At 40.2% G+C, this 62,088-nt stretch overlaps 2 protein-coding genes across 6 annotated transcripts; both read left to right on the forward strand.

Moving 5' to 3' along the window:
• The first annotated feature begins 20,463 nt into the window (after positions 1-20,463).
• CDKN2B (cyclin dependent kinase inhibitor 2B) lies at positions 20,464-25,375 on the forward strand. The gene is given in 2 exon segments (NM_001075894.1): positions 20,464-20,963; positions 23,209-25,375. Coding segments are annotated over 2 exon segments (396 nt in total). The 5' UTR covers positions 20,464-20,828; the 3' UTR covers positions 23,470-25,375.
• A 9,117-nt stretch (positions 25,376-34,492) lies between these two features.
• Positions 34,493-59,993, forward strand: CDKN2A (cyclin dependent kinase inhibitor 2A). 5 transcript variants are annotated; one of them, XM_059889364.1, is made up of 3 exons: positions 34,493-34,811; positions 56,648-56,954; positions 59,603-59,992. In XM_059889364.1, the coding sequence occupies exons 2-3, from the start codon at positions 56,651-56,653 to the stop codon at positions 59,626-59,628; spliced, it is 330 nt and encodes a 109-aa protein (XP_059745347.1). In that variant the 5' UTR covers positions 34,493-34,811; positions 56,648-56,650; the 3' UTR covers positions 59,629-59,992. The 5 variants fall into 5 exon arrangements, with proteins under 5 accessions (XP_059745347.1, XP_059745345.1, XP_010806060.2 ...); XM_059889362.1 differs by lacking the exon at positions 34,493-34,811 and adding an exon at positions 35,258-35,344; XM_010807758.3 differs by lacking the exon at positions 34,493-34,811 and adding an exon at positions 35,353-35,440.
• Positions 59,994-62,088: the final 2,095 nt, after the last annotated feature.

Consider the following 62,088-nt stretch of genomic DNA (forward strand, 5'->3'; position numbering starts at 1 on the left):
CTGATGCTAAAATGTGCATATACAATTTCAACTAATATTTATCCTCGAGGAAGGATATACTAATATTATCGTTTATTCGAATGAGGAAATGGAATGTTAAAGAGGTTAAATAACTTGGCCAAAGTAACTCAGCAAAATAATAAAACAAGTAGAATTTATTTTTTAAATTTATTTATTTAAATTGGAGGCTAATTACTTTACAATATTGTAGTGGTTTTGCCATACATTGAGAAGTAGAATTTAAACTCAGGTCTATCTAACTTTAAACCCTGTTTTAAGTCTACTTCTGCCAGTAATGTTTTAAAGGACTGGACCTCCACTTGGTATGCCCACATCTCATCTTTTTTGACTTCTTACACTTTTACATTTTAGCATTCTAATTTTTTTCCTCTGGAATGTGGGAAAATATATCAACACCAGGGCATTCAAAACAAGGTCAGAGAATGAGTCTTTTTTTTTTTTTTTTTTGCCAAATCCCCAGACAGGACATACAAATGAAGGAGAATAAAAGAAGCAATTGCTTCCTGGCCCAAACTCTTTCGCCCCACTTACTCCACAGGGCAGAGGAGCAAACAGAAAGGTACAGTTCAGGCAATTCTTAGGGCTCCTTCCAGGCAGGGATGTTACCACTCACCACTTCCTCTGCATGTCCTTCCAACCAAGAACAATTCTACAAACAAAGGAGAAGCACATTACTCATGGGCTTCAAATACCTGGTGGGTTGTGTAACAGCAAAGAAATCTCTCTCTGAGCAGACAGCATCTGAGTTTTGCTTTTTCAGTATGACATGTAAGTTTTGACTGACATGTGATTTTCTAAGTGATAAGGGTAACTAAAATGTTTTTAATTCTCTTTCCAAGAAGAACTTTGAGCTTTATGTCTTTAGATCAAGAAAAATAGACTTGCAAAATCTACTTTGAGAAAATATTACTAAAGTTATAGCCCATGAACAGGTGGGAATTAGAATTCAAGAGACTGTACAAAATGGAATGGTCCTATGAGGAAAATATTACTTTTCTATATTATTCACTCCCCATTTTGTAACAGGAAGCACGTTTTTGCTCATTTGAATCATGGAGTATTAATACCACAAGATTCAGACCCTAGTAACTACAAACAAAATAAAATTAACTTGTAAATATACAAAATCAGAAGTAAATACATGAAAATGGAAAATTATTTTTAAAAACCTGAAAGCAAGCCTTTGTGATATTCTCTAAGAATGTTCAGATTGAACTTAGAAGAAATGTCTTCCCATTAGTCTTCTCTTCCCACATAGCCCTGGAAGATGACCCCAAACAGCAGTACGGGTGTGCATCACGGGCACATATCACCCTGACTACCACAGAGTCTTATGGGTTGGGTCAGAGACAAGATTGGAGGTGCCATCAGAGCATGGCCACCTACATTCTCTCTTCTCCGGATCCTTTAAAGAGTCCTGCCAGTATTCCTGGAGAATATTCAACAATCTGAATTGGTTAGACCATCTCCTCTATGACTGGATTCATATCAAATGTTCCATCAGGAACCCCACGTAGATGAACCTCAAACTGTACTCACAAAGTATACATCAAAATCAGTAACACTGTTTTATAAGCATGTCTAATACTTCACTGTTAAATTTCAAGTGCTAAGTTAAGATTAGGTGCCAGATTTTAAAATCCTAACATTGCCTTTATATTGATTATGTTTCTGATAACTCTTTGAATTTGTTCTGAAATTTTCAGTTCAACACTGCCTTGGTTATAACCACATCAAACACAATTTGAGACTAGAGTGTCAAATTAAAATCCTAAAACCGCCATCATAACGATACTAAATTTTGGCTTATGATGTTTTTATAAAACTTTCAACTATGCCTTGGTATATAACCACATCTAGCTCTCCAACTGTGAATTAGGGTGACTCATTTAATACGGGAATAGCAAAATTAGTAACCCAAACCTGACATGCCTTATTCCGGTGTCTATGTCTGTTTCTTGAAACTTATACTTTAAATCTACCAAGTTTTATTTAAGATGAAAATAACTCTGCATTCAGTTTATGATTTTTGAGGAAATGGTCTCATTATTGATTCATTCATGTAACAAAAATTTTTTTAGAAGTCTTTATATGATGGGGTATTGATTTCTCATAAGCTAAATCTTGTGTTGGAGAAGGAAATAACAACCCACTCCAGTATTCTCGCCTAGAGAATCCCACGGACAGAGGAGCCTGGTGGACTACAGTCCATGGGGTTGCAAGAGAGTTGGACACAACTGAGCAACTCAACAACAAACCTTGTATATTTGAGGGTATAGTATAAAATATGAAATATGTTCAATTTTAAAATAACTTCTTTTACATGTTTTTTCTATAATATGATTAACTTTACAACAAAAATTGCTACTCCTCCTAGAATATAGCAGCCATGAGGATGGAGATCTTTTACTATTTTGTCACCAATACATTTAGAGCATAAAAGAGTGCATGTCACATAACAGACACTCATTAACTATTTGTTGAGTGAGTGACTATTCAGTTCAGTTCAGTTGCTCAGTCATGTCCCACTCTTTGCGACCCCATGAACTGCAGCACGCCAGGCCTCCCTGTCCATCACCAACTCCCGGAGTTCACTCAGACTCACATCCATTGAGTTGGTGATGCCATCCAGCCAACTCATCCTCTGTCGTCCCCTTCTCCTCCTGCCCCCAATCCCTCCCAGCATCACAGTCTTTTCCAATGAGTCAACTCTTTACATGAGGTGGCCAAAGTACTGGAGTTTCAGCTTTAGCATCATTCCTTCCAAAGAACACCCAGGACTGATCTCCTTTAGAATGGACTGGTTGGATCTCCTTGCAGTCCAAGGGACTCTCAAGAGTCTTCTCCAACACCACAGTTCAAAAGCATCAATTCTTCAGCACTCAGCTTTCTTCACAGTCCAACTCTCACATGCATACATGACCACTGGAAAAACCACAGCCTTGACTAGACGGAACTTTGTTGGCAAAGTAATGTCTCTGCTTTTCAATATGCTATCTAGGTTGGTCATAACTTTCCTTCCAAGGAATAAGCATCTTTTAATTTCATGGCTGCAGTCACCATCTGCAGTGATTTTGGAGCCCAAACAATGAAGTCTGACACTGTTTCCACTGTTTCCCCATCTATTTCCCATGAAGTGATGGGACCAGATGCCATGATCATTGTTTTCTGAATGTTGAACTTTAAGCCAACTTTTTCACTCTCCTCTTTCACTTTCATCAAGAGGCTTTTTAGTTCCTCTTCACTTTCTGCCATAAGGGTTGTGGCATCTGCATATCTGAGGTTATTGATATTTCTCCTGCCAATCTTGATTCCAGCTTGTGCTTCTTCCAGCCCAGGGTTTCTCATGATGTACTCTGCAAAAAAAGTTAAATAAGCAGAGTGACAATATACAGCCTTGACGTATTCCTTTCCCTATTTGGAACCAGTCTGTTGTTCCACGTCTAGTTCTAACTGTTGCTTCCTGACCTGCATATAGGTTTCTCAAGAGGCAGGTCATGTGGTCTGGTATTCCCATCTCTTTCAGAATTTTCCACAGTTTATTGTGATCCACACAGTCAAAGGCTTTGGCATAGTCAATAAAGCAGAAATAGATGTTTCTCTGGAACTCTCTTGCTTTTTCAATAATCCAGTGGATGTTGGCAATTTGATCTCTGGTTCCTCTGCCTTTTCTAAAACCAGCTTGAACATCAGGAAGTTCACGGTTCACGTATTGCTGAAGCCTGGCTTGGAGAATTTTGAGTATTATTTTACTAGCGTGTGAGATGAGTGCAATTGTGCAGTAGTTTGAGCATTCTTTGGCATTGCCTTTCTTTGGGATTGGAATGAAAACTGACCTTTTCCAGTCCTGTGGCCACTGCTGAGTTTTCCAAATTTGCTGGCATATTGAGTGCAGCACTTTCACAGCATCATCTTTCAGGATTTGAAATAGCTCAACTGGAATTCCATCACCTCCACTAGCTTTGTTTGCAGTGATGCTTTCTAAGGCCCACTTGACTTCACATTCCAGGATGTCTGGCTCTAGGTCAGTGATCATACCATCGTGGTTAACTTGGTCGTGAAGATCTTTTTTGTACAGTTCTTCTGTGTATTCTTGCCACCTCTTCTTAATATCTTCTGCTTCTGTTAGGTCCATACCATTTCTGTCCTTTATCGAGCCCACCTTTGCATGAAATGTTCCCTTGGTATCTCTAATTTTCTTGAAGAGATCTCTAGTCTTTCCCATTCTGTTGTTTTCCTCTATTTCTTTGCATTGATCACTGAGGAAGGCTTTCTTGTCTCTTGCTATTCTTTGGAACTCTGCATTCAGATGCTTATATCTTTCCTTTTCTCCTTTGCTTTTCGCTTCTCTTCTTTTCACAGCTATTTGTGACGCCTCCCCAGACCTGAGTGACTATTAGATGAACTGAATAATCAAAACAGACGCACACAGAAATGAGCAACCATGAAGAAAAGTATTCCTCATTCAGAAAGGCCTTACTTTTAGATACTTTTCTAACGATATTGTCTTGCTCTTAGTAATTGTCTTTTTTCACTTAGTAAGATGCACGTATAAACAGAAACTTCAGAAGAAACTCTTATCAGGGATATCATGTGGCAAATGCCTTCTCCTGCCATTGTTTCTGAGTGTTTTTTATGTAGTTCTCTGATTTGCTTCAATAGATTATTCCAAGGTTGAATTCATAGATTATTCCAATCTGAATTACAGGCATACCTTGTTTCACTGCACTTCATTTAATTGTGCTTCACAGATCTTGTGTTTTTTACAGACTAAAGATTTTTGGCAACCCTGCAGGAAGCAAATCTTCACTATTTTTCCAACAGCATTTATTCCTTTCATGTCTGTGTGTCATATTTTGATAATTTTCATGATATTTCAAACTTTTGGGTTATTATTATATTTGTTATGATGATCTGTGATCAGTGATCTCTGATATTACTGTTGTAATTGTTTGAGGCCACCACAAACAGTAACAACATAAAGATGGCAGACTTAATGGATAAATATGTGTATTATGACTTTGCCTCTGATCTGCCCTCCCCTGTCTCTCTCCCTCTCCTCAGTTCAGTTCAGTTCAGTCACTCAGTCGTGTCCGACTCTTTGCGACTCCATGAATTGAACCACGCCAGGCCTCCCTGTCCATCACCAACTCCTGGAGTTCACTCAGACTCACATCCATCAAGTCAGTGATGCCATCCAGCCATCTCATCCTGTCGTCTCCTTCTCCTCCTGCCCCCAATCCCTCCCAGTATCAGAGTCTTTTCCAATGAGTCAACTCTTTGCATGAGGCGGCCAAAGTACTGGAGTTTCAGCTTTAGCATCATTCCTTCCAAAGAACACCCAGGACCGATCTCCTTTAGAATGAAACATCAATTCTTCAGCACTCAACTTTCTTCACAGTCCAACTCTCACATGCATACATGACCACAGGGAAAACCATAGCCTTGACTAGATGGGCTTTTGTTGGCAAAGTAATGTCTCTGCTTTTCAATATGCTATCTAGGTTGGTCATAACTTTCCTTCCAAGGAATAAGCGTCTTTTAATTTCATGGCTGCAATCACCATCTGCAGTGATTTTTAAGCCCAAAAAAATGAAGTCTGACACTGTTTCCACTGTTTCCCCATCTATTTCCCATGAAGTGATGGGACCAGATGCCATGATCATTGTTTTCTGAATGTTGAACTTTAAGCCAACTTTTTCACTCTCCTCTTTCACTTTCATCAAGAGGCTTTTTAGTTCCTCTTCACTTTCTGCCATAAGGGTGGTGGCATCTGCATATCTGAGGTTATTGATATTTCTCCTGCCAATCTTGATTCCAGCTTGTGCTTCTTCCAGCCCAGCGTTTCTCATGATGTACTCTGCAAAAAAGTTAAATAAGCAGGGTGACAATATACAGCCTTGACGTACTCCTTTTCCTATTTGGAACCAGTCTGTTGTCCCTCCTCTCAGGCCTTCCTATTCACTGAGATAAATTAAAACTAGGCCAATTAATCACCTTACAATAGCCTCTGAGCTTTCAAGTAAAAGGAAGAGTTGCAGGTCTCTCACTTTAAATCAAAGCCAGAAATGATTAAGCTTAAAGAGGAAAGTACGTTGAAAGCCTGTATAGGTCAAAAGTTAGTCCTTCCCCACCGAAAGAAAGAAAATGAAATCCTTCAGTCATGTCCGATTCTTTGCAACCCTATGGACCGCAGCCCGCCAGGCTCCTCTGTCCATGGGATTCTCCAGGCAAGAATACTGGAAGCAGTAGCCATTCCCTTCTCCAGGGTATCTTCCCAACCCAGGGATCAAACCTGGGTCTCCCACATTGCAGGCAGATTCTTTACCATCTGAGCCACCAGGGAAGCCTTGTGTACCAAATAGTTAATTTTTTAATGAAAAGGGAAAGTTCTTGAAGGAAATTAAAATTGCAACTCCACTGAACACATGAGTGACAAGAAAGTAAGAGGCTCATTGCTGATATGGAGAAAGTTTAAGCGGTCTGAATGTAAGATCAAACCAGCTACAGCATTCTCTTTAGACACCTAACCCAAAGAAAGCCCTAACTCTGCAATTGTGTGAAGGCTAAGAGAGGTGAGGGGAAAAGCTTAAACGTAGCAGAAGTTGGTTCATGGGGTTTACATCTCCATAACATAAAAGTGCAAGGTGAAGCATCAAGTACTGATGTAGGAGGTACAGCAAGATATCCAGAGATCTGGCTAAGATAATTAACAAAGGTGACTCTATTAAACACAGATTTTCATTTATACATAAAACCTTGTATTAGAAGAAGTTACCATCTTGGACTTTTACAGCTAGAGAGGAGAAGTCAAAATTCAAAACCTGGGGTTAATGTAGCGATGACTTTTAAGTTGAGGCCAGTGCTCATCTACCATTCCAGAAATCTTAGGATCCTTAAAAATTATGCTACATATACTCTGTCTCAGCTCTGTAAATGAAACAACAGACTCTGTATGACAGTACATCTGTCTACACATGGTTTACTAAATATTTTAAGCCTGTTACTGAGACCTACTGCTCAGGGGGGGAAAAAAGATTCTTTTCAAAATATAACTGCTCACTGACAATGCATCTGGTCACCCAAGAGCTCTGATAGAGATAAACAATGAGATTAAGATTGTTTTCATGCCTGCTAACACAACATTTCCTCTGCAGCTCATGCATCAAGGAGTAATTTTGACTTTCAAGTCTTATTATTTAAGAAATACATTTCATAAGGCTATAGCTACCATAGATAGTCATTCTTCTGGGCGAAGTCAACTGAAAATCTTCTGGAAAGGACTCAGTATTCTAGATGCCATTAAGAACATACATGGTTTATGAGAAGAGGGCAAAATATAAACATTAACATGAGTTTGGAAGAAATTGATTTCAATCCTCATAGATGACTTTGAGGGATTCAAGACTTCAGTGGAGGAAGTAACTGCAAATGTGGGGGAAAGAGCAAGAGAATTAGGATTAGATGTGCAGCCTGAAGATGTTAACTGAATTGCTGCAATCTCATGATAAAACTTTAATAAATGAGGAGTCACTTTTTATGGATGAGCAAAGAAACAGTTTCTTGAAATCGAATCTACTCCTGATGAAGATGCTGTGAAGACTGTTGAAATGACAACAAAGAATTTAGAGTATTGCATAAACTTAGTTGATAAAGCAGCATCAGGATTTGAGAGGACTGACTCACTCCAATTTTGAAAAAAATTCTACAGTGGGTAAAATGTTATCAAACTGCATTGCATCTACAGAAAGATCGTCCATGAAAGGAAGAGTTAATGAATGTAGCAAACTTCGTTTTATCTTATTTTATGGAATAGCCACACTCTCACCAGTCTTCAGAAACCACCAACCCTGATTAGTCAGAAGCCACCAACATGGAACTAAGACCTTTCATGAGCAAAAAGATTATGATTTGTTGAAGAATCAGACAATGTTTAGCATTTTTTAGTAATAAAATATTTTTAATTAAGGTATGCACTTTGTGTGTGTGTGTTTTTTTTAAAGACATAATGCAATTTAGCACTTAATAGACTACAGTATAGGACTTCCCTGGTGACTCAGATGGTAAAGAACCTGCCTCCAATGCAGAAGACCCAGGTTCAATCCCTAGGTCAGGGACGATCCCTTGGAGAAGGGAATGGCTGCCCACTCCAGTATTCTTGCCTGGATAATTTCAGGGACAAAGGAGTCTAGCAGGCTATAGTACATGGGGCCACAAAGGTCAGATACAACTGAGCAAGTAACACTTTCACTTCACTTTCAGACTAAGTATGATTTCCCAGGTGGCACAATAGTAGAGAATCCTCCTGCCAATGCAGAAGATGCAGGAGACATGGGTTCAATCCTTGGGTCAGGGAAGATCCCCAGGAACAGGAAATGGCAGCCCACACCAGTATTCTTACTTGGAAAATTCTGTGGACAGAGAAGCCTGATGGATTAGAGTCTATGGGGTCGCAAAGAGTAGGACACAACTGAGAGACTGAGCATGCATCCACTTACAGACTATAGTATAAATATAACTTTTATATGTACTAGGAAACAAAAAAATTTCTGCAAATGCTTTATTGTGATATTTATCTTATTGCCATGGTCTGGAACTGAACTGACATTTCAAAAGTATGCCTGTGCATTCATATTTTGGGAACTAGTCCTTACATATAACCAATCAAAAAAATGTTAAGCCTAAATTTTTAAAAATAAACAAAAAATATTATCAATGTAAAGAAGTATAAAAAATGTCTTCAGAATGATCAAGCAAATTTAAAATTGGAAGAGGTGGTTTCAATGTATTTTATCAACTTTTTTGCTGGAAATGTTTCAGAATTATTTGCTATAACTTTTACTATTTTTTTCTGAAAAATAAACCTTCCATGCTAAGATTGTGACATAAAATTTCATTTCTATATTTGTCAGTATAAATTAGTTTGCATTTAAAATTTGCACTCCTCTCTGAGCTCCAGACCCATCTTTTTAATATTGGACATCTCCACTCTGGATACACCACCATGTCTCAAGTTCAAGCTCTCTGAATGCAAACTTGTGATGTTTACCTCAAACTGCATCCTCCTCCAGCGTTCCTTATTTTGATGACCATGATCACCAACTTCTTCAGTTGTACAAATCTGCATAATATTTTCCTCTCTCTTATCTGCTATCTCAAATTTATTGCTAAACTCTGTTGAAGTTAATCCTTAAATATTAAATATACCTTACAGCATTCTATTTCTTTCCATGTTGGGTACAAACACTTTACTTCAAGCTACCATAATCTATCCGCTGAACTGCCAGCCCACAGGTATCCATTCTTGCTTCTTCTCCAAACCATTCTCCAATGTGCATTTAAAGTAATATTTTTCTTCTTTTATTTAACTGAAAATCTGATCACATCACTTCTCTGCTTAAACACATCATGGCTTCTCCTTTTCTTAATATAAAGAAAAAATTCTTAACATGGCCTATACTGCCCTTACAAGATTTTGCTGTACTTAATTTTCCAACCACAGTTAGCCATACTCTCCTCCTCCATCCCTATGCTTAACTATTGTTATTGTTCAGTTGCTAAATCATGTCCTTCTCTGCAACCCCAAGGACTATAGCACACAGTCCTTCACAATCTCCCGGAGTTTGCTCAAATTTATGTCTATTGAGTTAATGATGCTATGCTTATGTGTTTAACCATAACTCATTCAGTATGTCCATACTTACCCCCACCTCAGAGCTTGCCACATGCAGTTCTTTCAGCCTGGAATGTTCCTCCTTGCAATTACTGCCCCATTCCTTTGATTAATTAATACTAACATTATCTTACAGATCTCAACCCAAATATCCCTTAATTTTCTTGACCACCAGACCTGATCAATTCCCTTATTATGCATTCAGATAGCATCCAGGACTTTTATATAATGGCAGTTACCAAGTTTTGTTGTTAATACTCTCTGATTTGCTCATCACTTATACCTAGCCCATAGTATCTGATATTTAGTAGGGACTCAATATAAAATTTCCTAATGGATAAGTAGACATTTTACAGATAGCTAATAATTCAAGATTTCACTTTGGTGTTATCACTAAAAATATGGATGGGTTAAATGTAAAATAAGAATATATTTTAGGGGACTTCCCCAGCAGTCCACTGGTTAAGACTCCATGCTCCCAATGCAGGGACCATGGGTTTGATCCCTTGTCAGGGACCTAAGATCCCACATGCCACAGGCACAAACAAACAAACTATATATATATATATATATATATATATATACATATATATACACACACACACATATATTTGTAGGAAGATGTGAGCATGTTGGTATTATTTACATCACACACATGACATATTGTATATATGTCATATATTTATGAGAGGATGGTTTTGTGAGAGGCAAGAAATTTAAAAGCCACAAGAAAAGAGAATTAATCTGGATACAAAGCTGTAGGAAGAAACTATAGTCAAATGAAGATTATAAGAAATTATAGTCAGATTATTGAATTAAGTGACAAGAAAATAATTGATTACTTTCACAAATGGTTACCTAGATTCCGAATGAAAGCCAGATTGCAGAAGATTGAGGAGTGAATTAAAAGAGAAATAACATTCCTCTTCCAAAGAGCTTACATTCTGAATAAGTAGCTTTTCACAGAGAAGGCAATGGCGACCCACTCCAGTACTCTTGCCTGGGAAATCCCATGGAACGGAGGAGCCTGGTAGGCTGCAATCCATGGGGTCGCACAGAGTCGGACACGACTGAGCGACTTCATTTTCACTTTTCACTTTTCACTTTCATGCACTGGAGAAGGAAATGGCAACCCACTCCAGTGTTCTTGCCTGGAGGATCCCAGGGATGGGAGCCTGGTGGGCTGCCATCTATGGGATCGCACAGAGTCGGACACGACTGATGTGACTTGGCAGCAGTAGCAGCAGCAACAATGTAAAGAGTAATGATTTGATTGTGTCTGTGCTAGATCTACAACAGCAACATTTCTACAACAGTAAGAGCTGTGAAATTCACTCGACAGTAACATTAAAACTAGACAGTCAATATAAAAGAGAGAGAACTTCATGTCACAAATAATTACTGACTCCTATACTGCTGTATTATTCATCATGTCTAACTTGAACAGTAAGTCCTCTGTAAATTCATGTTGGCAAAAATGTATGTAAATATTCTGATCTAAGAAACTATGTTTAATGTATAAACACAAAGGCCTAAAAATATAATCACTGGCTGGGTAGCAATAAAATCCCCAGAACTCAGACTGTGTTTTTAAAATTCCATTTCCCACTAAAAAATAATCAGTGCTCCTTTGAGAAATGGTTGATACCATGTATAGTGAGGGAAATATACAAGATAAAAGTGGAATATATTATCATGCCAGAAATAAAGGATTCTGTCAAAGACTACTGAAGTCATGTTAAAAAGACTCAAGAGCCAACTTTCAGGAGCTCCCATTGGCCAAAGATAGGGCTTGAGCATCAGTAGGAATAATAATTATAATAAACTGAAACATACCAATTACATTTAAATGCCTACATCTACAATCATTTAAAAATCAGTAATCACCTTTGGAAGAGGTTAGGGACTCAACTCATCATTTTGAAAACTTGAAAATAAAGTATTCATTCTGTCTCTTATTTGTACCTGAGGGCAACCAAGTAGATAATAAAGAAAAATATCTCTCTATAGAAGGAGCCCAGCTAGTAGATGAAGAAGTATTGAAAGGACTAAAATATCACCATTTTGCAACCCCTAAGGAAATTACAGATCTAAGAAATAATTATTAATGACTGTCGAAGTTGTAGAAAAAGAGACAATCAGATTATTTGCCTCTTGGTGGAAGTTTATAATTCTACTTACGACATATTTTTGCCAAAATATCAGGCCTGAATGACACCCAAACTCTGGATCTAATAACAAATGATAAATACAAGTGACAGAGAAAAATTGTTAAATGTCATCATGAAGAAGCATTCTGCAAAGTCCAGACTTTAGAAAACTACAAAATTAGCAACCCAATTACCGCAATAAATTGAAAGAGGAAAAAAAGAACAAAGAAAGAAGGGAGCTGATAAATTAGAAGAGACAAAAGAAACTAGTAAAAACTTCAACCAATGTCAATGTGTTGATTTTATTTTCATCCTTATTCAAATAAATAAATTACTGACAACAGTTTTTTACAAAGCAATGAAAAGTGATATGTGTAAAACTTGGAAGAGACTCCATAGGAACTGAATTGTTCATATGTTAAATCTCTAACCCCTAGTATCTCAGAATGACTGTATTTGAAGATAGCGCATTAAGGTGATTAAGTTAAAACAAGGCTCCTGGGGTGGGCTATAATCCAATATGACTAGTATCTTTATAAGGACAGGATTTTTGGACACACACAAGAGATACCAGGAACTTGCATGCACACAGGGTGACTAGGTAAAGCAGTAGTAGGAGAGAGATTGTCTGCAAGGCAAGAAGAGTGAACCAAAACTAAAAAAATAAAACCCTGTTGTTAAAGCCACCTTGTCTGTGGTGGTGCTAGCAATAAAGAACTTGCCTTCCAATGCAGGAGACATAAGATGTGCAGGTTTGATCCCTGGGTCAGGAATATCCCCTGGAGGAGGGCATGGCAGCCCATTTCAGTATTCTTGCCTGGAGAATCCCATGGACAGAGGAACCGGGTGGGCTACAAGTCCATAGGCTCCCAACGAGTCAGACATGACTGAAGCAACTTAGAATGCACACACAGCCCAGAAAACTAATACTGATGCTAAAATGATACATATGGCCATCATTCAATTAAACTTATAACCACATATGGGGATATAGAAGGAGCTGTACCGTGGGTCCTGGGGCAATAAATCTCAACTGGTGAAATGGAGAGAATTAAGTCTCCTGGTGAGATGTGGGTCATATACACAGTAGCTTGAAAAAGCTGTGAATATGATTCTGAATTTCTTTCTCTCCCAACTTAGAACCACTGTCTTAGATTAAAAAAGAAAGAGACAGTTATGAGGGCATAATTATGTCACTACTTCTCTTGGTCACTCACTGATTTTATGTGTACTTCTAAAGTGAGTTCAAAAAAAATAAATAGAGTTCATATATAGTGTTGCTTCAATCGTGTCCAACTCTGTGGGACCCTGTGGACTGCAGCCTGCCTGGCTCCTCTGTCCGTGGGATTCTCCAGGCAAGAACACTGGAGTGGGCTGCCATGCCCTCTTCCAGAGAATCTTACGATCCAGGAATCGAACCTGCATCTTTTATGTCTAACTTGCATTGGAGGCGGGTAGTTTACCAGTAGCTCCACCTGAGAAACCCTGTAGTTTCACAAACTAGAATACAAACATCTTCACTAGGGATCTGAATTGTTTACAGTATTGGAACTGATTCTACTCCTTCCCTTCTAGTAACTTCCAAAATTCTATGCCAATTTACTGTTTACTTTCTATCCCTTCTCACTTGCAAATAATCCACTCTATTAAAAGGCAGAGCTATTTCAGTTCCCAATTTCAGTTGTCCACTCTGTTCCCATCCATTTCATCTCTTAAATGTGTTCAAAGCATTAACAACAGGTTATATTTCATCCTAGAGACAGCTGGGTTTCAGGAAGAGGTAAAATGTTTCATTATCTTCCTCTATTGCCCAAGACAAATGTGCTACTGTATTATGTGCGAAATATCATCTTTGAAGTCTATTAAGGATGTGTTATGAGGTGAGCCATCTGGAAAACACAGTGTAGATGGAAAAATAATTATAAACCAGTTTGTTGTGCTTTCTTTCCAGTTAAGCCTATCATGACAGCTGCAAAAAACCCTGTGTAGTGAAAATGGTAGAGGCTCTGAAGCCACACAGGTTAGACCATACCTCCAATGATTAGCTAGTATGCAAGTGACTTAACTTCTCTTTTGTCTTTCCTGTAAAAGTGAGACACAAGTGCATGTTGCATAGGAATTTTATGAGGATTGAATAAAATAATACTCATAAAGCATTTGCAACATAGTACACAATAAGTATTATTTCTCCTCTCATCTTTCAAGTATCAGATCAGATCAGATCAGTCGCTCAGTCATGTCCGACTCATTGCGACCCCATGAAGCGCAGCACGCCAGGCCTCCCTATCCATCACCAACTCCCGGAGTTCACCCAGACTCACGTCCATCGAGTCAGTGATGCCATCCAGCTATCTCATCCTCTGTCGTCCCCTTCTCCTCTTGCCCCCAATCCCTCCCAGCATCAGAGTCTTTTCCAATGAGTCAACTCTTCACATGAGGTGGCCAGAGTACTGGAGTTTCAGCTTTAGCATCATTCCTTCCAAAGAAATTCCAGGGCTGATCTCCTTCAGAATGGACTGGTTGGATCTCCTTGCAGTCCAAGGGACTCTTAAGAGTCTTCTCCAGCACCACAGTTCAAAAGCATCAATTCTTCGGTGCTCAGCCTTCTTCACAGTCCAACTCTCACATCCATACATGACCACAGGAAAAACCGTAGCCTTGACTAGACGGATCTTTGTTAGCAAAGTAATGTCTCTGCTTTTGAATATGCTATCTAGGTTGGTCATAACTTTCCTTCCAAGGAGTAAGCGTCTTTTAATTTCATGGCTTCAGTTACCATCTACAGTGATTTTGGAGCCCAGAAAAATAAAGTCTGACACTGTTTCCACTGTTTCCCCATCTATTTCCCATGAAGTGATGGGACTGGATGCCATGATCTTTGTTTTCTGAATGTTGAGTTTTAAGCCAACTTTTTCACTCTCCACTTTCACTTTCATCAAGAGGCTTTTTAGTTCCTCTTCACTTTCTGTCTACATAGAATTCTCTGTGTAGATTATCCAATAATACTTGGAAACCAGGCTGAGCAGGTTGGTTTTGTAAAAGATGTCCATTGAGCTTCCATTGGTTTCCTTTAAATTTCAGGGGAGCAAGGGACTTTGGAAAACCAAGTTTGCAGCTTCCTCAGGAATTCTCAGTCTGGAGTGGGTTAGGACCACCCAGATTTTTCTTAATGGAGAAGTGCTGTCCATGGTGCTAGTAACCGCACATACCCCTGGCAATATTTTCCCTGTGTAAAGTTCTTTTCCAGTCAATCTGTTTAGTGCACATATCTGCTTATCGGAAGATTATCAGTCATTCTGCTCTTTGGACTTTTCCTGTCTTAACATTCTTTATCTACACCTCCTTAAACAACAATTCTCTTCCATCTTATCAACTTCAAATAGTTTTTATTTTTTAGACACTTTGACCGTGACTTACCATTTAAGAAGATGGCTCAAAAATTGGCCCAGGCTATATTTTACTAATCTTTTGTTAAATTTTAGAGAAATCCAAGGCTTGAAGCAAGAATGCAGGAAACAATCAACTTCCAATGCATTTTTAAAGACTCTCTTCAGCTGCAACATCTCTAAGAAAATTCCCAGTACTTCTTAAGTTCCCCTATTCCTAACTCCCAGGGTACCTTATATAGATGCATCTCTCAGTAAAGTTATCACATTAAATGGAAACTCTTTGTTAGTTTTGAGTATCACTAGAAAGAGTTTCTTAAAATCTAGGAGCCTTTTTTCATTTTTTTAAGCTCTGGCCATCTTGTACCCACTTCACTTTTCCTCTCTTCTCCACATGTCATATCTACCTATGCTGATGAAGCATGCAATTTCAGAAGACTAGACTAAGAAAGTTTATCCAGTTTAAGGAAAAATTTTTTAATATAAATTTATTTACACGTGTACAGTTTAAGGAAAATTTACGAACTTAGCTATCATGGTCAACTGGGTTTGTAATTTGCACCATATTTTTATGCAATCATATTAGCATTCATTTTAGAAGAGAGTTAAAATTATATATTTATATAATAGCAGTGATAGTCATAGTAGTATATTCAAGCACTATTTTCATCTATCCCTACAGAGGAAATCTGCAAGTACTCTGTTGTTCTACATCTGAGTTCTTGAGTACCTGAATAATCATATCCATCACTAGTAGCATTTCCTTCAATTCCTCAGTCCCAATGCTTCTTGCCCAGTTCCATGTCATAAAACAAGCTCTCATAAGAATAAATTCTATCCTGAACTCATTTTCATTGGGAACCCTAAAACTTTGCATTGGTTTCCTCTATTGTTGTATTCATGAACTAGGATTCTATTTCATCCTGGATGGCCCTCCTCTGAAATCTAGACATTGCAACCTCTCTGACCATTGCCAGAAGTAGCTTATCACATTTTGTAACCCACAGGAGAAATTTATATTTTCCACCCTTACAATTCTAATACCTATGGCCTGGAAATCTAGGTTCATCGAGAGAGAACAATTTCACCATGAGATGTTGGAAGAGTCCCGATTAAGCTCCAGATGGTGCCCAATCACTTCAGACCCTTCATGCTAAGAGACCAGTTAGGGTGTAAAGGAGTCATCTTTCCTACAGGGGATAATTGATCATGTTTATCAGGAGACGATGGGACTTCTGAATCTAAGAAAAGGAAAAAAGCATTTGATATTCAGATAATCCATTGGAATATCGCTTGATATTTATCTGCCCAATTGTGACAGTAAATATACAAATATACCAACCATGATCTGAAAAGAGCGTGAGGACTAGTCACAGCTCTCAGGAAAGGGGGGTCTACTTGACTTGCTAAGTTAGACACCTAGATCACCAGATGTGCTAAGAGGGAGGGAATCTAGAATGGGTACTTGAAGAATGAGACAAGGATTATTAGTAGTGGCTGGGCAAACAGCTGCAGCAAGAAGGGCTGGATTTTGTCCCCCTAACTTCACAAGTATTCTAACTTGCTGTAGGGGTAAACAAGACTTCAAACAAGAGGCTATACCAAAGGAGAAATTGTAGAGCTGACAAAGATGAGACTGCTGTTACAATAAAAGTGGGAATACATTTTTTACATTTATTTAAACAATTTATTCAAGCTAAAAAAAAAGTTCACCCATTTTTCACACAGCCCCCACTCCCTGTCTCTTGCAACCAACAATCTGTTTTCTGTATTAATGAGCTTGATTATTTTTATTTTGTTTTTTGAGGGAGGGATTGTGTTTCATTTTAGACTCTACATATAAAAGAGATCATTTGGTATTTGTCTTTGTCTGACTTATTTCACTTACCATAATGCCCTCAAGTTCCAGTTATATTATCACAAATGGCAAGATTTAAATCTCCTTGTAGCTAAAATATATATTTGACAAGTTGCTTATCCATATATCCATCAGTGGACACACAGGTTGTTTCCATATCTTGGCTATTGTAAATAATTCTGCAGAGAACATGGGGGTTTATGTATCTTTTTGAGTTAGTATTTTCATTTTCTTCAGATAAATATACAGAAGTAGAATTACTGGATCATATGGTGGTTCTATTTTTAGTTTCTTGAGGAAGCTCCATGTTGTTTTCCACAGTGGCTGCATCAGTTTATATACCATGAACTGTGTCCTGGGGTTGCCTTTTCTCCACATCCTCGCCAACACTTGTTATTTCTTGTCTTTCTGATAATAGTCATTTTAACAAGTTTGAGATGATATCTCACTGTGGTTTTGATTTGCATTTTCCTGATCATTAGTGATGTTATACATCATTTCATGTTCCTGTTGGCCATCTGTATGTCTTCTTTGGGAAAAATGTCTATTCAGACTTTCTGCCCATTTTCTAATTGGATTGCTTGGGGTTTTGCTATTGAGTTGTATGAGATCTCTATATATTTTGGATGTTAGTCCCTTATCATATAAATGGTTTGGAAATATTGTCTCCCAATCATAGGGTGCCTTTCATTTTGTTGATGATTTCCTTTTCTGTGAAGAAGCTTTTTAGTACCATGTAGTCCCACTTAGTTATCTTTGCTTTCGTTGTCAGAGTCAAAAAATCATTGCCAAGTCCTGTGTCCAGGAGCTTACCATTTATGAGTTTTACCACTCCTTACCACTCCTTTACCGCTCCTTACCACTTCTAGGAGTTTTATGGTTTAAGGTCTTACATTCAAGTCTTTAATTATCTTGAGTCAATTTTGGGGTATGGTGCAAGTTGGCTATCAAGGTTCGTTGTTATGCATGTGGCTTTCCAGTTTTCCCAACAGCATTTTTTGAAGAAACTTTCCTTTCCACATTGTATATTCTTGGCTCCCTTGTCATAAATTAATTGACCAGATAACTATGGATTTATTTCTGGGCTTCCAATTCTATCCCACTGATCTTTATTTCCTTATTTATGCCAATGCCATTCTGTTTTAATAACTGTAACTTTGTAATGTAGTTTGAAATCAGGAAAGTATGATGCCTCTTGCTTTGTTGTTCTTTCTCAAGATGGCTTTGGCTATTTGGAATTTTTGTGGTTCCATATAAATTATAAAATTATTTGTTCTATTTCTTTGAAAAATGCCATTGGGATTTTGATAGGGCTTGCATTGATTCTCAAACTCTCTATTTGTTGGTTTAAAATTTAGGACCAATATCTTGTTCAACTGTGAAATGTAGTATAGCATATGCTGAACTAAGTATTCTTGAACTAAATTTAATTGCTGAATTCATTAGAGGGAAGATCCAACACTCTTCCCTCTAATGCCTTGTTGCATCTGGCTGTGCACTAAATTTCAGAGTAATCAGGCTGTTCTGATGAAGATATTTTTGTCTGAGCCCATTTGCCACCATATCCGCCAATATCAGTCTAGTGATTCAGCTCCACAAGGTAACTTGCAGAGACCCAATGCCATTCATTTCAAAGTCTCTGGCTTCCTATTGTCCATCTTTTCTCTTCCTTCTCCCATTCAACCTGCACACCTGTAATCTCAAATACACTGTGCATGGGAACTGGCCTCTAAGACAAAAAGAGTTATTCATGTTTTTCATCCAGTAGCTGGCCAGACTAGGAATAGAATCATCACCAACAAATAAAAGGACAAGGTTTGTTTGTTTTTTTTTTCCCTTAGATAAGGGTAGAGGTTCAAATAAGAGTGAAAGAGGAATTAAAATCATGAAAACTAAGAAATGAGGGTGTGGTGAGAGAGATAAAAAAAATGTTATTTAATGTTGCCCCCTCCCCTTCACCATCCAGGTGAATTTCAACCCTGTTGAGACTCAGTCAGCAAATCTATAGCCCTAGCCACCACACTTCCATGCCACCCCACCCTGTCCATAAAGAGCTCTTCTTTATTCTACAGTGGATTGAAACCAAGAGAGTCCAAAATAAGATACACTATAGAAGAAACATGTGGAGTCTCTTACTTCAATTGTCCTCCCTTTGTGTTTCTCAGCAGTCTAAACCAAAAAGGATGTTCAAGATAAGAGCTGTTAAATGTTAGGGGTATTATAATGTAGCTCCTCACCAAAGTTTTCTGTGAGGAAATACAAATACAAATAACTTGTGGTTCTCTTATTTCAATAGTGCATCAGCTGTAATTTTTTTAACCTTTAAAGCAATGCATCTGTTAATACAAACTCACGAAGATTAGGAATAAAAGCAAAGCACTTGGCCTTTAAATCTTCAGAAGCGGGTTTAATGACAGGTTCAGCCTGTTTAATGACAGGCCCAGCACCACACCCCTGTTTTATTATGTTTCATTATTACTGCATAATTTCCTTTATTGCCCATGATAAATGGAAATCAAATACTTGCTGAGGTGGGTTTAAATAGGTAAGAGTGCAAACAAAAATAGACAGTTCAAATATCGTGAAACTGAGATCTCAAGTTCTTAAAATGTATATTTATATTTTTTAAGTGTCCGATGTACCAAGCTCTGCAACTCTCAAACTAGGTGTATGTGAGTGTGGCGGGGGCGGGGGGCGGGGGGCGGGTAGTTGGCTAAGTTTTTTGTTTGTTTTTGTGAGTTGTTTTTATTTTTTAATATTGCATCCATAATTTAAAGATGAATAAAAAGCACATTCAAAATACGATTCGCGGGATTTTTCAGTCAGACCCATTTTGGGCTGAGTCAAATAGACACCCCCTTCCCAATTGCTAAATTTGATGGAAGATGTGAAGCAAGTGTAATTCAAGTACAGCCTGGGGATGAATTTAACCTGTCCGAGAGGGGCAGAGCTGTCTCTTTAAGACATCTTGAGACAAGGTTATTTCAAATGCCCGGCCTTTTGATTACACAGAGAGTGACTAAAGTCTCCAACCGTGAGCGGCTGGGCCGGGACTGAAGAACTAGAAATCCTCTGCTCCGCCTGCTGGAAGGAGATCAGGAGCTGAGTACACTGCTTCAATTGCTCCAAAAAACTTAACCTAGAATTGCTGGATACCCTACAGGCAGTAGCACAGCGGGCTCCGCTCGGCGTTGTCCAGCGCATGCGGCCGGGCACTTTCTGGACTGCTCTCCCCCGCCCCTACCCTCTTGGGCTGTAACGTCAGCCGCGGGCCAGGCCTCTGCTCCGACACAGTGGGACGTGCCCGGACCCGCAGCGGGCGGAGCCTAAGGAGGTTGGAGAGTGCCTCTAGACAGCCCAGCTGGGAACGGGTTCAGTCCCGGCTGGTTCTCCGCTCCGCCGGAGGGAAGCTCCGCGGTGAGGACTCCGTGACGCGCCCGCACTGTGCAACCAGAGCGGGTTCGCGCAAGGTTGCTGCTGCGCCAGGCGCATTTTCCTGGGAGCCATCCGGGAAAAGCCCGGCCTTAACTACGGGCCGTTCGGCCATTGTACTGACCCCTCTAGCCGCAGAAAGACGGCAAAGAGAGGCTGAAGTTGAGCTGAGCTCTTCCCGAGTGGGGAGAGCCCTCCAGGGCGAGGTGGGAAGGGAGGGTAGGGCGTTGCGAAGTTCACGGCTAGCGGTGGATTATCCTGGACAGTTTGCGCTTGGGGGCTGCGAAGTGAGCGAAGAGGACAAGGGCATGCTCAGTGGTGGTGGCGGTGATGCGGACCTGGCCAACGCCGCGGCGCGGGGCCAAGTGGAGGCCGTGCGGCAGCTCCTCGAAGCCGGTGTGGATCCCAACAGACTCAACCGCTTTGGGAGACGCCCGATCCAGGTAGCTGGGGGCCCCGGGCCTCGCCGGCAGGGGGCGCACAAACACGGGGCCGCCGCCTCCTCGGACGCGGCTGGACCTGAGATCTCCACGAACAGACCTGTGTCTCTCTTTGCTGGAGTATGGAGCAGCAGGTTTTCACTCATCAAAAATTCTAAAGAAAGGGACTGGAAACCCCACTACTTCAGTTTGCTTTTCTTTTTAATAGGGGGGGGGAAGGCCAGTATTCCCTCTCCCATCTCATAAGAGATGCATGGGATAGGTTCAACTGGGCAGGAAAGGGAAAAATGAGAGGCTATTTGGAGAGAACTACTTTGTCTTATCTGTTTGTCTTTCAACAAACAGCGATCAACTTTCAACGATAGAGATAATTAAATTACAAGTTACGCAATTTGGATTGGATTTAAGGAATCCTACATCACAGCACATGAAAAAAAATCATCCTGAATTTTTAAGCTGCGATATGAAATACTGTATTCTTTCCTCATGCAGGCGAACTGAATACAAAGTAATGTCAGGATTCCTCAACCACAGTACTTAATTCCTTTTATTTTACGTTAGCAGTGTTTCTTGAGTGTTACATAAGAAAAAATATGCTTCTATAGATTTTTATCATACTGAATGCTTGGATTACATAAACATTCCTTCAGCTTTGTTAAATGGCAAAGGGTCTTTATAATTAGCCTCTTCATTGTTAAAATTCATTTATTCGATATGTTTAACTATTAATCCCACTTTAATCAGTGCTGATATTTTTTTAATCTCTTTAAAATCTAAGGTAGTATTTTGTGTTTTACTGTTATCATGCAGTCAGCAGTATTAAATACTAAAAATTAGTATTCGCCTACAATCATCTTCCAGAACCAAGTCATTAGTAAGAAATCTTGTTAATCGTGCAATTTTTAAATATGTATTAATTCATTTTGAATTAATAGAAAATGTTGGAAGAAATGAGGGATTATTTAAAGCAGCAAAAATATTTTAAAGTAGTCCTTAAAGACTTCAATTATATTAGTAACTGTAAAAGGGGGCTTTTATTTGTCATTTTAATTCACCATATTCTGAGATATTAAGAGCCACTTTTTCTCCTCTATATATGAAATGCCCTTTACATCACTAATAGAAAATATATCATGGCTTTTAAGGGAGGAGATGGATGTTTTCAATAACCATGGAACAATGAAAAAAATTAGCATACTATATTTTGATTCCATGGTACATTTTAAAGCATAAATTCACAAGAACATATAATTTCATTTTGAATATTTATCAAAAATTGTTAAAGTAAATGCTGGCATAATGTACATGTACACAAATGGATACTGTAGGATTACTGCTTCAAAACATCGTTTTTCTAAGTTATGCATTGCTCTGATTTGACTGCTAAAATCCAAGCTCCTTTTTAAACAGCAAAATGTTTACTATTTAACAATATAAAATCCTAGCACATTATAAAATCCTGTACAATGCAAATATAGTGTCTATTTTATGTTACATCAAATATATTATCCTCTAAACTTTAGCCCTTATCTATAATGTTAAATATTAAAAGTGGTGAATCATTGATTGAAAACAAATAGTTTGTTTTCATCGTCTTATAAAACTATGCACGACTTTACTTTTCCCCCCTCTATCTCCCATTGTGGCTCAAATTATGAGACCATATATACGCCCTTTATGAGCAGAGACATGTAACAGTGAAAAGCAAAAGCCTTCCCACAGGGGATTTACTACAAGAAATAAACAAAGTAAACCTTGTTTTAAACGTAGTTTCTTATTTTCTCTCCTAAAGCGTTACTCTAACGCCTAAAATAAATGTATCAGCTGACTGCCTAGTAAATTTTTTAGATGGGGATTATAGCTGGGGGAGAGGGGAGAGCAAGGGAAATAAATTTAAGACTTTAAGTCTTTAAACTTAACACTACCCATACATCATTTAACAACATAGATTCCCGTTTCTATGGTAATTTTTAAAAAAATTTCCCACAACAGCGATAAGCACTTTGTTATCAGCTCTTCCTTGTCTTCCCACGTTCGGAGAATAAAACTGAACTAATTAGGTCTGAGTAAAAGTATAAACTGGGGCTGCTGTGGGGGAGAGGAGCTGGGGTGGGGGGCGGGATTTGCGTCAGCAAATTAAGCTTAACTAGACTTCCGAAGCTTGTAAGGGCCTGGATGAATAGGTATTTTTTGGAAAAGACTCTACTTGCCCTCACCCGCGTCCTGACCACTCTGCTGTCTCTGGCAGGTGATGATGATGGGCAGCGCCCGCGTGGCCGAGCTGCTGCTGCTCCACGGCGCAGACCCCAACTGCGCGGACCCCGCCACCCTCACCCGACCAGTGCACGACGCTGCCCGGGAGGGCTTCCTGGACACGCTGGTGGCCCTGCACCGAGCCGGGGGACGGCTGGATGTGCGCGATGCCTGGGGCCGCCTGCCCGTGGACCTGGCTGAGGAGCGGGGCCACCGCGACGTCGCCCGGTACCTGCGCGCGGCCGCGGGAGACTGAGGGCGCGCATACACAGCCGCCCACAACGACTTTTTTTCTCTCCAGTTCGCCACCCCAACTTAGTTCAAAGAGGGCTGGAAACGTGGAGCAGCGGAAGTCTTCCTGGGCGCCTAGATTCCCGGCAGCGAAGGAGGAGCTGACTGGGAATAATTTTTTCTCCTCACCCCCCACGCCCCCGGATATCGCCCTCGGCACTCACCATGAAGCAAAATGAATAGAGGTGGGGCACATGGATTTCCAGTAGCCGCCGAGTGTGGAACTCCCAGGTTTGCTTTTTAGGGTTTTCTGGTGAAAAGCGGCATGTGAACAAGTCCATGAACAAACCCAAGTGCTGTGAATCTTCGCACAGAAGGTGCTGGGGCGGAGTGGGAGGCGGCGGCAACTAGCCTTCAGGTGGTAGGCAGGTGAGAACGATCGCCCCACTGACCTTGAAGGACCTCCCCTGTAAGTCCCCACGTCGGGCGCCGGGCCCTGAGGGAAAATCTGGAGATGGAGAACCAGACAGTGATGAGGACAAAGATCGACACGGGCTCAGTAGGCGACCAAACGCTTTCTTTACAGGCTTGCGGAGCGGGGCAGGTCGCGAGCAAAAAGCTACCTACTGGAAGCCTTGGAGCCTCTTGTCCAGCCCCATTAGATAGCGATGGGGGAGAGAGGACCCGGAAGTCACCTCAATTTTGCCAGCTTATTCTAAAGTGCCCAGGTCGAGGTGATGCTGAACAGCTCTCCGAAAGGGGCGCTCATTTGCTGTTGTTACGGCGAGATTCCTGCGGTGTTCCCTCCTCGCACAGACTAAGTCCGGGTTGTAGCGAGAGCGATTGTAGATAGGCTGTTAACTGTAAAGATTTGTTTGATCTCTATACGGTAGGATTCAGAGAGCCCCCTGTAAATTGCTACTTGAAAAGATATCGTGATATTTTGTACTTCTGGGTTGTTCTTCAGTAGCAGTCTTAATTCGGAGACTTTAAATAACAAAGTAACTCGTGGCCCTTGGGAAGGAAGTGAAGAACTACAGCTTTTATGCGAAGCTGTAGCACAGTGCCATCTCCCAGGTTACTTCAGTCCTTAACCTATTTATTTCTTTGTTAAAGTTTGTTTCCTTTACTAGAGTGTCTCCAGGGTCAAACTATGAAATATTACTCATGTTTTTTAGAAGATCCATGCCCTTACCCAGTAAATGATCTCAGGATATTTCCCAAAGGGTTGCTGAAAGAGTAGACTGAGTGAAACTGTTGAAAATACATAATGATGGCTCGTGAAATGTCTTAATATCTGCTGAACAAATTAAAGGTGTACTGTTTGGGGATTTAATTTCCAGTGTTGCTTGATTCATTACAGCATTGGAATAACTGGTATTTCACTGTTTTAATGTTAAAAAGAAAAGTTGAGATTGAACACCAAGGTTTTGACTTAAAACATGTGAATTCCATTCCTAATTTAAGGGAGTTGTGGAATCTGGTGACAACCTTATATTAATGGAAAGTAAATCAAGAAAATATGGTTGGGTACTACAGGGTACTGTGAGATTCATATATATATATATATATATGCCAAAACATCATACATTATTGGAAAATCAAGTACCACCTGGTTGCAGTGAAATATTTATGATGCATGTAAAAGTAAATTCAGTTTTCAAATCCACCTGTTAGGCAGGTATGGCCAATGTGTTTTATCAGCCGCACAAGAAATACATATGTTAAATCTGTTTAAGATTTTACTTTGAAGGATACATGCAAATAAATATAGCTCTATATACATGAGCCCTGCTTCTGGCTCCATTTTACAATTACAGAAAAATATACATGTTAATTTCTGTGTCTAAATCTAAAATATTACCAAGGTTTGTAAAAATCTTATCACCTGACCTTCACTGCAAGATCTGGAAGTAAAATAAATTTATAATTCAATAATATATTCATTTGGCCTCATTTTTATATTTCTTTTTTCAGCTGAGTGAATGGATGAGAAGACGAGGATGATTTACATGAAAGAAAAATCTATTTATAATTTCCTATGTTCTAATGGCTAAAATTAGTAATTTCAAATATAAGGAAATGAAATAAATTCTGAGAGCTCAAGATCCATACAGCTCCTAACAGCTTTGGGAAAGTGTGTTCATAGGAATGCCTTAATGATATTTTATTTCTGTGTTATGACAAAAACAATATGAATATGGTGTCCAGGACCAAATAAGTTCATTTTATAAAGCTAGGTAACTGACCTTCAGCAAATAAATAAAACTAATTTAACTTACACCAATCACATTGAGATTCTATACTGTCCTTCCTTTATGGGAAATGTTAAAAAACAAATTACTTGTGTGTTAATATGTAATAGTTAATAGGGATTTTTTCTTAACCACCTCTGTAATTATCAAATATTTTAAAAACCAAGACATGCTTATTTTTCTTTTCCAATGTTCAAGATGTTGCCACTCTACCAAAAAAAAAAAGAGCAATTAGAATTAGTGATTTTAAAACCTTAGAAACACTCTTGTGGACTACTTCCTGAAACATGGAAAAGCTGGTGTCATCTACAGTATAAGAAGACTGCTTCGGTATTTACGTCAGTAGCTAATCATAACCAAAATCTGATATGAGTACTAGGTTTTCACTATTAACAAACTATTTCATTATCTTGTGAAAACCTAGGTTGATGTAATTTCATTGCATTCAGTTACCAATTTTAAAAAGATGGGGGGGAGGTAAATACATAAGAAAATAAGAACATTTTAATTTTTTTAATTACTTGAAGAAGAAACAAGAGTTGAATCACAATACTTTCAACATCTTTTCCTGTTCTATTTAAAATTCCAGGGAAGAAAGAGGGAATGAAGGAAAGACAAATTAGGACTTGAATGGAAGGTAGGAGACCTGGATTCTGATATTGGTTCTTCAACTAATTCAATATATGATCTACTAAATCAAATGACATGATTAGCCCCAATTTCCTCATCTGTAAAAAATGGGAGTGATACTAGATTATTTTTAGGCTCCCAACCATCACTAACATTTTATCCCTTTATAAGTTTGTCATATACATGACTATATGGGGTCCTATATTTTATTAGTAATAATTTTGCCATGGTCTGTCTGAGCCAATAAAAGCTATATAAGGGAAGAGAGAGAAGAGATATACATTTTTAAATTCTGGAGCCTTGGGAAATGGGGGATCTTTATAAGTACCACCTCTACCAGTTAACTGAAAAGTTAGAGACAAGTTTGTGGGAACTAGCACAAAAAAGATGCTTTGTAAAATAAATATGTAGTTTAATTTCAAGCTCTTTCTTACTCCATCTTACCTGATTTTTTTGTTGTCACATTGTGCATTTATCTCATGTCACTCAGAGCGACCAAAAGAACTCAGTTCTTTAAGTGAGATAAGCAAGTACCCAATAAATTTATTAAAATAAAGCTGAAGTAGGTATTTACCAACTAAATGCTCTGAAAAGAATGATGTTTTTTAAGTACGCTTATAACAAGTGATTCTGACCTAAGAGGAGTTGGTATAGGAGTTAAAACCAAGAAAAAAGGTTGGGGATTTTGGAAGGAATAGAAAGTGTGAAGCATGAGAATGCTAAAATATGTAGAAATGTCATTAGAATAACTGTAAATAGCTGTCACAGATTTTACAAACCCATTTCTAAAGGTCTGCACTTTCTCATTTGTATGAAGTTTTAGGTCCCTAAGTGTTAGTAATAGTAGGAACCAGCTGGTCAGGGAAGAGCTTAGTATCACCTGAACAGGTACAGTTCAGTTCAGTCATTCAGTCCTGTCCCGCTCTTTTCGACCTCATGGACTGCAGCACGCCAGGCTTCCCTGTCCATCACCAACTCCCATAGCTTGCTCAAACTCCTGTCCATTGAGTCAAGGATGCCATTCAAGCATCTCATCCTCCGTCCCTTCCCCTCCTACCTTTAATCTTTCCCAGCGTCAGGGTCTTTTCAAATGAGTCAGTTCTTCACATCAGGTGGCCAAAGTATTGGAGCTTCAGCATCAATCCTTCCAATGAATATTCAGGACTGATTTCCTTTAGGATTGACTGGTTGGATCTCCTTGCAGTCCAAGGGACTCTCAAGAGTCTTCTCCAACACCACAGTTCAAAAGCATCAATTCTTAGGCGCTCAGCTTTCTTTATGGTCCAACTCTCATGTCCATACATGACTACTGAAAAAAACCATAACTTTCACTAGATGGACCTGTGCCAGCAGAGTAATATCTCTGCTTTTTAATACACTGTCTAGGTTGGTCATAGGTTTTCTTCCAAGGAGCAAGCGTCTTTTAATTTCATGGCTGCAGTCACCATCTGCAGTGATTTTGGAGCCCAAGAAAATAAAGTCTGTCACTGTTTCCATTGTTTCCCCATTTATTTGCCATGAAGTGATGGGACCGGATGCCATGATTTTTGTTTTGAATATGTCTGAGTCAGCCATTTCAGGAGGGCAGAGAATGAGATGAAAAGAAAGGACTAGAAGGAGGAGAGGCATGTGGTGTTTTGTGGAAGATTGATCAGTGATTATATAAACTGTATATAATCTACACGCTGGTAGGGTTTGTGAAATATCTCCAGGCCTAAAATAATGGGAATCTGGCTCATATGCTACTGTCTGGATTTTCTATAAAACTTTTCTCAGTATCAGCTTTTACAAATGGTATGTGTGCTTGTGTTAGTTCCTCAGTCATGTCCAACTCTTTGCAACCCCATGGGCTGTAGCCTGCCAGGCTCCTCACTCCATGGGATTCTCCAGACAAGAATACTGGAGTGGGCTGCCACTTCGTTCTTCAGGGTATCATTCCGACACAGGAATCAAACCCAAGTCCCCTGCATTGGTAGATGGATTCTTTACCATCTAAGCCACTAGGGTAGGAGTCCTTTTTACTTTATGGAAATAACTTGTATATATCACCTCTTTGTTAATTATGTAATATAGGAAATTTTGCTTTGAAGCCAGTACTACTGATGAAATAACACATAACTGGCATGGATTACATATTAAGCACAGTAATATACATCATGTATTTCCCAACTGAGCACCCAATTCTGATTTTCTAATTTGAAGTTTTAAATCAATATAAACCAAATATTTTTCTGGGGGTAAAAGAAATGGAGAGAGAAGTATGAAGATGATTCAATGACTGTCTCACAGACATCTACATTTTCTTTGAAGTTTACAAAGAACCCCAAACACCTGTTAATCCCCTTCCCATTCAGAAGCCCCAGACATGAGACCTCCAGTAGATCTATATAGTCAGTGCTGGCACGTAAAATGTTTTACCACAGAGTTAAGGTGAAAACTTTTAAGACCAATTACAGTAATTAAAACATGCCTCATTTCCGTTTCAAATTTGGCCTTCTCCCAAAATGCATAATCTGTTTTCTCTTTGGCATACTCTATATTCTGACAGGATTGGAGCTACTTCCTTTGAACTCTTTTCTTGTGTAACCTCTGAGTCTCCATTTCATTTTAACCAAACTCCACTCTACTTCCCTATCCCATCACAAATTTCTTCATCCCTTTGCTTTAGTTGAAAACTGCATGTGACTGATAATTCCACTTTCTTCTGACAAGATAATAGGTGTGGCTAAGAGTGGGAGTTAGAACCAGTCATGAGTGTCTGCTGTTTAAGTGGTTTTCAATATACCCCTAAACCAGATAGGTAAAAATTATCCATTGTTCTTCAGTTTTCATTCATCTCTTAATATACATAATTGCATTTTGTTTTATCAGATTAAGCTGTAAATAATTTTAATATGTGTCATTACATATTTAATAATATGTTTATAAGAGAGAACATATAAACATAAAATAGTAAGCACTTTTTCTATTAACAAAACCACAGGTAGGTCAACAGATTATCAATAACACACAGAGTTTTCTGTGAATTCTGGGAAATTGGCTTCTCATTCTGTCTGTGGGTTATGAGTTACTAAATTCTATCACCTTTCCTAGGACACAAAAGTAAGTACCTTGTACAGTCTTCTGTATCTGCTTCCAACAGGCCAATTTAGAATTATAAGCTATAACCTTGCCTAAAATATTTTGTCATCCTCTACTGCTCTCTAATCTCTGGACTGCCTTTGATAGTTAGAGATATTATATATGGATCTATTCCAGAGCTTCAGGAGCCTTTTGATCTGTTTAAATTCCATCTTGAACAGAAGACTATGCCATCCCCTTTCTAGGGAAAAATTATATGACATTTCATTTTATATGTGCCCCAAGTATTTATTGTATCTGTATAAATGATGGTGTTTTCCCCACTAGTCATTTGAGACCAACATGTAGGGAAGTGATTCTCAACCCTGACTCTCAATCATTTGTGTTCCAAATTTTGAAGTCACTGACCACTTCAGGACTACAAAATTAGAATCTCTAGTTTTGAAGATGAAAATTTCTGTAATTGTTATTTAAAAATTCTGGTTCATAGTAAACTTTCAAACAGTACAGAAAATAAACAGAATTAAGTAAATACCTCCTGAAATTTTCCTACCCACCATTCTCATTATCCAGGCGTAACTACTTTTTTTTTAATTAATCAACTTCCCAGAAATATAAGTACATATAATTGTAAACACACCTTCCCAATACACACATTTAGGAAACCATTCTATAACTTGTTTTGTTTGGTAGTAGATCTTTGACAACCTGCATTAGGAAATAAAGATGCACTTTGTTTTTTGTATAGTTGCATAGTTTACATTTTATGGATAAACCCAAATTTTTAAAAATCAGTTTCTTATTGACAAACATGTAAATTGTTTCCTGTTTTTTTGCTACTACATATGATGCTACAAAGAACCTTTTTTTCACCCCTTTATGAGCAATCTGTAGCAATTTATAGAAGTGATATTGCTAAGGTAAAGGGTACATCTCTCTTTTTCCTCTCACACAAAGAAACACGCATACAGTATATGTCTGCACATGTGTGTATAAAATCTTTCCATACTTATGTTTGTATATATGTGTGTATATCTCCAATAATATATACATATATATGTATATATACTTCTCATACTTAAATGAGTTATAGGAGCAGAATTGCAAAGTCAAAGGTTAGTACATGTATACATATATATGTAATATGTATTTCTTTCATACACATATAAACCCTACACAAATAGTATACATATTTCCATACCTATATTTATGTATGTGTATATGTGCATACATAAACTCAGTGGGATTGCTGAGTCAAAGGGTATGTATATGTATACAGTTTTAATAGATACTATAAAGTTGCCATCCAAAATGAATGTACCAAATTACAATAGTATGTAAGGATGATTGTTTTCTGACAACTTTCCCAATGTTATCACTCTTTTTATTTCTGCCATACCTATAGGTATGTCAGTGTTTTTGTTACATTTCTTTACTAATCAGTAAAGTTGAATATATTTTCATAGTTTTTTACCATTTGGCTATTTTAATATCTTCTAAACTGCCCATTATATTATTTGCTACCATTCTTACTGGGTTATTTTTCTAACTCACTTATGTATTCATATATTCTAAAAGTTAATCTTTTGTCATATATGTTCAAATAATAGTTTTAAAATCTTGCTTATAGTGTCCTGTGTCTTACATCTTTGGGATTTTTAGTTTGAGCATGGAAAATTTCTCACAGAATTTTTATAATCAAGAGATACCTGAGGGAAAAAGCTAGTTGTCTCTAGGACATCATGGCTGTGGGTAGTAGAGTTGGATGGTACAGACAAATCATTAGTAAAATGCCCACTCCTATCTCTGCCTGTGGAATGAATTTGCTGATCCAAAGTAGAAATCATTTTTTAAAATAAAACATCATTTTCCTCCATTCAAACACTCAGATCTGCGAAGTCCAGTTTTAGGCCAAAAATGACCCATCAATAGCTCACTTCCTGTTGACTCTAGCCTGTAGAACAACAGAAAGGGCACAAGGATTTTAGTCCAAAGACTTTCTTAGTAAGTCCAGCCTTGGCACTTGCAGGTCATAAAGTATCCAAGGTTTTAGTCTGTCTAGGCCTCAGTTTTCTCACCTGTAAGATAGGGTAGTAATCCCAAATTCGAAGAGCCACAGTGAGGATAAAATAAGTAAAAGAAGCCAAAGTGCATACAAATAACACTGCCAAGCTTTTGGTCATACTGTTTTTGAAGAACACATAGCCAAAGTCATGTGAAACTCCAAACATCTTTGGAATGCCACAAATTAATTGTATTGGTAAAGATTCATCTTCATAATTATATTTTGCTTAGTCTGAACATTAAAATTAGATAGAATTCCCCGTATACCACAACTAAAAAAACACAGGTGTTGGGCAGCGAGGGAAAACCAAGACAGAATTTAAGTTTGAGTTTTTAATTTTATATTCATTGAACTCTTCATTCACTACTATATAGAGCGTATTGTATAGCTTATCATTTTATCCCGTGCTGTCATTCTAATGGCATTCCTCTGAAGTGGGTAACTCTCCTTATCCCGAGAACAAGTTTAGGTGGAGAGGAAATGGTTATAGGTGAAGCTATACAGGCCAAATCAATACAGACAGGTCCCTGAATTTAAACTTGGGATCTGAAGTCTAAAACTTCATTTGGGAAACTGAAGCTCAGGAGACCTTTTAGGAATAATAGGATAATGTGAGGTTGAATTTTATGTGTCAGCTTGGCAAGGCTATGGTATCCAGTTGTTTGGTCAAACACCAGTCAAGATATTGCTATAACGCTATTTTTAATATATATAATTAACATGTAAATCCATAGACTTTAAGTAAAGCAGATTATCCTCCATAATGTGTGTGGGCCTCATCCAGTTAGTTGAAGGCCTTAAGTGAAAGAGAGGTTGCCCAAAGAAGAAAGAATTCAGTCTCCAGGCTGCTGCCTTCTAACTCAAAACTGCAGTATCAACTCTTCTCTGGGTCTCCAGCCTGCCTATTTGTCACGCAGACTTCAAGTTTTCCCAGCCCCCACAACTGGGGTAAGCCAATTCCTTAAAATAAATCATAGAAACACACACATTTGGTTCTGTCTCTCTAGAGAACCCTGACTAATAATTTCAAGAAATGATAATACAGAAATGTGTAATACAGGTCTTCTCATCCTCATGCACCATAGTTTACTGCCACAGCTATTAACACTACCTGGGTTCACTCTTCCACTTCTCCAGGGTTCTTAAATGATACTAAGCTGCAATTGGGCAATATTTCTCCTCCAGGATTCTTTCTCTCATTCCCCATCTCCTAAAGTACCCCTCCTCTGTTGGCCATAAAATGAAATTCCCTCATTATAATTGTAAGTTTTTACAAGTCCATCTCTCCTACAAAGATTTTTTTGGGGGGTGGAGGAAGTGAAGGAGGGGATCATGGGCATAGTGCAAAACAGAGCAAGATCCACCTTCCATGGAGGTTGCATACTGAGAGACAAATAATTACTTATGATAACTTCTGTAGGGTAAGCACTCTAGGAGGGAAAAAAAAAAAAAAAATACAGTGCCTAGAGGAAGAGTCTCTGAGGGCGGATACCTGAGAAGAGACCTGAAGAAGAACGAGCTAACCTTGTGAAGAGAAAGCACATTCATTCTGTCACAAGCAGAGAAAGCACATTCATTCTGTCGTAAGCAGAGAAAGCACATTTATTCTGTCGTAAGCAGCCTCAGCATGGAGCCTGGATGGTCAGGAAAGTCTGGAGAGGTGCATTTGTAATTTATTTAGAGTGGCTATTTGAGCCTGGGGCTTCCCTGGTGGCTCAATCCTAAAGAATCCTCCTGCCAGTGCAGGAGACGCAGGAGACACCCATTCGATCCCTGCATCGGGAAGATCCCCTGGAGATGGAAACGGTAACCCTCTACAGTATCCCTGCCTCATAAATCCCATGGACAGAGGAGCTTGGCAGACTCCAGTCCACGGGGTCTCAAAGAGTCAGACGTGACTTAGCAACTAAACAAAAACATTTAAGCCTGGCCCCTGAGTCTCACTTCAACTGGCCAGTCAAGAGGCTGCGTCCTGTGCGGAAGTGAGGGATGGGGAGTGGAAGCAGCCCGAGTGCAGCTGGACCTGGCCTCACCGTTACAGTACGGTGGCTCGCACCATCCGAGTCCCACTTGCCTCCTCCAGATAGTGAAGAGCTCGGCGTTTGCTCCAGAGGACCTGTCGCCTTTCTCACTAGGGATCCACTTCTGCAGCTCGGCCACTAGGCTCGGGCACAAGCAAAAAAAAGAAGCCACTTCAATGTGGTCCACCTTTCAGGCTCCGAAGGCTGGGCCTAGTCCCACACCCTTTCTTCCACGCCGAGCGACCAGGCCGCGCCTCCAGCCCGCGAGGTTCAGGGCCGATCGAGAACGACTTCGGAGCCGAGGAGCTGGGGACATCGGGTCAGCGCCGCCCGCCTGCAAGCGGCGTCCTGGGCTGGACCACTCGCCTTCGGGGAGCCGGCGAGCCCGCGTCAAAGCTCTTTCTAGCCCGGGAGCCGGGACCAGTCCGACTGCGCTCCGGAACCGGCTCTTGAGTGTCCCCAGGCCGCCTCGGTGTCCTCGACTCAACCTCCCCCCAACCTCCTTTATGCGGCTCTTTCCTTTTCTTCCCCCGCTTTCCTGTGCCGGGTGGACCACAGCAGCACAGAGAGGGGGTTGGGGGGTGTCCAGAAAGAAAGGATCAGTGATGTGGAAGAAAAGATGGGGGAGGTAGGGAGGGAGGCGAGGAGAGAGAAGAGGGACCGTGCTGGGGAGTCGGGCAGCGAGAGGGAAGCGTGTCCGAGCGTGGGGCCGGAGGAGGAGGGGGGTAAGGCTGCGGGAGGAAGGAGCGGTGGACGCAGGGACACTCGGAGAACGGGGAGCAGCCGTGGGGGAGGGGAGCACGGCGGGAGGAGGAAAGAGGAAGAAGCGTTCAGATGCTTCGCTGAGCGGGATGTCAAAACCGAAAATAAAATTTGCCTGGTGAATGGACTCTTGGCCTAGCCCAGAACCCTCCGCAGCGCGTGGAGCTGGGAGGGGAAGGGGCGCCCCGACCCAGCGGGAGTTGGGGTTCGGCTCCGCCTACCTGGTCCGGAGCGGGGCCCGCCGCTCCAGCGGCGCCAGCGCCACGCAGTGTCCAGATGTCGCAGCAGTTTCCTTTAATTCCGCTGGTTTCCCAAATCTAGAAGTGGAGCGTAGCGCCATTTCTTTCAAAAACTGACATCCAGCCTCGTGAAAGGCGGATAGAGCCAGGAGATGACTTTGCGGTTTTTTTTTTCTTTTTGTTTTTTAAATAATCCGGTTTGAAGAAAGGGAGGACCTCCCCACCCCAGCGAGGGGCGCGAGGAATAAAGGAAGGGGGTCAGGGAAGCAGGGACGCGAGCCGGACCGTGGCGGTTCCTGATATGGCCGGGTCAGGTGACGGATGTTGCGAGGGGGGCGGGCTGCCTGGAGATGCGTTGTGGCGTCAGGACCCGGAGCTGTCACCGCGTGGCGCTCCCGCGCGCTGGGTGGGAAGGTGGCGGGGTAGGGGAGGGGGGCAGTGTGGACAAGGCGGGAAAGGAGAGGTGCGCGGGCGAGAGAGGAACCTAGGAAGCTAGCCTCCCGCGCGCGCGCCGCCCGGCGCCTCAGCCCGCCTTTCCCGCGCGCGCTGAGCGCAGAACGGTTCTCGGCTCCCAGGAGGTTGGGGGCGAGCGAGCGCGCGCCGGCCCGGGCGGGGGCGCGCCTGCGGGGCGGGGATGGGCGGGCGGCTGCGCGTGGGTCTCAGATTGCGATCCTTGGGGGGCGGGCGCCGAGCTGCCTACCTCTGAAGTCAAAAGGCGGCGCAGCGGTCGCCGAGCTCCGAGGCGGCGAGAACATGGTGCGCCGGTTCTTGATTACAGTGAGGATTCGGCGCGCGAACGGCCCACCACGAGTCAGGATTTTCGTGGTGCACATCGCGCGGGCAGCGGGTGAGTGGGCAGCGCCGAGTGTGCGGGCCGCTGTGGCCCTCGTGCTGATGGCTAGTGAGGAGCCAGCGCAGAGCGCAGCGATGCATCCTAGACCAGGTAGGAAAGGCCTCGAAAATCCCGGGGCGCAGTCGGCCCTTGGGTGATTTTGTTTGATGTAATCTATTGCACAGATAAGTCACCTCCGGACGAGGTTAGAGGAGGCTGTTACGGGGGTTGGTGGCTCCTTCCACTTTCTCCCCATACGAGTTACAGTTTCTCCTAGGTGCAGTTCTCCCAGCATGCTGAGTGAGCCCGGAGCCCCCTTCACACACCTCATTAAGTTCCTGAAACTCTGGGGGAAACTGGGAGATTCTAAACCTACTCTAGAAGTCAGTCACTCCTGAATTTCCTGACTGGGAATCAGTAAACACACACACACATCCACACACAAGGTGTATTTCAAAAGCACTTTATTGTGCCCTGAAGGAAAGTATTACTAACGGTCTTAGATTTCTGGAGGCCGCCTTTTTTCTTCCTGCCGGGTCAACCCTCTCTCCTTGCGGTAGTGGAAGAGGTTTGAGGGTGGGGGTTCGCACCCTCAAATATTACTGTTACTCTCAAAATAGTAATATTGATCGCAGGATCAGTAACTTCTAAGAGGAGCAATCACTTGCTTTTATAAGTCAAAGGAGAGATTGACTTTCGTAGTGAGATGGAGATTTCTTTTTTAGCGGCCTGGTGTTATCTAAAGGAGTCGGGACAATGCCCATATGTTTAGAAGCCAGAACTGCAGTGCGGAGCCCAAGGATGACATCGATCATATTTTAATCATCTCAGGCCCCAACTAAAAGGCCCAAAATGAGGCCTACTTCTTGAAAAACAGAAATCTAGGTAGTTGTGTCCTCACATCAGATAATTCTTTACACAGTCGATGTAATTTCCTATGACCAGAATAGTTGAAAAATATATATATAGTTACAATATAGAGAGTGCTAATTAGAACCAGGATGAAAAACCCAAAAACAATTTAATGAGGCTTCATTTTTGTGGCCTTCCTTGTGGCGTTATTTCCCTGGAAATATGTGTTTTGAAAAAAGCAAAGGCCAGCATAGGGGGGAATTATTTTTTTATTTTAACGTTAGAATTTTTGACATGTAAATGTAAAACTGTTAACACTATCCGTGTTTAATTAGGTGCCTCAATTCTATTGGCGAAAATCTACAAACAATTGATTGGGAAAGTACACATTTTCTTTTTCATATTTTTATTAACGGTCAGTTATTTTTGAGCATTAGTAGAAGTAGCTTGTAAAAAATTTCAAGGGGTGTTGCTGGATTTGATTTCAGTTCATTTTAAAACACTAACAGGATCCCATTTTTCAAACGGTGCTTTATCTGTACCAGCAAGCATTTAGCCATTATAATATGTTTTTTAATATCTTCATTTTTAATATTATTCTCTATATAAAGCTATTTTATTTAAATTATTAAGTTGCATCCAAAAACTTATAGTAACGAAGTAGAGATTTGTAACCTATGTAAATTCTGTAATTACTTGATTTCTATTTTAGGAGTACATAGGATAATATTGCGATTATTTTAAGTTAGAGAAATATTCATTTTATATTTGTTGTATAAAGAGTTAAAATATAAAAATGGTAGGTTCATTTTAAATAGCCATTTATTTCTCGTTATTTAGGTATAAGTCAATTTTCAGGTATGAAAGCTGTTTAAAAAATGCATTGATCATATGATGATCATATGAAAAGCCCAATTTTCAGCAAATATCTGATGTCAGAACACATGGCTTAGAAAAAATAGAATATTTTGAAAATATGTGCAATTCTCCAACTTCTTATATGAAATTTTACACATATATAAAAAACATCTGGAAGTATTCATTATAAATGGCATGTAATTATATATATTATGTCTATGGTTGTGCTGATTTAACAATATATGTGGATGGTAATTATGTTGGGACTCATACAATTCCTTGAGAGCCACAGTGCTAAAAATATAACTTGTATGAATTATTTAACATTAACGCTGACTGGTATGGTGTTGTTAGTTTAACATAGTTTTATAGTTTTGCAAATATATTCATTATGACTTTTTTATATGACTGGAAACTGTATATAATAAAATTTCATGTTACTAGTTTCTTATCCATACATGCCTGATGAATTACACTAATTGACTTGTTACCTCTACCTTGGTGTATTTATAAAATAGTCATACTTTTCTGAAATTAAATATTTATTTGTTTACTGCTATCTGGGAACTCTTAGGGCTTTTCCCCTCCTTTAACGGCATAGTGTTCTCTCACGGTAAGCACTATACAGTTAGTAAACCATTATTCCCAATGTGTACATGATCTCTAGCTATCAGAAATAAGACAATATTCATTTACTTCTTTGGGGGCTCAAATTTTAAAATGCCCATTCTCAACACAGCCTATTGCTGTCTGCGTCCACAATATTTTACAGGTCTGCTAATTACGTATTAGTTTATCACTAGTAACTACCATGATAGAGTTAAGCTAAACCATTTTCCCAACGTGTGAGTGACTCCTAATAATAAAGTGATCTATATCATCTCAAAAAATACTTTCTTCAAAGAAGGCTGAACATTTGGCCCAGTGTTTTTGCTTCTAAAACCTTTAGTTCTTTTTGAAAAGCATAACAACCTCACTTACCCTACTCCATCCTAAAACACTCTAGGCCAGAGAATCCTCTCTGCTCCAAAATCCAGCCTGATAAAAAGTTTTAGTGGTGTTTTATTTCTGTAGTTTAAATTATGTAAACAATGGGTATAGTTTCATTTTCTAAACATAAAATTCTAATATTGAATAGCTTTAAAAAAAACCCTACAGCTCTCTAGATTCTGATTTTCACATACCTGATGATTAATACTGTGTCTGTTTACTGACTGAAGATTAATGCACTTTCCTAAACACCTCACTGGCAAGAACGTTTTTTACATTGTATATCAAGAGCTTCTAAATATCCATACATTTTTATTTAGCTTTTCTATAAGTAGGCATCATCTTAAGGAAAGAAAAATACTGACAAAAATTGATACAAATAAACAGTAGCAAGAAATTGAAAATTGCCTAAAATTCTAGCAATCACATTGTTAAATTATTTTGAATTATACTCTGGAATTAGGTCTGAAATATTTCAGATCTGGATCATTATAGGCAATCATGTTTTTGAAGAATATTTAATAGAATGTAAAATTATTATATTATAAAGTTAAGTGATTTTTTAAAAGCAAGATTTAAAGCAGAAACAGTAAACAATTCTTATTCTTAATTCTCTCTCTCCACACACACACACACACACACACACACACAGTAACACAATATTTATAGTGGCTTCCTCAAGATGGTTGGTGGTCTTTTGTTTTTTCATTATACTTTTGAGTTTTCCAAAGTACTATGACCATCATCAGTTAAAAAAAAAAAAAGATAAAAACCTTATTTTCCTACAGTTCAGTGAACTAAGACCTTACTTAGAAAGGATGAGGAAAGTATTCTATTGCACAAATATTCTATGTAAGAAGGTGCCTTTAAGGTCTGGAGAGAGTCTGTGAGGGTTCTGACTCTAGGGAACGCTGTCCCTATTCACAACGTAGTTCGTTTTTAAATAATTGATAAATGGATGGCTCTACCAGTTTTCAAGTCGCCTGGGTGTTAGGCCTCTCCGGTTCTAGCACTTGCCCCCTTCTCCGGATCCCTTCTCCCAAGTCCTCTCTAGACGACTTCAAGGTGGGGCTTGCCACTTCCCAAAGCTAGGCTGGGGTCCCCACGGTTGTTGCCAGGACCTCAACGTGAGGTCTAGAAGGACGTGAGACTCGAAGTTGCTCTGAACCGGCCCCTTCGCTTCTCAACCCCAGCCACCCACCTTGACTCTTACCCCACCGTATCAATTCTTAGAGATGCTTCGGATGCTATTGCCGCTGGGGTAGGACCCTCCAGCTAGAGCTAGACGCAGACCCTCACCCAACTCCGCCCTTTCGCACCCTTTCTACTTTTAGCCTTCCCTGGGCCTCGCTGATGCTCCTCGCCGCAGCTATTTCCGCACGTAATATTTCATCAAAGTAACAGAGCAGAGAAAGGGTTAAACGCAGAGCAGGACGCGGGCTGACAGAGGTGAGAGAGGCGTGGGGGCAAGTGGAATCTGAGTGGGCTTCATGGCTTTCAGAGGGGTAAAAGTATGACAGGGGACATCTCTGGGTCACCTCTCCGTCTTGAAACTGACTAGGCCTCCCCGCCCCCACCCCCAAGAGTGGGAGCGGGATGGGACAGGTTCACTCCGAGGTGCACTTCTAAGTTTTGGCGACTATTCCTTTACCTTCCAGGCTAGGGGGCAACCAGAGTGTTGACAGGCCTGGATTTCTTTGTTTCTCTGTCTGGGATGCAAGGTGGTATAAAGAACGGTCCGTAATATTCTTCTAGTGATACGGTCTCGCAATAGGTTTCTTCTTATACTGAAGCTTTCCTCATATTTGAAAACTTTTTTCCTTCAGTTAAAACATTAAAAAGATATCATTTATCAGAGTGAAAAAAAAGTAAGTTTGAAAATAAGGTCAACTTCTATGTCAGCAAGCCAACTGATGGAGACAACCTTAGTAATAAATATTTTGTTTAGTAGGAAAAGGGAGTTCTTTTTAAAGACTACTCCACCTTAGAAAATGCCCACCAACTGGGGGCCTCAGCAGAGGCTCCAAATCCTAATTCATGGTCTTTCAATGTTTGTTCAGAAATCCCATGTGTATTGACAATTGTTGAACTTACTATATGTCAATAACATTTGCTTTTTAAAGAAAGAAGGATTGAAGATAATCTCTGCTTGTCAGTGTTGTTTGCATAAAAACTAGAGTGATTGTTGCAGTTGGGCAGGACTACATAATCAGAAGTAATAGAAAGGAAGAATTAGTGTCAACTACAAGATTGAAAATTACAGTGCCTCAGAGGTCCTTTGGAAAAGAATAAGTTGATTTTAAAATTTTTATTACAAATGACTTTTTAATTCTTCTTCAACTAGCTCTCGGTTTCCCCCTTTACCTTTAAAAAGAAAATCTCAGAATTTATTTAAATAGTTGCACAGCCAGTAGGTGTTTTTTTCTCAAGGAAGGAAAGTTTTGTAGATTGTAGAGGTTCAGCACTGTATGAACAAAGATATGTAATCTCTTAAACAAATTGAAACTAACAAAGCTATGCCATCAGAGTGGTGTAAATAAATATGCCTTTTTTTAAGTTAATCATGAGAATAATTAGTGAAGTTAAAGAAGTAAGGCAAAGGTTATCAGCAGCATCATTACCTGGACTGCTCTTTAAAATACGTATTTCTGGAATTCACTCTCAGAATATCTAACTGAGCAGATTTGCTGTGGAGTCCCAATAACCTGCATTTTAAAGCATTTAAGGGGGATTCTGTTAAGAGATAGCTCCTTGGGACAAATATGGCCAAATTGTTTTTTTTTTTTAACTTATTTTTTATTATTTACTTTTAAATTGAAATTCAGACTTTTAGATAAGATTTAAAACTTTAGAATCACACTTTGGGTCCCAGGTAGGACATTGAGAATCTAAAGAATTCATCGGAGGAGCTATTTTACCAAATGAAGGGAACCCTTTATTAGTATTATGTGATTCTTCATGTGACTTGGAGAAGATCGTCTCTTAGATGTCAGGTCTCTACAATCAGAACACATTTGAGGGCAAAGGATGAAATAAGATATACTTGTGCATTAAAGTTTGTAGCACCAGACAGAAATTTTCCACAAAAGACATTAATGGTATCTTTTTGAAGCACTATATATACTTACTGTTGTTTACATAGGATGGATAGTGCTAGATAGATAGAGTAATAAGTAATAAGGGATTTTTTTCATTTTATTTTATTTTCCAAATCAGAAATCAAGCAGTAAACATAACACACTAAAATTATGTAAGAGAAGGGAAAGAAAACATAGAAGTATTTTACAAGTTTAAATTATATTTATTTATGATCAAGGCAAATTACAGTAAAATGTACCCATAACAGAATAAAGCACTTATAGACAAAATGATGGGTCTTTGTGTCTGTAAAAACACATTGGTGAGGAGAAAATATATTTACAAATAATGTAAGCTTAAAAAGAATTTGCAATTATAGGTAAAACTACAATATTATGCTTTCCCAATTATAGTCATAATTTTTCTGCTTTTAAACTACATTTTTCTAATGTTACCCCTATTAGTTTGCTGGTTTATTACGGGGGGGAACTTACGTTTTACTTTCTTTTTTTGAGTGCCACCATTTTCTTGCTCTGAATCTCTCTGGCTGCCAGATCATCTGACTCAGCAATTGTACAACTCTTTCACCCAATTTAAAGAAACAGCAACTATCCCAAAACAGGGTATCCCCCCAGTTGCAAATCTTTACCAGCCTATAGAACTAGCAGTATATTTTAACTCTGAAATAATTGTTACATGTACATGCAACATGGACACTTTGAATTTTACTCCATTCAATTTACATACTGAATAGTTGAAACTGAATTTATTTTGTGTAACACAATTTTTGAAAAGAAACTTGTTGAAACTTTCTTCTAAAAGTATATGGTCAAGTTTGCTTTCTCTTTTTCCTCAAAATAATTATGAGGAGATTATTAACAGTGATAGAGGACATCAACTTATATTATTTCATTTAATGGTCACATTTTCCTTTTGTTTTAGGGGTTTTATTCTCTCATTTCATAGACTAGGTTGCAAATGGTCTGTCAAAAGTCATTGACTAGTAACATGCCAAATTCAACTAGGTGTGCTTCTTGCACCAAATGCCCTAACTTAGCCCTTTATAACTGCCTCTTGAGTGAATACATTTATATATATAAATGTATACATATAGTGTCAGTTCCATCTCTTATAGTTAGTTATTTTGTAAATTGCTTAACTCTCTTGGATCTACATTTTATTCAGCATTAGCTACATATATTCTAGCAAATATATATTGATTAGGTGAATGAAAAAGTTCTGAAAAATAAGGCAGTTTAATAACTGAAGTCCCTTCTAGGCTCTAAAAGCCATTCAATCTCATAATAAAACAAGAAGATTAACATTTTAGAAATTTGTATCTTGCCCAGAATAAAACTAACTCAAAACTTCTTTATAAATTAAATTACTCACTTCCACTTCAATTTAAGATCAATAAATAGGAAACCTATGCACCAGCGTAGGGGTCACTTGAAGCACAAAGTAGAAATGTCACTTTCTTGGAATATGTGGTCTGTGATTAGATTCCATTTCTTTTACTTACTAGCTGTGTGGTATTAGGACTAAATCCTTAAAACTCTCAGTGCTTCCATTTTCTCATCTGTAAACCTGAGGTGGTACCCTCCAGTACTCATCCAGTAAGAACTAGTACATGTACAAATAGCACATGTAAAGAGGCATTGTAAACTTTCAATCCATCACATACATTTGTCAGTTATTATTAAAGTGCCTAATTAAACTACATCCTTAAAAGCACATTAGTTCACTTTTACAGTAAATGCCTTCTTAACTATAATTATTTAGAGTAGCTAGGAATTCCTGAACTCCGTTTTAAAGAACATGCATATCATAATAAACATATATTTATTTATTCAAATCACTGATGTATTCCAAGGTGTCAGGTAAGTTTGTACAGAAAATCAGTATAAAGTTTTAAATAATCCCTACATGATGGCCTTTATAGTGTGATCCCAAACGTTTCTAGTATTCATAATTATTAAACAGGTATTAACAATAGTCGTGAACCTCTGTTTTCTAAAATAAGAAATTAAATTGGTTTTAGAAAATTGAAAAAAGTTATTAACTTGCCTTTAACTTATCAAAAAATTTAATAACCCCAAATAATAATTTTTGGAGGGAACACACATAATGGGTTCTTGATTCCTTCAGAAAGGTTGCTGAAGTATATCTGAATCAATAATTTTTGCACAGATTTTCCTACAAGTTCTTTGGTAAAAAATGTGCATGCATAGGGTTGTGTGTGTGAGTGTGTGTGTGTATTTGAGTGTGTGTGTGTGTGTGTGTGTGTGGTGGACAGAAAGTGGGGAAGAAATGTTAAAGTCATCCTCAAAACCTTCAAAATGTCTGCCTTAGAAGATAACCTCCAACTATTCTTATTCACGTTTAGTAGGATATCAAAGAGACAAAATATATTGAATATACTTCCTGGGGCAAAATTGACCTAGGTGTATAAAATTAGTGTAGCATAAACATAAAAAATATCCTGTTATCATTTTTTGAAAAATGAAGTCTGAGAGTTATCATCTTAACCATAAGATAGAGAACTATAAAAGTATATCTTCAATCTAGAGTCTCAAGGGAAAAGCATAAGTGGGACTGTTAAATCTGTAAGTGAAAGGTGCTAAAACACGAATAGAAAGCATTTTATGATTCATTCAGAATTGACCTATGTGATCATGAAGTTGATTCCTTCCAGAGCAGTTTAATTCCATAGTGGGTAAAGAATGTGACTCCAGGAAGAGTGATCCAACACAGAAAATTTTCTTATGATCTTTTACAATATCAGAGGGTAGTTTGGCTTCAGAATTTTCAGAAGTCCAGGAAAGGAAAAAAAAAAATGAAGATAACAGTTAGACTCTAGAACCCCAAGAAGACAGTCTGCTCTTAAAGGATAGTTGTGGGGAGGGTGGTAACTAAGTCTCCCTTTGAAGAGGAAAGCTTCAAAATAGATGTATTAGAATACTCGAGTATTAGGCTACTGGAAATTAGAGTATCCTAAATCATTGTTAAACCCTATTGATCAACCATGAACACTCAACTTCCACCAAGAGTAAAAACTAAACACAATGTTACTTCTCTGTGAGTTTCACTTTTTCAAGTTGATACTAACACCTACAAGCATCAGCATACTATATGCTGGAATACTGTATGTCTTCAAGGTTAGCAATTAAGACAGCAACACATATTTGAAAGGAGAAAATCTATCCCATCAAGGAGGAAAAAGAGGGAGGTTGGGAATAGAAGCTTAGAGAAGGTAAACTTTACAATTTTGCCTATAGTTTCTCCATTGTACTTTCAACTTGAACTGCAATCCAAGGAATGGTGGTGGGTGGCAATGAATGGAGAGGAAACACTGAATGAATGTAAGTAACACACTCCTTTCTTACTTACCATGATTTAATGAAAGATTTTGTGGACATACTTTTATTATAATACAGCCAACGTGATTACAAAGAAGCTCTGTTTTCATGGGATTAGAATTCAAAGAGGACAGAATTAATCACACCTTTTGGAAAGCAGTTTGCTTGTTCAATCCACAGATACCTGCCAGAATGTACAATAATGAGAAAAAAAATTGACAGATGGCCTAAATAAATAAGATGATAGTAAATATCATATCCTTAAAAAAAAAAAGAAAAGAAGTTCCATTTATTGAGAGCCTACTGTGTACCTGGATTTTTCTATATCTGACATTCTATATTCTTTATAATAACCCTATGAGATATGTTTTATTCCCCTCTTTGAGAGGTAAGGAAATGGAGGCTCAGAAAGTTTATGTCATTTATTCAAGTCCGCAGAACTGATCAATGAAGGATGCGGGCTACCTGAGTATAAAAACTAAGATTGTCCCATTACCTATGTTGCATTTGTGTCTTCTCCAAGATCATTATTTAAGGGTGTGGCTGACATCCTCACCAACCACATTTGTCACGGTCAGAGTAAGTTGCTGTGGCCCAAGAAAGAACATAAAGGAGGATTGGGTTTAAGATCTGCAGGAATCATTTACTTGCTGAGTAACCATGGCAAGGCACTACCCCTCTATTTATAAATCAAAGGGGTAACTTTTTAAAAAACAATTTTTAATATGTATCACAAGACTTATACTTTTTGAAAACCTGCAATACTATTTATTGCAAAAATTTTGAAAAATCTTAAATATCTGACAACAGGGGCATCGGTAGGTAAACATTTTCCCCCAAGTAGAGTATGTTGCAGCAAATTAAAAGTAGTGTTTATAAAGTGATTTTGGAGAATTTGGGAAAATGCTCTAACGATGAGTAAGAGGAAAAGTTCATTTCAAAACTGTGTTATATCCACAAGAACTGAGCAAAGATAAAAGGCAGGAAGGAAATATTTCAAAATGCTGTTCTTGTTTCTATGTAGTATAATTTTTCATTTTCTTTATAAAGCTCATTTCTTACTTTTTTTGCATATGTGAACTATAATCAGGAAGAAGTCATTCAAAAATGAGAGGACTGGATTAAGTGACTTTGAGGGGACTTCAAGATCCAAATTTCTGTCACCATGTGTATTATTAGCCAGGAATAATCACACAGAAGCATGGTAATTCCCAAAAGTGGAGATCCTGTCACCTTGGTCCAAAATTCACAACCTGCCTGATGGCACAGTTCTCAGAGAAGAGAAAACACTGCTGAGTTGTCCACTACATACTGTACAAATCAATCAGCAGGGAGACCTAGTGGGGAGAGTGTGCATCTCTCAGATGGAACTGGGAACCTTGAACTTGAACTGCATCTCCTTGTGCATTGTGAGTTAAGCACTCTGGGCTTCTTTTTTTCTGTTTTATGAAAGAACGATAATACTCTCTATCCCACAGGATAGTGGTGGGATTAGAAATAATGTATCTAATTAAAGCTGCTTAATGCTTATCACATAGTTGGGGTTCAATAATGGTAGCCATTATGATTTTCTTGGCAATTTGGAATGAATTTTCTCTTATTTCTATTTACTTCTTTCTCTCTCTTCTGATTATATGCTTTACTTATTTTGTCCCTCAGGATGAGGCTAATTCTAATTCTCCATATTCTGTGCATATAAACAAATTATTCATGTATGCACACAAATACATATTATATATTTATATATACACATACTATATATATAAAAAGAGAGAGACACACACACACATACAGTGCTACCTTTTAGTTTTTTCAACTTGCTAAGTAGCTACAGATAAGTATAAGTAATTCAACAAAAGAAACTTATCAACAAACAAAAACAGACATTTATAAAACAATTTAGTTAGAGATTAATCATTTTCATGATTTATAGAGTCCTCATATCACAAGAGTCCACTCTAGAAATAGTTTTAATAGTAAACTCCTTATATAGATTTAAAATCACATATGTTTTGCACACACTTTGGAGAAGACAGCTGCTGTATAACATATACTTAGAAGTTATCCTCAAAATCATCTTGGGAAGATGATGATAGGTACTGCAGATTCTACACCCAATTAATACTTTGGAAACCAAGACTGAGAAATTGGGACTTATCTATAATTATGCATCAGGTTTATAATAAGTTAAAGAGAATTTGTGTTTTGTGCTCTTTGCCCACATCCTGTTTGAGCAGGAAGATAAATTTTACAATAATTCGGAGTACAAGTGAAAAATCATAGAGTCCCTGAAAGAGTGCCCTATTCATAACAGATACTCAGTAATTGTGCTGTATTGAATTTAACTAGAGAATAGTTTTAAAAAAAAAGTTGGAGGAGAAGAAAACATGCCTCTGTCTTGAATTTTCCAAAGATATAATTTCTGGGGTCACATTCCCTATTTTTAACTAACCTGTTACAGAGATCTGCTTTGTTTCTCAGAGATCTCCCTTTCTACTAAAGTTACATTTTATCCCTGTGGGGAAATAAATAAATAATTAAAGGAAAACCTTGTATTCTTTGCTATTTTTTACCCAAGAAGGTTCTTCTTTCCCATTTAAAATGCCAGGCTTGGACACTAAGCTCTTAGAATTCTTACCCAGGGGCACTTTGAGGGGCAGTTTTCTTGGCTGAACAAGTCTCTTTCGAGGTACAGCTGTTATTGCGCCCACCTTGAAGATATCAATGCCAGAATAAAGTATTACTTTCTCAAGGTGATAAAGTTGGTGGTAGAGCTAGGCCTGGGCTCTTCTTTACTTTACTATCTCTTTCTACATTAAAAGAGGTGACTGAAATTATTCTTCCATTGCTTTCAGTTCAGTTCAGTCACTCAGTTGTGTCTGACTCTTTGCGACCCCATGGGCCACAGCATGCCAGGCCTCCCTGTCCAAGAGTTTACTCAAACTCATGTCCATTGAGTCGGTGATGCCATCTAACCATCTCATCCTCTGTCGTCCCCTTCTCCTCCTACCTTCAATCTTTCCCAGCATCAGGGTCTTTTCACATGAGTCAGTTCTTTGCATCAGGTGGCCAAAGTATTGGAGTTTCAGCTTCAACATCAGTCCTTCCAATGAACACTCAGGACTGATCTTTAGGATGGACTGATTGGGTCTGCTTGCAGTCCAAGGGACTCTCAAGAGTCTTCTCCAACACCAAAAGCATCAATTCTTTGGTACTCAGCTTTCTTTATAGTCCAACTCTCACATCCATACATGACTACTGAAAAAACCATAGCCTTGACTAGATGGACCTTTGTTGGCAAAATAATGTCTCTGCTTTTTGATATGCTCTCTAGCTTGGTCATAACTGTCTTTCCAAGGAGTAAGCGTCTTTTAATTTCATGGCTGCAGTCACCATCTGCATTCATTCAACCCTAGAGCCCATTTATTCAGGCTCAGCCCAGATATGTCTAGAAGCACTGTTAACTGAGTATACCTGCTCTGATAAGCTGTTTCCTAAGGAGATCACCTTAATTATTGGAACCTCTCCAGGCCCTGAAACACAACATCTTTTTCCTGATAACACGGGTCTGAAGTGTATTAGCACACTACAGTGTGCACACTGACGTGCACAGATCAGAGTGCGTCTTCCTTCTCCTATACTGTGAATGTAGGCTCCCTTAAAGGCTACATCCCAATTCCAGACCACCTTTCTCCTCGAGAGAATCAAATATGTTGATGGTTGATACCAATTCACCCTCTTGACTAAGGACCCTTCTTTTTTGTGTGTGTCCACAATTATAGTGTGTCCACTATATGCCAAGCACCTGGCATATAGTACGAACTCAGTTAATCTTTGTCAAATAACATTATGAATAATGGCTTTCAGAAAAACAACTTTTATTTGTCTAATAAAAGATATTGTTTAATTAGATGGTTAATTTATGCATATAGTACAAAATTCCAACAATATAAGTCATAGAATATGAAAAGAAAATCACATGCTTATCTTCATACCCCTTTTCTTCTCCCCACAGTTAATAGGCTTCTTTGTTTCTGTCCAAAGGTATTCTCTATATTCTTTATTTTTAACCTCAAGCTATATATTGAATGGTTCGTTTATAACAATACTAATATTAAATACAGTAAAGAGATGTATGCTTTCATGTATATTGCCTCACTTGATATAACAATCTCATGAGATAGAAAGGTAGAGCAAGATAGAGTCCATTTTAAAGATGTGGACATTGAAGCTAAGAGTAGTCTCAAAAGAGTTCACAGTGGAAAAGCATGTCATTACATAGACATAGAGAAGAGACTTGTGGACACAGTAGGGGAGGGAGACGGTGGGATGAATTGAGAGAGGAGCATTGGAACATATAGATTACCATATGTAAAATTAGGTAGCCAGTGAAAATCTGCTGTATGACACAGGGAGCTCAAATCAGGTGCTCTGTGACAACCTAGAGGGGTGGGTTGGGGTGGGAGGTGGGAAGGAAGTTCAAGAGGGAGGGGACATATGTATACCTATGGCTGATTCATGTTGTTATATAGCAGAAATCAATACAATATTATAAAGCAATTATCCCCCAATTAAAAATAATTTTTAAAAACAGATAGTGAAATCAAGACTGTCAGTTGTCAGATAGTGAAATCAAGACTGTCAGTTGTCAGATAGTGAAATCAAGACTGTCAGTTGTCAGTCCTGTCACCAAGTCAGAGTTATGTATCCAATAACCTCTATTTTCCTAATAAAATAATGATTTCAAATGATGTATGTGCATATCATGCATATCATACCCTGTGAATCCTGCAGTGGCTTGTAAGAACCAGAACCGAATTTCAGAATACTATTAACACCTTCTCAAATGTTTTTCTTTCTCTCTCTGGTGGTGTGTTGAATTAATATTCACATCTAGAATTACTATTCTTTGATTTGTAGGGTCACAGGAGCACCATCATCACAAGGCTTCCTTTAATTTAAATAAAAGAGTCACACATTCCTCTGATAGTGTCGCCTACCCTCAGCTGGGTTCTCCAGGCTGAAGGAAAGGCTTCTCAGTTTCTAAGTCTGTCTTAGCCCATCCATCTTTCTTCCTAACAGATATCCTAAATCTTCACCACTCTCACTTCCTAACCCACCATCTTATCATCACTGTAAACAAGCCAGGCTTCTTTGTTCACAGAAGGAAGTGTTTCAACTTCCTCCCTGCCCTGACCTTTTCTCCCTTCCCACATCTAGCTGAATCTCCTGCATCAAATTTATGATCACTCCCTGTGCTTTGTACTCCATTTCTTCCTGACTTTTTAGGTGCCTCAGGTCCCCAGAAATACCCTATCTTGCCTGTGTCCTCAATTTCTCTCTCTCTCTCTCTTTCTTCTCCTAACACTTCTTCCTGTCACCCGGCACTCTTCCTTTAGGGTATATGTGTGCTCAGGCCTCTTCCACCTCCCTTCTGCCTCCTCTTATCACACGTTGCCTTGAACTATCACAGCTAACCTGTGAAAGAGTAGCCTATACACCGTGTCCCCACTTCCTTGACATCCCATTCACTCTTGGTTTTCCTTCTGATCCATGTAAGCAGCACTTAACAGACTCCTTTGCAGGCTTTTCTTTCAGGAGTTTATGTTTCCAGCTTCTCACATGCATCCCAGTAAATTACTTTCTGTTTTCCCAAACCTCTTTGCATTCACTTCTGCCTAGAACATCTTTATACTTTTATATCTTTATACTCACATTTTTTAAGACTAAGATGAGCTTTCAGCATCCATGGAGACCCCTAAGCCACAGAATGAGCTTGGTTCCGTTTTCATTTTCTTGTGTCTACTTTTCTTTGCTCTTCTACACATATTACATATAGTACCTCATTTAATCCCTACCACAACTGTTTGAGGCAAGTACTATTATCCCAGTTATACAGATGAAGAAACTGAGCTCCAAGTGCATTAAGTTACTTTGTTATAGAGCGATTAAGTGAAAAGTCTAGGTTTGAACCCAGGCATTTTAACTCAAGCCCCATATATTTAATATCTTTTCCACCTCCCGGCCCCCGCCACACTCAGTGCTCTACCCTTAACCTTTGAGCTTGCTGAATGAACATTCATTTTTAGAGGCGAATAATGGTGGAAAAAAAAATGGTCAGAATTGAGACAGATTTTTATTTCATAGTGTAGATTTTCAAAACTACCAAAACAGCACAAACCTAAATAAGGCCATGTCATTCTCAGCGAAGAGAAGGAAGTTTGAGAAGGGTAATAACAGTAACCAACAAACTTCAGAATTTTTAAAGCTCTTGGACATGTATCATCTTACTTTATCAATCCATAAAATATGACTCCATTTTACACATGGGGAATCTGAGACTAGCATAATCAGCACAAGGATCCTGGGTTTTATATTTTATTTATTCTGAGATTTTCCCCTCACGTCTGATCTAATATACATGAGTTAGTTGAGAGTTTGGTAGTTCTTTAAAAGAAAAACTAGGCAATCTTTCATATTATTACTAGCTACCTATTTATACAAGATTTCTGACTGAGTATGGGGTCAATTTCTAGAACAAAGGGGCCACACTCAAGGATGCCACTGCTGCTCTGCTAAGTCACTTCAGTCGTGTCCGACTCTGTGCGACCCCGTAGACGGCAGCACACCAGGCTCCCCCGTCCCTGGGATTCTCCAGGCAAGAACACTGGAGTGGGGTGCCATTGCCTTCTCCACAAGGATGCCACAGTCTTTAGCAATCTCTACTGAAAGTGTTGGAGCTAGTGCATACCTGTCTAAAACCTGCTTTTGAGAAAACTCAACCTCTATGTCTATATATAATGCATCCAGTGGATGTTGTTATACTGTTCGATCGCCCATTTCCTTCGTCAACAGTCCAATATATTGCATGAGAGTTTAAAGAGTTCCTAATGTAGGAATCTATAGTTGAATTTTAGAGGAATTTCTGAATTCCCTAAAAGTTACATGTGCCAGCAAACACACTTTTTAAATAAAATTGTATATTTTATTTTTGGAGGAGAGGGTATATAGCTTTCAACAGCTTATTCTCCCTGCCCTAAGATTAAGAACCATTATTTTAATGATGATAACTAATTTTGATATTAGTCTAAAAAGCCAAACATACTACAATGGAAATCTGTTCCCTCCATCTCATTACCACAACCGCTGTTTTCCTCCCCCCTATCATACAGTACCTTAAGCAACATTAGAAGATGTTTACATTATGTTCTACCACAGTTTGAATTTTCCACATCATTGTTGCTCTAGTACTTGAGAGGTGCCTGGAGGAAAATATAAATAACACAGTGATGCATTGTGGATTTTATAATGGATTTGAGATCCCATGAGTGTTTTAATTGTCATTATTTAAAACCTCATGTGTTGCCTAAGCTAGCAGCCACTGAAAGTATAGTCAAGTATTATGGGTCTTCAAGAGGAGTCAAAAAGGAATTGAAATATAACTTTTAAAACAGAGCTGGGTTATCTAGCAGACAGATTAAGCATTAACTTTTCATTAAATATGTCGGTCATTGGAACATGTCCATCATTGTTTCAGTGATTAAGGTTTTCTTGCCTACCCTTTTATATGTAATACTGGTAATTCTACCCAAACCATTTCCTTCTCTGTCTCCTAGATTACAAGAAAATCTTCAAAATGGATAATTTAAGAGCTAACAGGCATTAGCTTAGGTGTGTGATACTGTTCTAAATGCTTATGTGTGTATCAATTCATTTAAAACTCAAAACAGTCCTAGGAAGTAGGGACAACTCTTATCCCCCCCATTTTATAACTAAGAAAAGTGTAAGGTTTTTCTAATAGGAAGGAAAGGTGGACAAAAGTGGCACCAAGACAGTGTGTGAGCCTGCTTTTTGAATTATCTATGAATGCAGCCTTGTCCCTAGTGCAATGAGCATGTTTTCTGGTGTAGGAGGAATTATTGAGAACAGAGCCTGCTAAGCCTAAGGACACCCTTACCATGTTCCTATCTGCTTATAGGTAGAAATCTCCACCATCCCTTTTAAATTGACCTCATCTGCTCGGAGCCAGCCCGTATACTAGGCACTAGTGCCAGGCATTGTGCAAGCCTAGGAAACGCTCTCCCCCTACATCCGTTTTACATGTGTGTGGAGGGAGGGAGGCACAGCCTGGCGCGTGAGCCAGCTCTCCAGAAGGGATGTTTGAGCTAGAATTTCTGACATAATTGAGCCAGCGCTCGAAAACCTGGTGCTGAGCGTTGGAGGGGGAGTGTGTCCTCTCCAAGAAGGAAAGCCTCCACGGTGGAATGGCTCATACCTATCCTGGGCTCTCAGCGCCAGGACAAGCTGGCCGTTTCTTCTGATTAAAAGAGGAAGCAATAACTTTGCCTATGACTCCAAACACACTGGTTCGAACTTGGCAGTTAGGAATCCTGTGCAGTTGTCTCATGCCACGCAGGGTGTATGCGCGAGGAATTTTCACTTGGCTGGAATGAACTCGCTCGGAGCCGCGCGTGCGCCTCTGATGGGAGTGGGGAGACCGGCCGCGAGGACGCGGGTGGGTGGGGGAGGGGAGGAGGTCCCAGGGCGCCCTCCTTTCACGGTCCCGCCGCGCTACCGGAGCGGACAGCTTCCGGCCGGTGCCTCGGGTCGCGTGGGCGGCGGACCTGTGACCGAGGAGGCCCGGCGGGGGGCGACTTAATAGATGTCTTGTTCGTTGGGAGCACAGGGCGCCTCCTGGAAGAGCGCATGGAGGGCGCTCCTCGGGTGCAAAGACTCCGCGGGAGGAGTCGAGGGGCCGAGTTTGGGGGCCGCTTCCGCCAACCCGGGAGGAGGAAAGAGGAGGGGCGGGCTGCTCGAGAGCTGCCTGGGCGGGCCGCCCGCGCTCGACGCAGGCGGGAGGAAGCGAGGGGCGAGCATTGGGGAGCAGCATGGAGACCTCGGCCGACTTGTTGGCCGCCGCCGCCGCGCTGGGCTGGGCTGAGGAGGTGCGGGCGCTGCTCGAGGCGGGGGCGTCGGCCAACGCGCCGAACCGTTACGGTCGAAGCGCGATTCAGGTGGGTCAGCAGGTCTGCCGCAGAAAGGTGGGCGGCAGGGTGTCTGGGTGGCGAGGGCTTTGGAGGACGAGGTCTGCCATGGAGTCAGAACCAGGTAAGCGTTTCTTGGTAAAGGGGAGACTTTTCAGACCGAGTTAGGGATCGGAGACCTCCTCTCGGCGACTCTCAGGGGGCTCAGGACGGCCGCGGAGTTGGCTGAGAAGGCGCGTGGGGTTCAGATCTCTAAAACGGTGTGAAGATCTAGAAGGGAGAACCTATGTGTGTTAATATAGACCGAGATGCGAAATTGACGAACGTCTGGAGTACGAGTATAAAGACAATAAGACAGGCTAGACCACTTACCCCCGAACTTACAAAATTGTGAATGGAGCTGATCGACTTCTTTGTTGGGGTGGGGTGGGGGTGAGAGGGAGATTTCAGTGGAAATCTACTGCTGTGTAAGTTGGAATAAAGGTCTATTGAAATTATTCAGAAGCAACCACATACCGTGTTTATTATTTTTTTTAACCGAGTAAGGAACATATATGCTTGTTTAGGAAATATATGAAAAAAAAAATTAGTGCAATTATGCCTGAAATAATGCTGCCAATTTAGCTACCACTTGAGTGTCTCTTACCTTTTGGGGTATTTTAAACTTACTTAGTACAGATTAATTTCTTGGGGAGTTTTCAATTCCTCATAGTTTAAAAATGTCATTTCTCCTCTCCCCACTCCAGTTTTGTATGTGTGAGGATGCGTTGTCAGTTCGTTTTACTGTGTTTTTTTTTTTTCTTTTTCTAAATCTGGAGCTAAAAATGAATTCTTCCTGGCCATCACTCCAGTTTTATTCCAGGTTTCGACAATTTCTGATTCTGAAAAATAATATTTATATAAAATGCACACTGCAAAAACTCCAGCATAACAAGACAAAGGAAAAGTAACTCAACCTGAAACTTCACAAGTGATTTCACAAGTGAATCGTCCTTTCCTCAAACTATGCTACATAGAATAGATACATTTTATATACTTTTAGATACAAAAATAAAAATAAAATATCCTCAAATTTGAGATTATTTGGGATTTGAAATGTGGAGAGATTTGGAGATAAAAAGGTTGAATGGTTGTAGAAGAGAAGCATGAGTTCTTTTTTTTTTTTAATGCATGCGTGATTCATAATTGGATATCTCTAAAGTTTTGCCAGCAGTTTGCAGACTGGGCGTTACAATCTTCTAGTTCTGGAAGATGTTATATTAGACCTTATTGTTTAAATACAAAAAGAAATAATTTAAAATTATTTTTAAATAGGATAAGGGCATCAACAAAAGGGATATGATTTTAGTTTTGAACCCTAACCAAATTTGTGTTTAAAAATACTTATAGAAAAATTTTAATGACTAAATTAAATTTATATCTTCAATTTGACTTAAGTACCCTAGAAATATTCATTTGAATGATTAATTTTCTTTTTGCTTTGGATTACTATTATGATTTAAATATGTTACTTTTCATACTTTAATACTGTAGCATATAATAAAACCTTTAACCAATTTAATGACTAAGACCAAGGACTTCATTTATCCAGTTCATCTAATATATTTTCACCTGCATTATATACAAGCATGGAAGGAGACATACATATATATGAGCTCTGGCACTTGTAGTAGATCTTCCAAAAGATTATGGTATCCTTGGGTGTGGCCCCTTTGTTTTGGAAATTAATTCATAATCCATTAGAAATCCAATAGTGTAAATTTCCCCAGTTTTTCTTTTAAAACAATTCTTTCTTCTAATGCACTATGTTAGTTTTTCTTTTTGTAGCTTCAAGTTGGTTCACTTAAATTTTCTCTGTGTTTTTTGAAAATTAAATCAGTTTCACTTTCTCCAGGACAGATCTCAACAAGCATAGTATAACTTGTTAAGATTCCTAGGTTTGGACAAATTAATTCAAGTTTAATACAGAATTCAACTAAAAATAAGTAATTCCTCAATATAGTGTAGCTAATGTAACCAAATAATGGTTACCCTAAAAAAGAATGGTCTATCACCTCCACCCACTGTATAACACTCAAATCGCAAAGTTGCTGTGATTGTGTGAACAGTATTTCAAAATTCCTCTTTGTTAATGCTCTTGTATCATCAAAGATTATTTAGGAACCAAATGAGGTGAGCACCTCCTCTTTAATGAAGTCTCAGAGTGTGATCTTGGAAAGTGTCTTCCTATTTCTGCTATAACAAATTACCACAAATTTAGTATCAACTTAAATTTATTATCTTATGGTTCTGTAAATCAGAATTCTAAAATGGGTCCACAGGGTTGCATTCCCTTTATGAGTTCTAAGGAATAATCCATTTCCTTGCCTCTCCCAACATTTAGTGACAGTCAACATTCCTTGGCTCTTTGCCCCTGCATTTTCTCTCTGACCTCTGCTTCCATTCTTATATCTTCTCTCTGACTGAGATCTTTTTATAAGCAAACTTATAATTAAATTGTGCCCACCCTGACAATGCAGGTTAATTGCCCCCAAAATCCTTAATTTAATCACATCTGCAAAGTCCCTTTTTTCACATAAGGTAATATGTTAACAGCTTTTGAGTATCAGGAAATGGACATCTTTAGGGAACATTGTTTAGCTTATCAGAAGAAGGAATTTTAGGACTGATTAGACAAACTTTTTCATTTTATACTTCAAGAAATTGAAGTTTAACGTTCAGGGAAATCAAGGGTAGCTTAACGTTTTACAAGAATTAAGTTTTTGTGGTTTTTTTTTTTTTTTTTTCTTCATTTTTGCTTTTAAACAATTACCACGTTCTGGGCTTGGACATACAGCAGTGAGCCATACAATGTCTCTGGGCCTTGCATAATTTCATATCAAAATAAAATACAGGAGGTTAGACTGTAGTCGAAGTCAGTTTGTTCCTCACCCTTTTGCTGTTATCTATGACTCTGGTAGTGTTCTGTTCGTGGCTGGAACCCCGCAAAATGTTGGGGAATATAACAGTGTGTACAGAAAAAGAAAAAATGGAACAGGTAGGAGAACTGGCTAAGCGAGTCGGTAACTGAAAAAAAAAGTAGTAACTAGATACTTGCGGATTGTCAGCGCATCTGCAGGGAGTAGGGGTTCTACAAGTAGTTTCTTTAATCCTGCCCCTGCCCCCACCCGTCCTGACCACTCTGCTGTCTCTGGCAGGTGATGATGATGGGCAGCGCCCGCGTGGCCGAGCTGCTGCTGCTCCACGGCGCGGACCCCAACTGCGCGGACCCCGCCACCCTCACCCGACCGGTGCACGACGCCGCCCGGGAGGGCTTCCTGGACACGCTGGTGGCCCTGCACCGAGCTGGAGCGCAGCTGGATGTGCGCGATGCTTGGGGCCGCCTGCCCGTGGACCTGGCGGAGGAGCGGGGCCACCGCGACGTCGCCCGGTACCTGCGCGCGGCTGCAGAGGACACGGAAGGCGGTAGCCATGCCAGCGCAGATTCCGCGGAAGGTCCGGCAGGTGAGGTGGTGGATCCACGAGTTTGAACTCAGAGAGCTTCCGCTTCCCAGAGCATTCACTTTTAGAAGAGAAAGTTGGACTCGGGAGAGTAGGCTATTTGGTGTTAGCTCACCCTGCCAACCCGTGGGACAACCCCAGTCTTCGATCACGCCACCACGTTAGGGCTGCGGACGGGATGTCTCAAGATGGATTTCCGCACGTTAAAGTCCATCGCAGAAACCGGGCCTCCCATCCTCTAAACATTCACTGCACAACTAGACTAGATTGAGGAGAACTGAACACTCCGGAGGCTCCTGGTCTAGTGAGTGGCCCCTCTTCCCGAAAATGAGCTGCAGCCGCATCCATTCAATGGCTCTCAGTTTTCCCATTAGTTTGCCAAGACCGCTGAACCACCCTGGGGTTTCCAAAGTCAGATTCTCGTGGCATCGTCTGGCAGAGACCTGTCATTCCCTACTCTGTTGCAAAATGCGGTGGAGTTTTCCAGAGCTCCCCAGTGGGTTCTGAGGGCAACTGGAGCGGATACCTCCCCAACTCTGCACTGGGATTTGCTACACTCTATGAGAAACACTCTCTTAAGCTTTTCCCTCCCTTGAGCATTCTGTTATGATGGGGATGTGGTCCTCCTTGCCTTTTTCTACAACCACAAGAACTTCTTTTCCCTTGGTCCCCTTTCCCCCACCTCATTCCTACCTGCCTAAAATACCAACTTTACTCTTAGTTTTCTGAAGACAGAATTGTTTTATCTATCTATCTAAAGCATTATATTAATACGAAATTACACGAAAATTTAAGGTAAACCATAACTTCAAAGAGACTGAAACCTATCCTGTTTTGGCTCACAACTGGGATACTAGGCTCCTCGTGCTCTAGGGGAGCTTAGGAGGACGGAGTGGAGAGGCTAGCTCTAGATTTTGGGAGATGTCTTGAGCGCAGCGCCTTGGGTATGAGAGGCATGCACATCTTTAGCCTGCTACCCTCTCTCTCCTGAAATTGAAGCTTGCCTAAGGCAGTGTCATAGGAAAGTGAAAAGAAAGTGAAGTCGCTCAGTCGTGTCTGACTCTTTGGGACCCCATGGACTGTAGCCTACCAGGCGCCTCTGTTGATGGGATTTCCATTCCAAGCAAGAATACCAGAGTGAATGGCCATTTCCTTCTCCAGGAGATCTTCCCGACCCAAGGACCCAAGGATTGAACCCGGGTCTCCCGAATTGTTGACAGACACTTTACCGTCTGAGCCACCAGGGAAGTCCAGGGAAGGCATAGGATCAGGGGCCAATCAGAGGGCTGTTGAGCGGAGTAAGAACTGGGAGGAGCTGAAGAGAAGGATTTAGATGATCAAATTGGGCCACAGGCAAATGAATAATCAAACCTAGGATATTTAACCCAAGTACGGATGATCCCTCCTTCCTCTGTCCCTACACGTCCCCTTCTTCCCACCCTTTCTTCTTTCTTTCTTTTCTTTTTCAAAGTTCCTACTGTGTGATCAGCCCCAGTCTAGGTCGGGCACAGAAATGAACAAGACAAAACAGGAGTCTTACTGTCACTGAGCTTATATTCCGGGAAACTAGACTTTTAAGCAACATAACAGTGTATTTCGAAGAGTGAGTTTGTAAAACTAATGTGGTGGATAAGAGTGAAGTGTGAATAGGAGGCGAGGCTATCTTAAGAGTGGTCAGAGAACCAGACTTATGAGAAGAGATTAGCCACTGGAGGCAGAGAAACTTTCAAGTGCAAAGACTTACTCCAAAAAGAACGTGGCCAGTTAAGAAGATGGGAAGGCCAGATGGAGAAAGCACACAGAGATCAAAGAGAAGGGTAGAGACCAGATAAGGTAGTGGCCCAGTAAATCCAAAAAAGGATGTTAGATCAACCTGGTCTCCCATTGGCTGAGACTCCCCAAGGCAAGACACCCCGATTTGATCCATCTCTGGTCAAGGAACTATATTCCATATACCACAACTGAGTTCGAATGCCACAGTGAAGATGAAAGATTCCACATGTCACAGCTAAGACCCTGGGCACCAAATAAATAAATGTTAAAACACACACACAGATTTTGTTCTAGAAACGTTAGGAAGCTATTAGCCGCTTTGGGAAAGGGGTGTCTGGGAAAAAATACAATAGGACTGGAACCGAAGATTCTCATACTGCAGAGCACCCCTGAGCCCGAGCACCCCTGACCTCTCTGGTTACGCCAGTTCGCTGAATCGCTCTGAGTTGCAAGAGTTACCTGGGGACGTTCTAAGGGCAAGGCGGCGACACCTTCGCCTCCAGTCGCCTGGAATTATGTGTGGTAAACAACTTGGCACTAGTAATAGACCCGCTTTGTTCTCTTAACCCCACGGGCTGTTCAACCGCTGTCTCCCTGCCTCGTCGGGCGCCTCGGGAGCGGCTGGGGAGCCCGGAGCAGCCCAGACTGGCAGCGGACGCGCTGCGAAGTTCCGGAGGCTAGTGAGTGCCGCGGCGGCTGGGAAGGTCCAAACGCCCTATACAGACCCTGGATAAGGCGTCAGCATTGCGGGGGTGGGGTGGGGGCAGAGAGGAGGAGGGAGGTGTTACAGTATTTGACTTCCGTTTTCTAATGTCTCTCTCTCTCTCTCTCTCTCTCTCTCTCTCTCTCTCTCTCTCTCTCTCCTCTGCCATCTACAGACAGCTCGGACCTAAAGAAAGATTGAAATCATTGGAATACGAGAAAGAACATCAGATCAGATCAGATCAGATCAGTCGCTCAGTCGTGTCCGACTCTTTGCGACCCCGTGAATCGCAGCACGCCAGGCCTCCCTGTCCATCACCAACTCCTGGAGTTCACTGAGACTCACGTCCATCGAGTCAGCGATGCCAACCAGCCGCCCAGTTCTTCCCAGGTGTCCTAATGCCAGTTTCCAGTGCCAATCCCCTGGAGGAGGGCATTGCAGTCCACTCAAGTATTCTTGGCGGGCTACAGTCCATGGGATGGCAAAGAGTCGGACACGACTGAAGCGATTTATCAGACACGCATCAAATAAAGCTTTTTTTAAAAAAAAAAATGAAACAGCTTCGATTTTCCTTTCCCTTAAATTTCCCATATACATTTTGCTATAAAAGTTTTCTTAAAAAAAAAAAAAAAAGACACCTTTCTTGTCTTTTCATCGGATTGGAGTTTTATGGAGCGAGTACTCGTGCCCTGAGAACAGGTAAAAAGGACACTTCCTCTTTCAAGCCTCGTACCCGCCAGGCTCTGGGTTTATTACAGCCATTTTGTGAACTAGGAAAACGAAGCTTAAATGGATTACATGACTCTACTTGTGTCAAACTGCCTGTGAGGGGTGGAGCCAAGGATAAAAAAAAATGTTCTTTCCGTTCAGTCAACATTTATTAAGCACCTATTATGGCATCTTGCCAGGAGTATAGGTGGGAAGGGAGGTGAGACAGACATCAAGTAATAAGCACACAACATAACTAGAAATTTTTAGGCCTATTTCATTGAATCGTAGATGCAGCTTTGTTTCCTAAACTCACCATTGTTTCACGTACCTTTTAGGAAAACCACTGCAGTTAATAGTGAGTGTGTACGTGTGTGTGCACCGCTCAGTCCCTTCAGTCCTATCGGATTCTTGGCCACCCAATGGACTCCTCTGTCCGTAGCATTTTTCCTGGCAACGAATACTGGAGTGGGTTGCCATGATACCATAGATCAATAAGAAATCCCTATTTTAGATGACGAAATCGCCAAAGCGGCAAATTTAGATTGATGAAATGGGGTTAAAAATTGATAAATGGAAACTCCAGGGGAGACCTCAGATTGAGATTTCCCTTACTTACCTGGCCCCAGAATCCGAGTCCGGTAAGGTTTTGGGTATTTTGCACAAAGTGTTACAGCCAATAGGTGGCGAAGCCAGCAGAACATGACTCACAACCACCCGCCTCTTTCTGCAGTGCGCTGGGGACCTGTGTGAGAGGGCACTCAGTGCCCTGCCAGTGCTCTGGGATTGGTGGGGCTGGGGCGTGAGTCTGCTGCTCTGACCGCCACGCAAGCCAAAACCGGTTCAGCCTTCTCTTCCAGAGAAAGGGTGCTGCAGGAACGTGGCTCCAACTTCAGCTAGGGCTGCCTTGGCCTCCGTGGCTTATTCATTTTTTATTGAGGTGCAATTCACATAAGATCAACAATTATAAATTTTATAGTCCACTAACGTGGTATTCGGAGAAGGCAATGGCACCCCACTCCAGTACTCTTGCCTGGAAAATCCCATGGATGGAGGAGCCTGGTAGGCTGCAGTCCAAGGGGTTGCTAGGAGTCGGACACGACTGAGAGACTTCACTTTCCCTTTTCACTTTCATGCATTGGAGAAGGAAATGGCAACCCACTCCAGTGTTCTTGCCTGGAGAATCCCAGGGACAGGGGAGCCTGGTGGGCTGACGTCTCTGGGGTCGTACAGAGTCAGACACGACTGAAGCGACTTAGCAGCAGCAACGTGGTATTGCTGCTAAGTCACTTCAGTCATGTCCAACCCTGTGCGACCCAATAGCAGCCCACCGGGCTCTCCCGTCCCTGGGATTCTCCAGGCAAAAACACTGGCTGCTGCTGCTGCTGCTAAGTCACTTCAGTCGTGTCCGACTCTGTGCGACCCCATAGACGGCAGCCCACCAGGCTCCGCTGTCCCTGGGATTCTCCAGGCAAGAACACTGGAGTGGGTTGCCATTTCCTTCTCCAATGCATGAAAGTGAAAAGGGAAAGTGAAGTCGCTCAGTCATGTCCGACCCTCAGAGACCCCCATGGCCTGCAGCCTTCCAGGCTCCTCCATCCATGAGATTTTCCAGGCAAGAGTACTGGAGTGGGGTGCCATCGCCTTCTCCAAACGTGGTATTAGTACACTCATAATGTTGAGCAACATCACCATTTATCCAGTTCCAAAACATTTTCATCATCTTCATAGGAGACCCCCATACCCAATAAGCATGTTCTCTAGACCCTCCCTGTTCCTAGACCCTCCCTGTTCCCAGACCCTAGCAACCAGTAACGTCTTGTTGTCTTTGTGGATTCACCTATTCTGGACACTTGGTGATAAGTGAGGTCATACAATATGTTGTCCTTTGTGTCTATCTTCTTTCACTTAGCATAATGCTTTTGAGGTTCATCCATGTTGCAGCATGTGTCA

The sequence above is a fragment of the Bos taurus genome, chromosome 8 (assembly GCF_002263795.3).
Source record: "Bos taurus isolate L1 Dominette 01449 registration number 42190680 breed Hereford chromosome 8, ARS-UCD2.0, whole genome shotgun sequence".
Lineage (NCBI taxonomy): Eukaryota > Metazoa > Chordata > Mammalia > Artiodactyla > Bovidae > Bos > Bos taurus.

Coding starts and splice junctions, on each gene's coding strand:
- CDKN2A (XM_010807759.4), top strand. CDS start 53,355: ATGGAGACCTCGGCCGACTTGTTGGCCGCCGCCGCCGCGCTGGGCTGG. Junction 53,481..56,647: donor ACGGTCGAAGCGCGATTCAG/GTGGGTCAGCAG, acceptor TGTCTCTGGCAG/GTGATGATGATGGGCAGCGC. Junction 56,955..59,602: donor TTCCGCGGAAGGTCCGGCAG/GTGAGGTGGTGG, acceptor TGCCATCTACAG/ACAGCTCGGACCTAAAGAAA.